The sequence below is a fragment of the Chenopodium quinoa genome, unplaced genomic scaffold, assembly GCF_001683475.1.
Source record: "Chenopodium quinoa cultivar QQ74 unplaced genomic scaffold, ASM168347v1, whole genome shotgun sequence".
Lineage (NCBI taxonomy): Eukaryota > Viridiplantae > Streptophyta > Magnoliopsida > Caryophyllales > Amaranthaceae > Chenopodium > Chenopodium quinoa.
The window spans coordinates 3,142,344-3,204,244 of record NW_018745323.1 but is presented as its reverse complement, the minus strand read 5'-3'; the positions used below and the strand labels follow the sequence as shown (position 1 = coordinate 3,204,244).

Genomic DNA, 61,901 nt, shown 5'->3' with positions numbered 1-61,901 from the left:
TCAGCAGCTGAAACCAAGGGTCTCTCTTCTTCCACCAAGGCTTCTGCCTCTGATACAGAGCAACAGCCTCAATTTGGAAGTGGGAAGAGTCCAGATGAACTTCCCTATGCCTCGGCTCAGTGATAGACGGGGCCCGTTCAGTTACAACTCGCTCTCGGTTAACACCAAGACGAGCGTAGTTAATACCAACGTTGGTCTCGTCCCGCTCTGAAAAAAGGAAAGGGAAAAAGTTTAGCTCAGATATGGCACAGCATAAAAAAGCAAAGCGAGAGAAGAAAAAGGTAGTTAAAAAGCCTCGGCCCCAGCCGAAGAAGCTTACCATCCTTAAACTTTCGGCTGAGGCCAACAGCTGCTAGCATGTTCTCTTGGAAAACGTAATGCGTATCGGGGAGCCAAGTCTCCGGGATATGCTGCATTCGACCACTTCCCCCCGGGTTCGGCAGCTTGCCGAAGATATGTTGCTGATCCAGGTTCGGATCCGACCCGTTATCTGCGGGGGACCTAGACTTCCCATTTCGGGATCAGGCTCAGCTAAGTACCGGGGAGCGCTGAAGACACAAGGGTGGCCCGGATCTATGGGTGCCCTAACCCAAATCCATTGACCTCTCCAATCCTTGTCTGAAGAGTCATTTGGCCACATGGTCAAATATTGGGGCCGGGACTCAATCCGATACCACCCAGAACCATGGCTTCCGTGCCCACTCTGAATATTTGGCACTAGCCGATGGAGCTTTCTGAAGCAGTGCAGGTTCGGCACGTATCTGAAGAACTTGCAGACCCATAAGTATGTCATCACCCTTCGGATGCTGGTGGGGGTTAGCTGACATAGGGAAATGTTGTAATGGATCAGCAAGTCTCGGACGAAAACGTCCAAAGGGAACCTCAGCCCATACTGAAGCTGTCTCGTGTACACCCCCACATACCCCGGGGGTGGACGATGGATTCTATCGGATGCTGAGGGCATTCGGCACCAATATCCATCAGCTTCAAAAATGCCGTAGTGCAACTCAATTTGCTCAGCAAATCGATATTGATCGGCGTTCTCTACCCACCATGAGTAGGGGCGGTTCTTTATCATGGCCGAAGCGACTTCGGCATTCTCCCACTCTGAAAACCCAGGGAGGATATCCCAAAGGACAGCGGGAATTTCATCGTCCCGTCCAGAAGCACTCGGCTCACCCGTTCTTTGAGGAGGAGCCGAGGAAAGGGGAGTCGCCCTAATCCCTTCAGCATGGTCAGACTCCGGCCTTCGACCATTCCAGGTCCCAATCCTATTCCTAGGATCGGGAATCGGCCTTGCTCTTCTTGGAGCACGGGCTCTACCTCTAACTCCTCTTGCCATGGACTATTTCGAAGAGAAAAGTCGAAAGAAAAGGGGAAGGAGTTCGAATTCGAAGAAAAATAAACTGAAATCAAAGGAATTTACCTTAATCTGAAGCGAAAGTTGCCGGTTTACGAGTTCGTAGTGGCAAGTCTCAGTTTCTAAGCTCAATGCTCGGGGGAATTTGCGAAGTTTTGATACGGATTCTTGGATTCTCTCTCGAAGAATTCTGGGTTTGTGTTGGTGAATAAGTGAGGAGAATGACGCGCCTCTGTTTATATCTCCAGGTACGGGATACGAAGAGTCTGTGCTTTAATTTCTCTTAAGTACCCACTAAGTAACCATTAAACACATGTCTTGTGATTAAACCGCCCATTATCCGTCCAACTTCCGCAAATCATTAACCGTTGTTATCTCATTAATTACGGTTTAAATTCAAATTTTTGGATCAATTAAATCATTTACTTCCCTCCTTTTCTGAGTTAAATCAAACCCGACCCGTCATTCTTCCAAATCGGGTCTGGGGGGCAAGTTGTTTGGGTCCAATTTAGTCAAAATTGGGCCGGAGCACTAAATGATCCAATTAAAAGCCCAAGGTCAAGGTTCAACTCTCCAATTGCTCAAAAGTCAAAAGTCAGCCCACAAAGTAAGCCAATTGGGCTAAAGCCCAACCTCTCCAAGTATGATGAGGTATAAAAGCCCTCATATTGACACATTCAACATCATATACACTATCAGACACAACAACACAGGCATCATCACATACATTATCTCATACACGGATTATTCCAACTCATATGCTCATTCTTGCATTGAGAAATACTCCACAAAAGCCTCAAGCTACAAACTCTCTTGCATAGTGTCTTCCTTTTTACACATTGTACTGACTTTAGCATCGGAGGGGCCTTCCTCGGAAACACCCCCGAGGCTAGTTTACGTGTGTTCACTGTGCAGGAAACCTTCGGCCCAACACAGCTTGGATCGAATCCAGTCTTCTCCATTTTAGTGGACCTTCGGCAAGGTCCCATTGTTTTCAACCGAAACAGCTTATATACCCTGTCCAAAAAATGTATACTTCATAAATGTATAGCTTATATGATAAGAACCTACACTTGTAAGTTTTTTTTTGTTTTGTTTGTTTAGAGAGCTACAAGGGCGGGAGTGAGAATCGATCCCAAGATCTCTTGGGATCGGGAGAGAAGCTCTAACTACTTGAGTTATCCCTCACTCTCACCTACATTTGTAAGTAACAACAGTAATTATTAACAAACCATTTTACTTCAATTATTACAAGTTTACGACTAATGCCAGAGTATCATGTGTAATTTTAATATTTTTTGTACTCGTATAAATTTGTTAGTTGCAAGGGTAGTTATTGACTTGTTGATAAGTACTTTGTACCTAATTCCCAGCTGGCCAGCTGATAATTGAAAATTTAATTTAAAACGACTTCTATGTCATAAAAAAAATTAATCTCCTATATATAATTAAAAATGAAAATAATAGACCAAGTTAATATAATTTCTAACCTCTTAAAATAAATAAATTAAATAATCGAAGCTATGGAAGTCATAAATATTATGAGTATAGGTTAAACGAAATTTCATAATTGATGCAAAGCTTAATAAAATACTCTTAAGACCACTCTCAATGGTGAGCAAAAAAAATGCTCACCCACTCTCTCTCTACCCACTTTCTCTCTCAACAAATCAATTTTGCTCATGGGCAAATTTTTTTTACATTTCCTCTCCCAATGGTGAGCAAAAAAAAATGCTCACCTAACACTATCTCTCTCTTACTTTTTCAATACCCCACCATTATTTTCTCTCTCCTACACAACACTTCTTTATTTATTTATTTATTTCATTTATATTTTAACAATGTTACTCCAAATAAAAAAAAACTAATTCAAATTTGTGTAACTTATTTTTTTTATTTTTGTCTTTTTTATCGTTAAAATTTGTCGTAAAATTAAGTACGTTATATAAAAAAAATTGTAAAAAAAGCTCATAATTTTTTAAATGTTTTTATTTATTTTAAAAGCGGTACAATACTAGAGAACAATTACATTTGCAATGTCATGCGTATTTAAACTTAGGAAATAAAATAAACACAACAACTAAAAAATAACTCGACTGCGTACGGAAAAGTAGCTACGCCATAGTACTTGGCTTTATTTAAGTCGTCTAATTTCTCCCTAATTACGTGGCCCGTATCGTTGCCAAATATGTTCGACTAAATCACGTTTCAGAGATAGATGAATTTCTCTGTCACGGAGGGAAGCTTTTCGCTGTAGAAATGCGTTGAAGTCAAAGTTGGTAGGTCAGCCTACGTTGAATTCAAACGGTGGCGTTGTAGATGTTGATGCTGGTGTTGATTCTTGTTGATCTTCATCGTAGAAGGCTCTTAGAACTTCGACTCGAGTGTAGTTGTGGCGCTCATCTTCAACAATCATGTTGTGCATAATGATACATGCTTTCATTATGTCTCGCAGTATGTCCTCATCGTACGCCACTGACGGTTTTCGTATTATTGCAAATCGAGCTTGCAAAACACCGAATGCTCTTTCAACGTCCTTTCGAGCAGCAGCCTGGTGGTCAGCGAACAATTTATCTTTTTGAAGTTGAGGGGTTGTGATACCCTGAACAAAAGTTGCCCACTTCGGATAAATACCGTCGGCTAAGTAATATGCCATGTTGTATTCATGGCCGTTAACGGTAAAATTTACCGGAGGAGCTCGACCATGCAGAACCTCATCGAACACTGGGGAACGGTATAAGACATTTAGGTCATTACAAGATCCAGGAATCCCAAAGAAGGAATGCCATATCCATAAATCCTGATCTGCAACGGCTTCCAGTATTAGCGTTGCTTTCTTGTTCCTACCGGCGTACTGCGCTTTCCATGCCGTTGGACAGTTCTTCCATTCCCAATGCATGCAATCAATGCTGCCTATCATGCCCGGAAAACCACGCAGTTCATTTTGATGCAGTATTCTAGCCAATTCATCAGCTGTAGGGTTTCGCATGTACTCGGTTCCGAACTGCTCAATGACACCGGTACAAAAACGTTGAAGGGCAACTCGAGCGGTTGACTCACTGATCCGAACGTATTCATCCACGGCGTTCGCAGCCATGCCATAGCCTAACATTCTTATCGCCGCTGTACATTTTTGCAGAGGTGATAAACCTAACCTTCCAGCTGCATCCCTACGCTGCTGGAAGTACACATCACCTTCAACGACCTTGTTCATTATACGTACAAACAAAGGTCGTTGCATACGAAATCTTCTTCTAAATTGGGTGGTGTTGTACACAGGATTATCGGAAAAGTAATCATTAAACAACCTGGCATGTCCGATTTCCCTATCTCTTCTATTCGTACCCCCTCTAGGTTTTTTTGAAGAGTGTTGGGATTGTGTTTGGGGCATGAGGACGGATAGGGGTTGGTATGTGAAGAGTTCATCAACAAGTTGGTCATATTCTTCAGTATTTGAAGAAGATGAGCTTGAACTTGAGCTTGATGATGGTCTAGAATACATCTTGTATTACTATTGTTACTTGATGAAGGGGTGTGGTTGTGGATATGTGCCATGCCTACTATATATAGCAAAAATATCAAATGAATATGTGGTTACAAATCTGAATGACCACACCAAGTAAAGGAATCAAATTTTCAACCACGGAATAGGTATACTATGCTAGTCGACAGTGACAAGTCTTGAGTGCAATAATGTCGGTATCAATGGCACAAAGGTAAAGCATAATGATAAAGTTAATATAGCAAAACGTGGTTGTACAATGACAAAGATTTATTGATATTATGTCGGTATCAATGACACAAAATTAAAGCAATCTGATAAAGTGAAATCAGAAAAATGTGACTACACAATGACAGAGATGTAAAGCAATTATGTCGGTATGAATGGCAACTTAAATCAACTTGTTAAACAACTTGTCATTCAATATTGGAAAATCAGAATACAAGTGTACATCTTTCTTACATTGAAATTAACCACACCACTAATACAACTTAAAAATAAAAGACTAAATTGCGCTTAATAAATAAAAGACTACAACCAAACATGCTTAAAAGCCTTGTAATTTACCCAGTAAAAAATTCTTGTACGACTCTTCTTCGGGAGTGAGTGGCGTAGGCGAATTCTTCATAGCTTGCACCATATCAAACCAGGTTTTCATCTTATGAATGTCAAGTTCCTCCCTTTTCCTCTGCTCCTTGTCTTTTTCAATTTTGATCCTCTCTTCCTTCAGAATGGCCTCCCTCTCGCGAATTGTAGCGAATTCCTTCATTCGTTCGCTAAGCTCAGACGAACCACTTTTTGTTGCTACTGCTTTCCCTTTACGCTTCGCCTTTGCTTTCTTGACACCCTCGGGTCGCTGTAAACCGCCAGATGAAAAACCATCCATAGGGGTTTCATCCTCTACATCATCTCTGGACCTCTTCCCACTTCCAGCACTACCTTCTTCCTCAGCATCACAAGCGGCTTTTCTTTCCTTCAATAACATTGACCATCTCAGCTTTGGTCTCCACTTTGGATCCTTGTTAAGCATTTCAATTGCGTGAGGAAAAGTGAAATTACGACCTTGGGAGACATGAAAAAGCTTCGCCGCACTTTTCATACGATCAGCTTCATTGTAACCACTCCATCCCTCCGGAAGTCTACCTGCTTCATCATAGCAAGATATCCATTGCAGTGTGTCCGCTGCCAACCTTCTCCAGTGCGACGTTAGACTCTTAATAGGTCTTGGCGGAATTATATGCGGCTTCTGCGTATGCAAAGTTTGGTATGCTGCGTGTACGTTGCGCCATAGGCTAGTTGCTTTTTGGCTTGTACTTTTAATAGCATCCTCGCTAATCTGCAAGTACAACCCAATCAGAGCTTCATCTTCCGCAACAGACCAAATACGGGTAGCTCGTGCAGGAACCTGGTTGGGTTCCAGTATGCGAACTGGTAGAGGAGGATACTGCGGCGTCTCTGGTACGCTTTCCTCTTCGCTCTCATCGAAGAGTGTGTTACTACCAAGATCAGTTTCAGGTGTACGATCTTCATTAGCAGGGTTTTGTAGGGGAACCTCAGTGGGTGTCTGCTGCAGTGGAGGTGGTTGCGAAGACATATTTCCCATTCTTTGCAAGAACAATTGAAACTCGGGATTAGTTAGGAAATCATCACTAAAACCCGAAAATTGTTGACGGAAATTTGGGTTGTTTGGATCCATTAAAAGATTCTGCATCAAAAAACAAAAGATAAATATCGTTACAAACATTTACTCAAAAAACAAATTAAAATGATAACAAATCCAAAAAAATATCAACAACTTTCTTCAATTGCATAATGCAATTACATTACATGCCATACAATATTTTTTTTTTCCTCACAAAATAACATATATACTAATTTTAACACATAACTACAGTACGTATTATGAAAAATAATTAACCAAAACTTGCAACACTTTAAGAACTATAAATTTAGAAATTTATTGAGAAAATATACACAAATTTGTTTAATTACATAATGCAGTATAATTTCGTGGCCTATAATATTGATTGTTTTTCCAAAAATCACATATATACTAATTTTATTACGTAACTACATTTATATATAGAAAAAAAAAATTAACCAATAATTGCAACACTTTAATAACTACAAATTTAGTTATTTATGGAGAAAATATACACAACTTTGTTTAATTACTTAATGTATATTAATTTCGTGGCCTATAATTTTTTTTTCCATAAAATCACATATATACTAATTGTATTACGTAACCACATTTATGTATAGCAAAAAAAATAACCAATAATTGCAATATAACTACAAATTTAGAAATTTATGGAGAAAATATACACAACTTTGTTTAATAACATATTGCAATATAATTACATGGCCTACAATTATATTTTTTTATAAAAAAAAACACATATATACTAATTATATTATATAACTGATTTTTAAAATTAAAAAAAAAATATTTACCTCAATATGGCTGAATTCCAACAACAATATTCTTCTACAAATTAAAAATACTTTTAAGAAAATTAAAATGTGGAGGATTTAAAGTGTTTTTACGAAATTATATCAAAATATATCAAAATGCATGTCTATTTATAGAGAATTTAATTTTATGACCGTTGGTAATTTATTTATTTTTTTTACAAAATATATTTTTCGGAAAATAGCTTATAAAAAAATAACCGTTGCAAACGGCTACTTTTTTCTGATTGGCTACTCCCCTGCAGCTGCCACGCGTCACATCATCATTTGCTGCCCACCTGCACGCGTCAGCCGCACCCACTTTTTTTTTTTAAATTCCGGAAACTCAAAACCAGCGTTTTGAGTTGCTTTCTTTGAGGCAGCTTCACAAAACGCGTCGTTTTGATGGAGATAAGGCCGAAATTTTTTGAGTGCGTGTGCCAGGTGTGGGCCCCACTTTATTTACTGTTCATCTAAAAAAATGCTCAAGTTTTGAGCTTTTTTGGTTTTGCTCATGAGCTTTTTTCCCCATTTTAACAAATGCTCACCATTGCAAGACTTGATCATTTTTTTTCCTCACCAAAAAAGCTCATGAGCAAAAAAAAAACTCACCATTGCTAGTGCTCTAAGTTTTGATTATTATGTCCGTATATATAATCAATGACTTCAATGTCAACGAATTTAATGGGTTAATTCTTTTTTTTCTTCTTTTTTTAATAGATAACATGCTTTTTGGAAATGATCAAGATAGCAACAACAAGAGGGAGATTAATTAAGAATTATCGATCCACAAAAGTCATTGACTTTAAAGTCATAAGTATATTATATGAAGCCTTTCATGTTTCGTCATTTAAGAAAGCTTTGTCATTGAATATAATATTATTGATATGTTTATTAAAAGGGATGATTTAGGGCTTTGTTCACATTTACTTAATTTCAGTTCAGTTTAGCTCCTAATTTCCCTCTCTCATAAAATATTCAGTTCAGTTCAGCTCCAATCAGTTTAGTTCTGTTCAGTTCAGTTCAGCTCTAATCAGTACAGTTAAGTTCAGTTCAACTCAATTCAATAAATGTGAACAAGCCCTTACTCATTATTAATACTTCGTATATTAAACGGTTAGAATCGTATCTATGTATGTAGTTAGTGGAAAATCTAGCTTCGATCTCATGGACATAAAATGTTAAGAGTTTGCTGAGTCATTTCACCAGCCAAGATTTCTTCTTGCTAAAACTAAACTTGGGGTTGTAACTTGGGGTTTGCTGAGTTAAGAGTTTGCTGAGTCATTTCACCGGCCAAGATTTCTTCTTGCTGAGTCATTTCACCGGCCAAGATTTCTTCTTGCTAATGCTAAACTTTTAGCCAGGTCACGAGACTGCGACACTCAAGTATCGTGCCACATTGGATAGATTTAAATAGACCTCATAAGATAAAAATAGTTAATTTAGAATTCTATTTGGATAGAATTTTTAGGATAAAATTAGTTTTATTTTCGATAAAATACCAAAATTTCAAATGTACAAATTCAATTATAATTTTATTAAAAAAATTATTAGATTATACTTCGTAATTCTTAAAAATTAATAGATTATTTTTTGTATCATAATATTTTTTGGGAAAAGGAAATAGTTCAAAGCGTAAAACATACATTTATAATATATACTAATCGGTTAAAATCTAATATATATATATAAAGGGGAATTTTTTTTCCGAGATTTTAGAGCGCCACGTAGGATTTTTATTTTTAAAAAATTATTAGAGCGCCACACAGGATTAATATTTTTTAAATGCTACAATTGGATTATGCCACCTAAAATTAGTTAACGTGCCACGTAAGATTATAATTATAGTTATATCCAATAAATAATTCAAGTGCCACATAAGAATAAATGACCAATGAGATTTTAATGGTTACATTAATTAAATACGAAATATTATCTTTTGAGATTAGAAATTTTATCTAATACTTTAAAACAAATACGGAGAAAATGATATATTACATAAAATTAATAAAATAACAAATGTAATTACATAAATATGAATATTTTTTTTTTAAAAAAAATAGATCGATTCGTGCATCGCACGGGCTTCATCTAGTAATATATATACTTCATCTAGTAATATATATATACAACAACTACCCTTTTAACTAGTCAATCGTCATCTGGGACCAATCCCAACAGATACCCATAATGTTCGGATTATTAAATTATAATCGAAAAATGAGATTATCAAAATCAACTTTTCCTAATATTAATAACAGATGAACATAAGAAAGCTCTTCTTGATAATGTATTTTCTACTATAAAGGTACTCTCTCCGTCCCATAATATAGGGCTTGTTTGGTTGACATAATAAAACATGGGAATTGAAACTTCCTAGGAATTGCAAATTTTGTATGTTGTTTGGTTGGCAAAAATTTGGTGATATGGGGGAAGTGAAACTTCTTAGGAATTTTGAGTCCCCACAAAATGTAGGAATTCACTCACCTAACCCCCCTGGGTAAGTAGAAATTTCCTTGGAAAGTAACTTCCCTCATTGTTAACCAAACAATTTTTGGAAAATCCCATGAATTTGATTATAGGAATTAAATTCCCATATATTTGCAATTCATGGGAAATTCTAATTCCCTTGTGAACCAAACGACACCATAGTTTATGTTTTTTTGTTTTGGAGATCCAAAGTGTTGTTTTTGTTTCTATTTTTGGATAGTATGTAAAGAGCATTATACCCTTATTTTTCTTACTTTATTCATTGAATTTACTTATTTACCCTTAAATTATCCACTTACATTGTACTTTTTTCACTTTATCTCTCTAACTTCTGTCTAAGATTGTACTTTTCACCTTAAATTATCCACTTGCCTATACGTTTGTCTAACTTTTTTCTAGCTTTTTTTTTCCATTTATAATGTATTTTTTTCCACTTCTCTCATTTTTTAAATACCATGAAAAAACACAATAGAAACAATATATATCTAATATCATGGAATGGAAGGAGTACAAATATAATAAGTGTCCAATCAAGTCAAAAAGTTAATCGAATCATAATACTCTATTCTTTTCAGAATAATAGACACATTAATTTCAATCACACTAGAAAAACTCAGACTATGCTATAAACCATTTAGATCATACGAGTGTCACCTATTTATAATAAGTGAACCAATAAAGATAACATAGGTTGAAAAAACACAAAAGTCTTAGCGTGTATCTTTATGGACTAATATAAAAGCCGCCTTATCTTTATGACCTGTATCTTACTAGGATGCACTGTGACAAAATCCTGCACTTCTTCAAAACTTAACACAGAAGCAAATTAACCAAGTAGACTGATTGATTTAATAATATTACTAGTCCATCCAAACATATATATACACCCTATTTTCTTAACAACAATTTCAATCAAATCTACAAGACAAAACTCTTGTATCATTTTTATCTAATTTCTTACAATTATGTCAACAACCTATAACGATATCTGGATTGAGCATAGGCTAGATATGTACTGGAACATCAAGACTTAGTAGGCTCGACTGATCGCCGTCCTTACAGGACAGAAATCTCGAACTTTGGGTATATATGGCTAAACAAAATCATCAATAAAACAAGTATGAATATAAGCTTATACAATCCATGGAAGGATGACATTGCGGATGTAGCAGCCGGGCATTCGGAATCCAACAGGTGCAGGGGATACATTCCCCTGCAGGACAGTTGCTCGAGGCGATACGAGATCAAGTATTGTGATAAAGAGTTGGAGGAGAAAAGCATGGAAATTGGGGATGATAACTTTAAGGGAGATTGGTTGATTTGCATCCAACAAAATGATGGAATTAAAAGAGATATTTGGGACGTTCGACCACCTGAGGGACGAGCGTTCTCTGAAGTTGAGCTTACTATTGATGATTCTGGTTATGAGATTTTTAGTATTCATGGTAAGTTATGGGTAAAAGGATACATGTGATATGATAAAAGACGTAAATTACTCTTTCTGTCTCAGATTACTTATATCTAATGTGTACGATTTTCTCATTTTTTTTAATTATAGTTAGATTTAGCTTGAGATCGTAATAGATTTTATGTCAATTAGTGTTACATTGCAAGTTTGTATGATGTCCATTTATCCTGGACAAGTTATAAATGTTGTTGGATGTAATTTAACTTTTTGGTTACAAATTGGAAGCTATTATAATCAAATCTATAAATGGCTTATTTTAGAATAATGGATTACTGATATAAAATGGGTCACTTAAATATATAACAGGCCCTATAATTCAGCCCAATATTATTCTATTTACATGGCCTGGGCTACAATAGTCGGCTGGTCGTCAGTTTTATTTGCAATTGGGTTATGTTCTGGGAGAACTGGGTCCATGAAACCCACTAATCTATCTCCCTTCCACTTTCATGATATCACCTATTTTCATATTTCATCTACTTAACCAAAATATAAGTGGCAAATTATTTATTACGGAGTACATATATATATATATATTTTTTTTTTAGGGAAACGAATCAAGCAAAATGTATTAATCAAGGGGGAGTACATATTACCCTTTTTTTTTTAGGGAAACACATCAAGCAAAATATATTAATCAAGGGACAAATCGTCCAAAATTTTTCATATTGCATGTACTTAACCAAAACATAAGTGGCAAATTGTTTATTTCATATCACTTGTTCATAACTTATCTTTACGATTACTGTTTACACACAAATTAAAAAAAAAAATAGTGTGTTATATGAACAATAATTAGTATGTAGTTACACTATGGATTATGTAATATGTACAAAAATGTGTTAAGATCAAAACGGATAAGTAAATTAAAATTTTATCGTAAATATTAGCCTATCTTTTATACTGTGAAATTAAAAATATTTTCACATTAGATAGCGAGGAATTCAAATTCTAATACACTCTAACAAGTGTAAAGTTCTAGGCTTTTAAAGGGTCATGGGCATCTAAGGAAGGAGTATAAGAAGGCCTTATGTATACGACAAAATAAGAAAATCATCATATCAATTATCAATGTAGCAAGTATATCCAAAAACTACTCGTTAATTTTTTTTTTTTTTAAATGTTTATGAAATTAAATTGTTAAGAGTACTTGCAAGTATATGAGATTTTTATTTCAAGGTTTGGTCATAATTATTGGTAGCTATAAACAATAATAAATGTGAATGAAGGCGCACAAGAGAATGATGATGTTTGTGGGAAAAGCCATGATGAAAAAATAACGTAGAGAACGTAACCATGTTCATGTCATGTACATAAAACAAGTAACAACATCATGATAACAATTGGTCATTTTACCTTTAATTTGGCATGGCACCTCATTTTATCATATGTTGCCTAAAGCGTGCCACATATAAACCCCTAAATTAAATTAAATTAAATTAGTTAAAATTTACAAGCACTATTAGCATCTTTTCACCTTGATTAATTATGTGTTTGTACTATTAACCAGGTTGATTTCTTCTTGGATTTTGTGATAATGATTGTAACAAACTGAATTTCGGTAATAGTATTACGACAATGCATGCTGGCTAATAGATTAATTACACACGTCATTATTAATTATTTTCTTTTTTTGGCAGGTTTTATTCTTTTTTCTTGTATTACTTATATACTCTTTCGGTCTAGATTCTAGAATAGATTGTCATATTGTTCCAATCACTATTAATATTATGACTTACGAGTAACTACTACAATTACACTTAGGGCTTGTTCTCAATGACTGAACTGAACTGAACTGAACTGATCTGAACTGAACTGAATTGAGCTGAACTGAACTGAACTGAAATGAATATTTTATAAGAGAAGGAAATTAGGAGCTGAACTAAACTGAACTGAACTGAGCTGAACTGAACTGAACTGAATTTCAACGTAAGAGAACAGACCCTTAATATAGTATATGTAATAACGTAATTTTATTTGTAAACGGTGAGAGTATAAACATATAATGTGGATTAACCGATTAATTGTTACAGAATATTATATATCATGCCCCATCCTCCAAAAAAGTTTACAGTTGAATAATAAATTCGATAAAATAAAATATACAGAAATAGTATTATTAGTGTAAAAATAAAAGGTTTACTCATTACTACAACAATATTTTATGTTAGATAATTAAAAGGAAATTGATTGTAATTATTATACAAGTATTATTTAAGAGCACAAGAAGAAAAAAAAATTAATATGAAAGTCACACAAATGATGGCATTGATTTTAATTAGGCTGAAGCATATAACTAAAAAGCTGAAATTGCTTTGTTTGACACAATTATGGTTGCACATTGCCATATTCCTTGAATGAAGCTACTTTTTGCCATATCCCTCGTTTTTTTTATACCTTCTTTCTCATTGCCTTTACAATAGATTCTTTGTGATTTTATTATATGGTACACACATAAAGTTATAATTTAGTTGATGATCCCAGTTTTTGAAGCACAAGATTGATTCACTAAAATTAAAAACTCTCCAAGAAAAAAGTTTCTAATAAAAGGGTGAAAGGATAATCTTGGCTTGGTTAGTATCACTCTTGTTATTCAGTAAAACGAAGAAAGAAAAATAGGGAAAGTAGCTTTTATTATTAGAATCTTCAAGCACAAGCTTATGAGCTAAACTCCATTAATGGAGGAGAGTTTAACTGCTGAGAGAGAGAGAGAATAAGATTCTAATGAATTGAAAATAAAAGCTATACTGTAGTAGTGTTTATATACTACTTACAGCTCATTACAGTAAAGAGTAACAAACTTTTTTTATTTCAGCTGGCAGAGTAATAACTAATTCTCAACTACTTTGCTGACGTGGCTACTATGTATACTTCACATCCCCCCTCAAGCTTGGGGTGTAAACATACCAAGCTTGGACTTGAGCACATTGAACTGCGGAGAAGGAAGAATTTTAGTCATAATATCAGCTAATTGAGACTGAGTTGGCAGATATGTCAGCTGAATAAGTCCCTCAAGAACTTTCTCCCTAGTGAAGTGGCAGTCAATAGCAATGTGTTTAGTCCGTTCATGAAAAACTGGGTTCTTGGCTGTGTGTAGAGCAGACATATTATCACAGTGAAGCTTGACAGACTGCAAATTCTTGATACCAATCTCCTCTAGTATCCTAACCAACCAAGTGACCTCAGAGGAAGCAGAAGCCATAGCTCTGTACTCTGCTTCTGATGAGGATTTAGAAACTGTAGGCTGCTTTTTGGACTTCCAGCTTATAGGAGAACCCCCTAACATCATAACATAACCAGAAACATATATTCTAGTTTCAATGCATGCAGCCCAGTCTGAATCAGAATAGGCCTGCAAAGTCAAGTCAAGACCACCTCTGAAGATAATGCCTTGTCCTGCAGTAGCTGAAACAAAATTCAGAGTATGAAAAAGAGCTTGTAAGTGAGGTTGTCTGGGAGCCTGCATGAACTGGCTCAGATACTAAACAGAAAAAGCCAAGTCAGGCCTTGTATGTGTGAGGAAGTTTAACTTCCCAACCATGCATCTGTAAAAAGAAGGATCCTCCAATAGCTCACTATCATCAGTTTGCAACTTTAGAGCCAAAGGGAGTGGAGTAGCAACAGACTTAAAATCCACAATACCACAACCTTCCAATAGTTCCCTAGTGAACTTAGCCTGTGACATAGTCGTACCACCAGAAGAGTAACCAATTTCCATACCCAAGAAGTAACTCAGGACACCAAGATCCTTAATGCTGAAGGTTGTATGTAAATGAGATTTCAAAGTTTGAACTTGCCCCAAATCAGTGCCTGTGACAAAAATATCATCCACATAGACTGCTATAATGGTGATATGACAATCAGAAACCTTCAAGAAAAGAGAATAATCATTTAAAGACTGTTTATAACCCAAGAACTGTAACTCAGCAACAAGATTTTCAAACCACTGTCTGCTGGCTTGTTTTAAACCATACAAGGATTTTCTTAATCTGCAAACCTTGTGTTCTGGATTAGGAACTCCCTCAGGCATTTTCATATACACTTCTTCATGGAGATTACCATGTAAGAAGGCATTATTAACATCAAGTTGGAAAATAGTCCAGCCATGATGTGTAGCCAAAGCAATTATACTTCTGACAGATGCCATCTTTACTACTGGAGAGAAGGTTTCTTCAAAATCCACACCATACTTTTGATTAAACCCTTTAGCCACCAAACGAGCCTTGTATCTTTCTATTGATCCATCTTTCTTCAACTTAATCTTATAAACCCACTTACTACCAATGGCCTTTTTGCCTTTGGGTAGATCAACCACTTCCCAAATGTTATTGTCCTGTAAAGCTTTCAATTCCATATCCATAGCAGATTCCCAATTCAAATCACCTGCATCTTCTTTATATGAAATAGGTTCTTTCAAAGAAGCAACCTCAGCAATAAAAGCCCTATGCTGAACAGGAAAGCTGCTAAAAGAGACAAGATTACACCAGTGATAGCTACTTTCTGTCACAGCACCACCACAAACATATTTTGACATCCAAGCAGGAGCTTTCTTAGGTCTTGTAGAATGTCTAATCACAGATGGATTAGCCTGGTCTGTCATATCAACCAGATTAGTCTCTAAGACAGAACCTGAGTCACCATGAGTTTAATCAGAAAAGGATTGGGATGAAGAAATTTGTGGAGAATTTGGAATATGTACAGGAGAAGAAATGTGTGAAGAAGAAGATGATGGGATTTGAGAAGAATCAATTGAATGGAAAACATCTGGAGTATCAAAAGAGAAAATGGAAGGAAAAGGAGTGTGAGCAGGAAGAAAAAATGGGCTTGGGGCAGACTGAGGAGAAGAAGAAATTTGAAAGGGAAAATGTCTTTCATGGAAGACAATGTCTCTGCTCACAATAATTTTTCTAGATTGCAAATGTAACACCTTATAGCCTTTCTGTGTAGGAGAATACCCAACAAATACACAACTGTCAGCTCTAGAATCGAGCTTTCCTCTATGTTTCTTGGATGTAGAAACATAGCATAAACACCCAAATGCTCTCAAATGTTCAATTCCAGGTTTCTGATCATAAACTCTCTCATAAGGAGTGACATTCCCCAAAGATACTGAAGGCATCCTTTTGATCAAATAAGCTGCACATTGAATGCACTCACCCTAATAAGAAATGGGGATCTTGGACTGAAAATAAAGAGCCCTACCAACTTCAAGCAAGTGCTTGTGCTTTCTCTCAACAACACACTTTTGTTGAGGTGTGTCACTACAACTTGTCTGGTGAAGAATACCTCCAGACTTATACAAATGAAGTATAGCACCGTCACATAACTCCTTAGCATTGTCTGTTCTAATCACTTTCACACAAGCATTAAACTGATTCTCAATATACTTCACAAAATTTGTCAAAATTTCAACAGAATCTGTTTTAGATTTCATCAAATGCACCCAAACAGATCTAGAAAAGTCATCCACTATTGTCAAAAACATGTTACACTGATTGTGAGTCATAGACCTATATGGTCCCCATACATCAACATGTAACAACTCAAAAGGACTGACAGTTTTAATGGAACTATGAGGAAAAGATTTCCTATGTTGCCTAGCAGCAGGACAGATACTACATATAACCTCATCTGTCACTTTATTACAGTCTACCTTGTCTTGTACAAGATTTAACTTTGTGAAAGGAATGTGACCTAGCCTCAAGTGTAACAACTTGGCATGATCTAAAGCACTTTGTGAAAAACTAGAAACTGAAGAAGCAGCACTTCTGTCAGGTACCTCAGAATCACTAGCAAAATACAGGCCATTTCCCACTCTACCAAGAACAAGTGGAGGAGTCAAAGTGTGTTGTCCCTGAACACTACACTGATCAGTAGTAAATTGGACAGTACACTGATCATCTTGACACAATTTATGTACTGATATAAGGTTGAACTCAAAACATGGCACAAATAAAACATTCCTCAAGATAATTCCATTAGGTAGCTTAACTGTACCCATATGTGTCACCTTTACCTTTGTTCCATCTGGTATTGTTATATGATTATTCAAATCATGAACAGCTCTATAATCAACAAATAAATCCAGCTTATGACACATGTGGTCACTTGCCCCACTGTCAACAATCCAACCATTACTATAAGCAGCAGATAAAAGACAGTAATTACCTGCAAATAAGGCATTCCCATCTCCTGCAGCACTTACTGAATCCATCTTCTGTCTGTTCAGAAAAGACCTGAACTGACTAATCTCTTCCTTTGTGAAATATGCACTTGGATCAGACTGAGAATCAGAAGACCCAAACTCTTCAGTTCCAGAATCAGCATAATGAGCAAACTTCTTGGCACCATAAGACTGTTGTTGTCCTGCCTTATACCCAGGTGGATAACCATTCAACTTAAAACACCTTTCCATACTATGCCATGTCATCTTACAATGATCAAAAATAGTAATTAATTGCTCTCTTAGTCCTAGTATTCTTATTGTACTGATTATTGCCCTGGTATCCTCTGCCATAAGAACCCTTGTTATAATTCTGGTTTCTATCATCAAACCTTCTTCTATCAGCTGCAAAAGCAACAGGGTCTGAGGGTTTCTGATTTCCAGCACTCAAAGCTCTATGCCTTTCTTCTTGCAAAACCATCCTATAAGCCTGAGCTAGAGTAGGCAAACTAGGCATCATTAAGATATTTGACCTAACATTAGCATAATTGTTAGTCAACTTCATCAAGAAAACCATCAGCCTCTGATCTTGCTGAACCTTGATATACTTCTAAGTCAATCCACAAGTACAAGAACTACACACACAAGTAGGCAAAGGAGACAAATTATCCAATTCATCCCAAAGTTTCTTCAACTTGTTGTAATATTCTGAAATAGACAAATCATCTTGTTCTGTGCTAGAAATATCTTGCTGCAATGAATACAACTGTGCAGAAGATGCATGACCAAACCTCTCTTCTAAATCCAACCATATCTCCCTAGCAGTATCAACAAACAATATACTGCCTGCAATCTGAGGGTCTAACACAGCAATGATCCAACCTATAACCATGCTATTACATCTATTCCAAGCCTTAAAATCAGTAGAATCAACACTAGGCTTAGGCAAAGAACCATCAACAAAACCCATTTTGTTCTTAGCAGTCAGACCAATTATCATTGACCTCTTCCAATTGCCATAACTAGACCCATCAAACACATTCGAAACAAGTTTTAACCCAGTGAAATCAGACGGATGCAGGTAATAAGGACTAGAAGGATCTAAACTCAAATCTCTTTCAGGTTGAGCCATTTTAGAGCAAGAATTGCAAGAAAATCAACCAAAAAAACAATCAAGAACTCAAGAAATCGTACAATCAGATTTCAATTTTTCGCCCAAAAAATCAAGAATCAAATAAATTCTTCAAAGAATCGCAACCCAGACAAACAATTGCACAATCCAAAAAATACTGGAAATCAGAGGGTAGAATAATGCCCAAAAAATTCAGAACAGAAACAATACCAGAATCAACAAATTGATGCAACAATGGCGACGAACTTTACGAACTCGAGAAACGCCATTAACGAAGCTTCATCTTCCAAGAAACGAACCCAGATGCTCTGATACCATGTTATTCTGTAAAACGAAGAAAGAAAAATAGGGAAAGTAGCTTTTATTATTAGAATCTTCAAGCACAAGCTTATGAGCTAAACTCCATTAATGGAGGAGAGTTTAACTGCTGAGAGAGAGAGAGAATAAGATTCTAATGAATTGAAAATAAAAGCTATACTGTAGTAGTGTTTATATACTACTTACAGCTCATTACAGTAAAGAGTAAAACTTTTTTTTATTACAGCTGGCAGAGTAATAACTAATTCTCAACTACTTTGCTGACGTGGCCACTACGTATACTTCACAACTCTACCTATTATTAAGATTCAATGATAAATTTTGGCATAGTGTTTGCAATCGTTATAGTGCAACACAAAGAGTAGATATATGTAGATATAGTAGAACTTTTTTTTTTGTCAATGATTGGCACGGCCTGATACTTTATTACTCCGTATATCTATAATAAAACACAGATACACCACATTTAAATATTTACCCTCAATGTTTTACCGATAGATTATGATCATTATTAAGCTTTTCATTGGTATGCTTATAGTGGATACTAATGATAGACTTTTCACTACATTGGTGAAATAAGAAGCAAATAAAGTCATTTATATATCTATAGATTGGTGTTAATTAGTTTATATTTTCTTCTATGCGTTCCCCTTTTTTTACCCTTTGAAAGGTTTTAGTGATGATGGGATAAAAAGATGTTGATAAACTACTTAACTAGAAGGCTATTTGGAGGACACCAAGAACCGAGTAAAAGGACAATGATAATTGTGATTGTAACTAGGAATTTGTCTCTAATACTTGATCAAGATGTTGGCCAACAAACTACAAGATAAGTTTTATTGTTCAACTATATGTGGTTTAAAAGACAAGTATATGATGACTATGTAGCTAGCTTATGACATCTTTGAAATGTGCATGTCAAATTTTAAGGAACAAGCAAGTCAACTTGAGAAAATTTGACTTTATGGAATACTACCCAAAGATAGTAGCCGACATCAAGCATAATGAGCCAACAAGGACTTAGTGTTCTTAATCCTTAGGCCCATTTTGTAAATCGTGAAGATAAATTAAGGTAATGGAGATAAATTTACATCCAAATTTGTAGGAGAAACATTGTCAAAATAAAAAATTATAGGAGAAACAATCAATGTTAAATCTCGTACGTGGTAGTTATAGTTAATCCTAGGGCCAAATTATTCGCTTGTCTCTTTTTCTTCACAGTTTTTCATTACTCGGTATTATCTATTGTTGTTTGGAAGCTCGTATTGGATTGATGGCCGAGGATGATATTGTATTAATATAGACATTATACATTAGAATATAACTTTGCTTATCAAATTACACTTTAACTTATTCTGCTTTTTGGAAATATTAAAATCGACTACCTTATAGATTATTGGTGTCATGGTGTGTATAATATTAATTGTGTTAGAATTCTAATATGTCGATAGAAAATAGACCTTAAATTTTGGATGTGTGAAAATATAACATTTCTCTATAATATTGGATGTGAAGAGCATTATTTAAACTCCAAAAATTAAAAAGACATTGCTAACCTTCCCTCAAGTTTATGTATGTGATTTCTATCTTCTTATGTGGTTTGAAAGTAAAATCATCTTTAGTCATCTTTATTTCTAAATAGTGGAGTCCTTTTTTTCCACTTGATGGTTAATGTTTGAAACTTTCCCTATCAAGTTAGTCAAAGAATTACTCGATGACAAAGTGACTATATAAAATCTATTGGATGGTAGTACTTCAATCCCTTCATTTAGAACGATATAGTTGCACCACAATACTACTGTACCATACTTCGTAACAAATAGAGGTAGTATATACGGAGTATAACCGATTAATAATTAAGGAGTAATAGGTAAATTGTACAATGTATCGATAATAATTATAAATTTTTACAAGTAATATCATAAAATAATTACTATAAAATTTGTTTTCAAAAAGTGACTTAAGGCCTGTTCAATTCAGCTTAATTTCAGTTCAGTTCAGTTCAATTCAGCTCGAATCAGTTCAATTCGGTTTAGCTTCTAATTTTCTTCTCTCATCTAATATTCAGTTCAGTTCAGTTCAGTTCAGCTCCTATCAATTCAGTTCACCACTGCTCAATTCAGTAAATATAAACGTAACAGGCCCTTAGTCTTGTTTAGTTCACTTTATAAAATTAATATTTAGTAAAAATAATTTTGAAAAATTTTCATTTCAGTATAATTAATTTCAGATCAGCAAAAAAAAAATCACTTCAGTTAAATTAATTATAGTTTAGCAAAAATATGGTGAAGTGAACAAGACTTTCTATAAGGCTATAGTCAAAGAGGAAACAAATTAGAATTAATTTTAGTTAAGCAAAGATAAGATTAAGTAAACATAAGTTTATAAGGCTTTAGAGTCTGTTCACATTTACTGAACTGAGCTGAACTGATTGAAGCTGAACTGAACTGATTGGAGCTGAACTGAAATGAATAGTTTATGAGAGAAGGAAATTAAGAGCTGAACTGAATTGATTGAAGCTAAACTGAACTGAACAGAACTGAAATTAAGCTGAAGTTAACAGACCCTTAGACAAAGAGGAAACTAATTAGTGTGTGTCTTAGGCAATATCGCATGTCCAAATATTCACGTAAACACTGATTAATTAGAACAATGGGTCCAATATTTAGACAGCATGCAGTCACTAAATACTACTAGTATTTGGTAGACACAATCAAACAACAGCAGAAAATCCGTTAGTAAATGGGCATGAAACAATATTTGTTACCCAAAAACTTCCTTTGTGGGATCATTTGTAATGATGAATGAGTTTGTGTGACCAAATTCTTTTTGACTTTGAATTGATTTCCAATTGACTAGTTTTCCTTTATAGTCATCTAACTCGCAAGTCACTACTCACTAATGTCTAAATCAAGTTAAAAATGCTAAAATTGTTGTAGTTGCTAAATCAAATCATAGAACATGGGTGTTCCATTTTTGTGGGACTCTCTTTATCACGCTCCAAGGATAGAGAACCTACTCATAACCATAACTAGTCTTGCCTAGACAAGTTTTAATACCTCATGATGTTTATTTTGATTTTGATGCTTGAATTAACAAGCTAATTACTATATGTTGTTGTTAAAGTTAGATACTCATGCTAGAAACATCGATAAATACGTACGAGGTTAACGAGAGACTACACACACTTTGAAAGATTGAATTACAAAATCGTTCATTTATCATTTAGATATGGTTTATTGTAGTTGAATCGAAATGAACTAAATTCAATTTGTAAATATGACCCATCTTTTACTTCACCTTTACTTATACTTTCGAGTGGAATGAGTACATTAGTGGAATGAAATTAGGTTATCTAACATGCCACGAACTTTCATATAAAACAATTTTTAATTTGAGCAATCATCAAATCCATTTCCAAGCAAAAGTTTATAAATTTAAATAGATATCAATCAATTTTGATCATTATTGAATCATCAAAGATCGAACCATCAACTAGTGTCAGTATTTGTTGTTAAAATGCAAAAATGTTTATTCTTTAACAAAGAACAACATTATATACACATATTTTCATCATTCATTGACAATGTACTAGCTCCGTACATCGTCCACATGTAGACAAATCTAAGTTTTACTAATTTAGAGGAATAGGTTAGAAAATTAAGCTATAATAATATATGACTTAGATTCTTCAAAATTACCCAAAATAGAAATTGATTGGCCTCAAAAAGAGGCCCAGACAATAACCAATGGACCTCACTTAATGACCGATCAACATGAACCCATTTTAAATCGTTCATATGGCAAATAAGTATATTACGGTTCAATATTTAATCAACAAAAATTAGCTCATTTTACAAATTGAAAATTAAATCCAAGACATTACAAATCAGGAAAAAAAAATTAGCTACTAATTCGGTTTTTTTATTATTATTGCAATTAAATCATAACCATAGTAAAAAGGTAAAAACACAAAGCTAATTAGTAATTACCCCTCTTTGGAGCGTGATATGTCATCAAATCAATGAAGCAAAACAACACAATGTTGCTGGTGTCACAAAATAAGCAAGAAGTTGATTTGAATGATTTCAGATGTTATGCTGACAAAAAGCCCACAAACCAAGTGGACCCATTTTACAGTTTTATGTTGGTTTAACTTCACTTGAATCCAAATAAATCACTTTTTAGCTTTTTATATTAGTTATATTGCATGCCACATAGGAGTTATTTGGATAAATTTAAAGAATAAAAAAGTTATATTTTTTTATTAAGTGATAAAAACTTGGATAGAATTTATAGGGTAAAAAAGTTAGGACATGTTCTCATTGACTGAACTGAACTGAACTGAACTGAGTTGAACTAAACTGAATTGAACTGAGCTGAGCTAAATTGAACTGAACTGAGCTGAGCTGAACTGAACTGAACTGAACTGAGCTGATCTGAACTGAACTGAACTGAACTGAAATGAATAATTTATAAGAGAAGGAAATTAGGAGCTGAATTGAACTGAACTGAGCTGAACTGAAATGAACTAAATTTCAACATAAGAGAACAGGCCCTTAGTACAGAGTTTTATTTTTAATAAAATTTGGACAGATTTGTAAAATAAAATTGTCGATTTAGAGCTCAATTTCCAATAAAATACCAATATTTCACAAGTATAAGATAAATTATAAGTTTAGCTAGACCACGAGACAATAACACTTGATGTTTTAACTTTTCACGAAATGTGCGCCACGTAAACAACAATTAAATAATTTATCATATAAATTTATTTTTATGTCATAATTTTTTTTTGGATCGAAAGAAATATATAGTTCAGAACGTATAACATTCATTTTAATATTCTAATGTAAAAAAAAGTTGGTCTTAAACTTAAATAAATAATCCGGGCATCGCACGGGGCACCAAACTAATATATATATATATATATATATATATATATATATATATATATATATATATATATATATATATATATATATATATATATATATATATATATATATATATATTCATAAACTATAAGTTCTTAGTGCTAAGCTCTAAATCTCATCCAAGCCATATCAATGAGTATTCATAAACTAGCAATATATATGTTTATTAAATTTTATGATTAAATGGTTAAGTTTTACAATTAACTGATTAAGTATATAATTGGATAATTAAACAATGTGGCATATTATATAAACACTAAAGATTGAGGTGATAGAGTAGTAACAAGCTTCCAACCTTATATATCTTTATCAGGTTTATGAACCAAACCTGAAGTGCTTTTTTTTTCCAGCCAAAGTTGGAATACATAGCATAGTGACTTGGCTTTGGGGTGGTATTCCCTTAAAAAGAATGTCATCCAGCTCCGTCGCTATCCCTAGAGCCAGGGAAAATCCTTTCGATGGAATAATTTCTTAAACATAGAAGGAAAAGAAAGGTAGTTTTGTGATCACGTAGGTCACATGTTTGCACTTCTATTTAGTAAACCCTAATTTATATTATTTTCTGGAATAGAATAAAGGAATGAGGTGTAAACAAGAATTTGAACATTTATGTGAGTAATGTGTCACTTTTCTTTTTGGGAATATATGAGTAATGTGTTGCTCACTCGCTTGAAATTGAGAATATCGAATTACAAAAAAAAAAAAAAAAAAAATCAAAAGAGGGGGTAAATTCACTTTTAAATAGGAATTTTCTAAAAACATCTCCACTTCCATTCTCTGTTCCTAAATGTTCAACTCACTTTTCATTTTGTGTCGTTTTAAAATGTTTGACTCACTTTTACCTTTTTTGTTGGAAAACTTTTTTTTACCATCTTACCTTCCCAGCCCTACACTGTCAGCACATTTTTCACACATACAAACACACACTCTCCAACTCTAGCTTCTCCTCTCTCTCTCTCTCTCTCTCACACACACACACACACTTTATTCACCTTTTTCTTACAAGTAGAAACGAACTTAGTGTGACATGTGATAGATATTATAGTTATGATAATATATGTCGTAGATTAGGATAATATTTGTATGTATTATGTATATTTATCATACTATGATTACGACTCTTGTTTAACTATATATATATTGATCAATGGTACACACTCCACATTGAGGAGTTCTCCCAAAATCCAACAATATGTATAAACAATTCATGCAGACATGCATACATCAACCACATAATGGAAAGTAATGATCGGGTTGAATTGGTATACGTTTGATAACCCGATGAATGAAGGACTCCCCACACCTTAGTCATACCTTGAGATGCCAAGTTGGTGATTGGAACCATCGGTTGTAACTTTTTATTACCGATGCAATAGAATTTTAAAATAGTTATGTAATTGAACTAAAATAATTATATTATGGAGACTTTATAGACTTATTGTTGGTAGGCTTGCTATGGTTTCAAACCACTTCATATGACTTTAGGGGGGACGCACTACACATTCAATCACTGTAAATTTGGAAAAGAATTACGAAGTTGGTTCAAAAGCGAGAATTGTAGTCTTAAGTGACCGGTTTTTCGTTTTATTTTTGGAAGATATGTGTCAAAGGTCGTGTTTTTGAGATAATTTAAAGGTCGTTTCAGTTTTGGAAGACCACTGAAAGGTCATGTTATTTTTGACAAATTTTCCTTTATATTTTAAGTAAGATAAAAAATACTCTTGTGAATATATGTTTAAAGTCGTCTCATTATATAGTTATTGAGTATCAATTATAATTTATACTTAATTTAAAATTAAATGGAAGAATTCATCAAAGTTAATTTTCTACATTGCTTGGCAAATGTGCGTGTCAGCCAAATTGGGGCATTTATTTTCACAAAGAGGGACTAATATCAACCCAATTTGAATATTTTTTATTTATATATCTAAAATCATCAATAATTAATTATATAGATTTTTTCCCATTGTATACATGAAAAATTAGGTAAATAGAATAGGGCTAAGACCTTGTTCGACAAAACAAAGTAATGAGAGTAATTGTTACACTAGTTGTCAATAAATTTTAGTTGTCAATAAAGTAAGTGCTCAATAAAGTAGAAATTGATTAGTTGTCGAAAAAATCAACAGCTAATTTTAATTTTCTAAGGTTAAGATACAATACAGGATATTATTTTCTTCTAAAAAAAATTTACTTCGACCACTGAACACTACCCCCACCATTACATTGTCACATACTCAATTTTTTATTAAATTAAACAAATCATAAAAAGCTACTTAAAAAAATAGTTTTGAACACGTCCTAAGTAAACACACCCAGGCCACTCCAATGCCTTGATGACTCTATCTCACAAAGCTCTCACTTTTTATTTCATTTTTTTTGGTAATATCTAATCACTTCTATGTCATTACAAATCTGTAAAATTTAATTGAAAACATATTAATTTGGTATTATTTTAATTATAACGATACATAAGATTTGCTTTGCCTATTTATCCATCCACACATAAGGTTAAAAACCATGAATTAATTAAATAGTTAGAACTTAGAAGAAAATAACAAATTACGGCCATACGCATGCATGGGCATAAGGGCATTATGTTGCATATATTCATGCAGGCATAGTAACGCTCTATAAAATAACAAAACACATACGCATGCCAAAAATAATCGCATGCTTTGGCCCCTACACTAAACAGTTTTTTTTTTTTTAAAAAAAACACAAAAACAAAAACAAAATTAAGAAAATTTTATTTACCTTTCTTATTTCCTGGAAAACGACAATTCAAAAGTCTGAAAAATTATGTTGCTTGTTAATCGGCGATTATGAAGTGAAAATACCTTAATCTCTATTGATTTCGTTTCAAGTTCCTTATGTTTATATCGTTGTCATTCTAGTCAACATATATGCAATAGAGCATTAGGCAAGAAGCAGCAACAAGGATTAACATAGTTTTTTGATCAATTAGTCGATATGAATATAATACTTAGAGGTCACAATATATATATATATATATATATATATATATATATATATATATATATATATATATGGGAGGGATCCGGTGAGAATAGGTCCATATGTGAGAATTCATACTTATATGAGAACTGATTTAAAATTTAGAACATGTGAGTAAAAATTTAGAACATGTGAATTAAAATTTAGAACATGCGAGTTAAAATTTAGAACATGTGACTCAAATTAAAATTTTGAACATATGAGTAATAATTTAGAACATTTGTGTGAGTAATATGTTTAGAACATCTGATTTAAGAATTAGAACAAGTGATTAAAAATTTATAAAATTTGTTTTATGAAATTTTAAACATATGAGTAAAATTTAGACATATGATTTAAGATTATGAACATGTGAATAAAAATTTAGAACAAACTGATATAGAATATAGAAAGTGTGAGTAAATAATTTAGAACATACGAGTAAAAAAATAGAACATACAATTTAAAATCTGGAACATATAATTTAAAATCTTAAAACACACGTTTTAAAATTTAGAACATACAAGTTAAAATTTTGAAACAAGTTATTTAAAATTTATGACATCGAACTTAACTAATTTATGGTTTAGAACATGTGAGTACTAAATTAGAACATTTGATTTAATTTAGAATACCTAAGGAAAAGTTTAGAACATCAGATTTAAAATTTAGAACATACGAGTAAAAATTTAGAACATAAAGAGTGTTCTCACATAAGAAAAATTCTCATATAAGAAAATTTCTCACGAGAGTCTTCCCCTATATATATATATATATATATATATATATATTAAAGTGGGGGGACAAACTGTCCCCCCTTCTCCTATCCTAGTGACTCCACCGTCGGAACCCTTGCCTTCACCACCGGAACACCACAACAATTGTCGAAGTGCCGAAAATCAAGCCCCACCACCACCCCAACCCACCGCCGGAAAAAACCACGCCTAATTCCACCCTCAGCCCTGCCTAGATCCAATTGCGACCCATCCCTTGCTGGCGACGTGAAACCACAAACCTTAAACTAGCGAAAAAAGATTGTTGGTGGCTAGTGTGGTTTCGACGGAGATTGGGAAAAGAAGGTGGTGGTAGCGACCTTTCTTTTCGTTGGTGTAGGGATCGCAGTTTCGACGGTGAAGGAGGGGTTGTGGTAGGTGGAGGTGATGGCCGGTGATTTTGCCGGTGAAGGAAGGGGTTTCGACGGCAGTGGAGTCACGGGCGCCAGTGGTGGGCTGGTGGCTGGGTTAGGGTTTAGGGTTTTTATTTATTTATTTATTCATCTTTTTTTAACATTAATGACTTAATTTGACTCGTGTTCATCGTGGGTCCTTCCATAAAAAAATCCATAAGATGGTGGTGAAATCCAATTTTTTGGTTTTTTTTTTGTAGTGTTTCACTCCCTCCATTTTTTTATTTGCATCACTTTCCTTTTATGGGTGTCTTTTTTTTAAAAAAAAAATGCATCATTTTTATATTTGGTTACTTTATACTATATTTTATCATTTATCTCTCTTACCTTAAAGCACACTCAAATTATTTTATCATTTCTCTCTCTTTCATGGTTCCTACTTAAATAATAAAAATATTTTCCCTCTCTCACATACATGCTTTCTCTTTCATTGTCCCATCTTACTTTATTACTATAATAATTTATTTACCTACTCACAATATTATATTACTTTCCTAAAACTCCGTGCATCCTAAAGTGATGAAAATTATAAAAAAAAAACAAAAAAAAAAACGGAGAGAGTATTAAAATATCGAAATTTTTTAATGTTATAATCCAATTTTTGAGAAGTATGTGGTGTTATTTTATTATTTTTTAAATTTGTTGAAACTTTTTTAGCGATTTGATGCGCACAATAAACTCGTTGCCCATGGCATTGCCTTTCTACCTTGTGTATCCTGCACTATTGAAATGATCAGTCGATGAGCTTAATATGTTAATGATGAGCCTAAAGTATTTGATATTATTCCCCTAACCATTTTGTCAAAGAAAAGCTACGAGATTTATATGAATCTGTGAAAACGATAATCAATTGAAGGTAGAGGTGTTAAATCGAGTATTCAAGTCGGATCATGTCAGGTTTCATGTCATATTCAAGTTGGATCATGTTAGGTTTTACGGACTTTCAAGTCAGGTTTAGGTTAGGTTGGGTCAAGTTTGATTCAAGTTATAACAAGCGTTATACCCTTGCAGTTGCAATTCGAGTTTGACTTTATACCTTTTCGGCTGCATTTCAAGTTTGATTCGAGTTAATTTTGGTTTGGTTTCCGTTTGATATGCGTCAAGTCGGGTTAAAGGCAAGTTTATTTGAAGCAGGAAAATTTGGGTCAGATGAACTTCAGGTGGTCAAGTCATTCTTAGACTCAAGTCAAATTTGAGTCAGATCGGATCATAACAAGTTTTGATAGATTAAATCACAATCAAGAGAGGTCATTCTTAGGCTCGGATCAAATGCCTTGGATTGATTCAAGTTAAGTTTGGTTTGCTGGAACCCAATAACAAAACAAAACATTACGAGTCGGATATGGTCACTATGGTTCAGGTAGGCAGTAGGTTGTATTAGGTTATTATTGTTTTAAAATTTTATCAGAGTATTATTTCGGGTTCAGATTATTATTAGGTCATGTCAAATCGGTTATTAGTTGGCTAATATCCATTTGGGTCAGCAACAAGTTGTGATAGGTTATAATCAATTTCAGGTTCAAATTAGATTTGGATCATTGTCAAGCTAAGTTAGGTTCAATCGGTTTTCAGTTAATATCAAGTTGACCACAAATTCTGTTTTAGGTCAGAAATTATCAAGATAATTAATTGTCAATTAATGTCAAGAGTCAATTTCAGTTCAGGTTACATGTCATTGTTTTCAGTCTTTTCACCTATGAGTAAGATATATATACAGATCATTGTTATTTCAGGACGGGTATTCATGTCAGGTCAGATTTTGACACCTCTTGCTGAGGGTGTAACTATAAGGCCCGTCATTGCTCATAAAAACAAGCATGTTAAAGCCTCAACATGTTACACAAAATACCCAGGCCATACCAAACTTGTCACCTTTAATGATTCTACATACGATCCGAATCTTCAATGATTCTACGTACAATCCGAATGATCATCAAGGCATCAACCTATCTAGCTCTATGTATTTCTTTGAACCACGCACCACAACACCATCTACATGTATGTAACTAGATCAATGCCTTGTATATTTCAACTCTAGAAAAGTTACATAAGATCCAAGCGGGGACAAAGCATCAACTGAAAAGAGGAAGGTAAGAAGATCGATCCTACTATACGCAATATGAGTACTAAAATATCTTCCCGGCTAAATAATTACACTACAAGAAAATAACCTTTTTGTAGCGATTATTTTAACCTTTAGTATCGATTGTAATTGCAATAAAAAGCTTTCCCAACGAATGGTCATTCGATACAATATCCCCCGTTGCCTTAGGCTTTAGTAGTGGTTTTCAATATCGCTGGGGTTAGCCTCAATAATCGATACGAAAAACTACATCCAATCGTGATGATTATTGTAGCGATTACTATCGCTATAAATGTTTAACTCATTTTCTTCAAAAAAAAAAAACATGCGTATGATCTTTACAAGATTCGAACATGCAATCTCAAACTCTTATATTAAATGTTTCACTAATAAGCTATGACATATTTTATGTATTCTTTGTCAAACAATATTTATATATCTAGTATTGAAAAGGCTTTTCGTATCGATTTTTAGGATTTAGTGACGATTGTAAATGATACGATTTCTCAAAATTATATAAATGTGTAAAAATAGTGTGGATATGTATTTTTATGTTTTCCGTATTGATTTTATTTGGGAAAACCATGGCGATTGTAAAAATGATACGACATCCTTAATTATTTCACAAACATACGTGCATATTGTAGCGAATGTACAATCGCTACGAAATAATCGCTACGAAAAGAGATTTTTCTTGTAGTGTTAAAATATCGGACGTAAGCTTGAATCAATTCTGGAAGAGAAATATTTTTGTTAAATTATTAATCAGTGTATACTAAGGGTATGTTCTCATTGACTGAACTGAAATGAATTGAACTGAGCTGAGCTGAGCTGAACTGAACTGAACTAAACTGAACTTATTAATGAGTGATTTTTAACTACGGATTAGTGATCTTTGATTATTTATTGAGTGTTTATTATTATACATATGTGTATATACAAATATACATATTAAAATATTTAAGAAATATACTATTATTATTATTATTTATTGATTATTATTATTATTATTATTATTATTATTATTATTTATTGATTATTATTATTATTATTATTATTATTATTGTTATTATTATTTATTGATTATTATTATTATTGATTATTATTATTATTATTATTATTATTATTTATTATTTATTATTATTATTTATTGATTATTATTATTATTATTTATTGAGTATTATTATTATTATTATTATTATTATTATTATTATTTATTGATCATTATTATTATTATTATTATTGATCATCATCATTATTATTATTATTATTATTATTATTATTATTATTATTATTATTATTATCGTTGTTGTAATAAGAGCTTAAAAGAATGAAATTTGGCTTTATATCATTAGCAATATCATTACACATGAGCTGAACTGAACTGAACTGAACTAAACTGAATTTCAAAGTATGAGAACAGGCCCTAAGTCATCCATCCCTCCACGCTATTCAAGCTATAAAACAATTCCTAGATAGATGTTGAATATCTTTAGTTTGTTTGCATCAAAGGTTGCAAAGGCCATTTTGAATCAAAACACCCTAACTTTTGACATGTCTTAACACAAACCTAAATTTTCATTGGATTCACACATATACTTAGATTGATGATATCCAGATAATAGAATTCAAATAGGTTAAACTATACCTCATATTAAAGAGATTTAGATAAGATGCATGTTAAAAGAAATTATGATAAACATAAAAAGTCAAATAGAACGAAGCTTTAATTTAACCTGGTGAGATTGTTGGAGAAATTAAACAAACTCTTGTGATGTACTGATATACAACTTTGATGAACAATTGAAAGACCTATTGTCATGTTATGATGCACTATGTATACAAGTTGACCACACACAACCACACAATTAAGTTCAACAAGCTCAATAAACCTAACACCAATAACCTATTACTTTCTCTGTTCTTTTTAACTTGACATGTTTCTTTTATCACGCTTGTCAATGTAAAACTTTAATGATCAATATTTTTTATTCTCCATAAGTAAAAATTATAAAAGTATATATTATGATAGTACTTATTGAGACGAGTTTAAAAATATCCCACATGGATATGTTTTTTCTTACACATAATTCACAAAAGACGGTCAAAGGAGGGGTAATAAATAATGTAAAAGTCAAAGTGGGTCAAGTAAAAAAAAAACGTAGGAAGAAAACATAAATACATATCTCGAACTCCCAAAATTATACATGAACTCCTCCATTATCACCATCTCGATCTATATTTACCAGTTTTGTGCAAAACTATCCAAATCTAGATGGCAAATACAAAAAACCAATTTTTAGGAATGACTAACAAAGTGGGATAACTTTGTTTTCTAGTGCTAAAAAACCATATTAAACCCTGTTAACACTAAAGATAATTTACTAGATTAGAGAGGATGACACAAAGAACATCTAGGGAAGTGAGAAAGAAACCTCCCTTAAAGCAAAACAACCCAACTTTAGAACCTCGGAAAAATCTCAGTGTAATTCCTATTTGTCTTCAAGACCCAAGCAAAGAATAACAACAACAAAATTAAAAATAAAAATAAAAATAAAAATAAATAACCAAAATATTTCTTAGATTAGGACCATATTGTAATTGCCTATAAAAATAACCACAAAAAAGCTAAAGTTTTGCAGTCTATGTATTGGAGACTGGAAACATAACCCCACGCCCCATTCTCTCTCCTCTTATGTTTAATCATAAATCAAAATCATAATGTTTAGATTTCATAAAAACTTTATATTATAAATTAATTTTAATTAAAATATAACATGTTTTGATCATAACACCCCATTGTATTAATACCTCCAACCCATCTCCACATGGGTTATTCAACAATATAAACCCAACCCAAATTTTCATTGGATTCATACCATTTTTAATTAACCCAACTCATATTTTCTCTCTCTAAATTCTCTCTCCTAAAATCAAGAAAGTAGTGCAGTTATTATAGAGTACAGAAGCAGTAGAATAGAAGCAAGTATTCATTTTGTTTGTCATTTTAGCCATTCTAAACCTTGGAAATAGTGTTTTAAAGATTGTCATTAAAACCCCCCCAAAAAATTAAATTTGTATTACCCAAAATATACATTTTCTTGGGTATATATTTATATACTATTTCTTGGTGTCATATATTATGAAATATGGTTGTAGAACCAAAGAGAAATAAACAAGGAAGCCAAGAAGAAGAAGAAAAGGAAGGTTTTTTGTACCATTATACAAGAAGAAGACAACATAAATGTGGACAAAATATGAGAAAAAGCAAAGATTATAGTAATATTTCTTCAATGGGTGTTATGGAATATAGTTGCTGTTTGTTGAAGATTTCCTCAATCATTCCCATTGTTGGTGTAATGTTGCTACTTGTTTGTTCTTCTCTGATTTCCCCTGTTTTATCGACCTGGGAAACCGGCATTGCCAATGATAAACCAAGAAATGATACTCAGAATTTTCGCCCTGGTGAGGAAGCTCAGAAGTTAAAAAGAGTCAGACAACATCTCAAGAGGATCAACAAAACTCCAATTAAAACTATTCAAGTATTTTCTCTTTTTCCTTCTCTCTGTTTTCCCCTGTTTTTTGTTGGAATGATATTGCATTTATGTCATTTTTCAACTTTGCTTAAATAGTTTGTATCATCAAACTTTCTATTTTAAACTATCCATTTCTTTGCTACGTTAGAGATAAAACTCTGAACAACTGAACATTCAAATTCAGCTGTCGCATTACTAGTTCAAACTACCCTATCAGCGTGACAACTAATATAGAATCCTTGCAAATACCACTAGCATGATATTATAGGCATTTTTAACATTTTTTTTATTTTGGATTTGGTGATAGAGTGTAGATGGGGATCTTATAGATTGTGTATTAGCACATCAACAACCAGCATTTGATCATCCAATGTTAAGAGGTCAAAAGCCATTGGTAAGTTTCATCATTTTTGGAAAAATAATCAATATGACTTTATATTATTGTCATTGTTAATTTTATGATTAATATGTTAATGTTATGAAAAATGTTTGCAGGAACCACCAGAGAGGCCAAAAGGGCATGAAAGAGAAGGGAAAATATATGAAGACAGTTTCCAATTATGGCACGTAACAGGTGAAGCATGTCCAGAAGGAACAATTCCAATTAGAAGAACCAATGAAGAAGAAGTGATGAGAGTTAGCTCTGTTAGAAGATTTGGAAGAAAACCCAGAAAATTCGTTAGAAGAGATTCTACTGGTTCTGACCATGAGGTAATTTTTATTTTCTTTTTAATTATAAATTGTCTTGATCCCCTCCAAAAATATTTGAAATTTAATTGAAAATTTATAAAGAAACCATAAAAAAAAATATTTTGAAACTAATTTTACTTATTAATAAAAGTACTTCCCTCGTTCTCTCAAAGTTCTTCCTGAATTGATCATTTTTGGTGAGAGAATCACCGTCCAGATGTTAGAGGGATTTTTTTCTTCTAATTTTAATGTTTGAGTTTGTTAACGAATAACATTCGAGAAATATAGAAGTATGAAGGGTATCTCATGAATTTCGTAATGTTTTTGTTAATATGGTTTATGAGTAATTGAATAGAATTTAGGATTACTAAAAAAATTAGGGGAAAGAAAAGGCATAGTGCTCAAGTTTGTCCATCATTATCACCATAAGGGTCATAGTGAACACAAGGCAAAGGGGTCAAAAGACACTGGAAAAGAGCTTATTAAAGTTTGTTATTGTCCCACTTTTTTTTTTCTTATGAAGAATTTTAATTATTTCTTTTAAAAAAATTGTAATCCCTATTTCATTGATTTAGCCTTGCAAGCTAAGATTACAATGTACTAGCAATAATTTTGATTTCATAGATTGGAATTCAAATTTCATATTTTTTTTTTTCATAATATTAGTCACTCGAGAAAAGAAAACAAACAAAATCATTAACGTTTCACAATGTCTAGTGTCTGTAACCTCTATTCCTCTAGGAAATAAGCAATTAAAATTAGTTTAAGAGGTGCTAAAAGAAATTTTGTTATATTTTCCTCAATGATGAAAATTAGTGTACCTAACAATAATACATGTAACACGAACATTGCAATCATTTTATCCGGTATAAAAAGACTAATTCGTTTTTCGCCTTTTTATAAAAAGAATCATTTCATAACCATTCATGAAAAATACTTCAAATTCAAAGTAAAGTGTTTTAATCATTCCAACATCTTTTTATAAGTAAATAAACACTTTCCTCAAAAAAAAAAAAAAAAAAGTAAATAAACACAAATAATGTACAATAGAAATTTACATAAGGTTTTTTTTTTTTTTTTTTTTTTTTTTTTTTTTTTTAGGAAATAGAAATTTACATAAGGTATTTTTGAAACACACAAAAAATTACTAGCTGATTTTCATTTAGAAATAAATGAGGGTGTTGACTATTGAACCATGTCGTCATATCAAAATTAATTTACCAACCCTCCAAAAAAAAAAAAGAAAAAAAAAAGTAAAAATGAAAAAGAGGAAAAACTTAAATGTGAATCAGAAGTGTTGGTAAGACAGGATTTGAGCAAACTGAGTGACTTGATTTTTTGTGACTGAAAAAACGAAAGGAGAAAATTTATGATAGTTGGTTGTTCTTTAATTTCAACTCATTTAATTTTAGACAGGTTGCTTCTTGTAGTAACTCCTCACTCTCATGATTTTCTTCATTTAGTTTGCTTTCATATATTTGTCCCTTGTATAATGACTTCAAATCCATTGCCTTGATGACATTTTCTGCAACTTCATCCATCATTATATACCATGCTTTCAAGATCAACCGTATAATATACACATACTTCCCCGTCTCCAAAAGTTTTCTACTCCGCAAGGTTTAGATAATGTTGACTGTTTCACAAAAAAGTCAAAACAAAAAAAACTTTTAAGGTTGTTTTTTTATTTAGATATAGTATATGTATATACATTATTTAGTCGTATGAATTTCCGTTTAGATAGAATTCCACGTATTCAAATTAATCGGGTTTGGCTAAGCGTAGCCCTTAAAAACGACTAAATTGATATAACCTCGTGTGATAACTAACTTTGAATGACGCGTGATTTAGTAACAATTAATGTACTGAACATCTAATTGTTGTGTGATTAAACAGCATGCAGTGGGATATGTATCTGGACAACAATATTATGGAGCAAAAGCAAGTATAAATGTGTGGTCTCCTAGAGTGGCTAACCCCTATGAATTTAGCTTATCTCAAATGTGGGTCATTTCTGGTTCATTTGGTGATGATCTTAATACAATTGAAGCTGGTTGGCAGGTATATATGTTATTTATTTCCTTCATTTTAATTTCATGACTTGTTTTTTGATTAAATGTATTTTATTCAGGGTATTTATATAAATATTAGTGAAGGTAAAGGCTAACGAACGCTCCATAGATGTTGGATAAGCTAACTAAAAGTAAAAGATTAAATTAAAATGAACATTAATTACAGCGATCCACGCGTGATTTTGTCATGCTTTCCTAAGTATCATTTTAGACAATATTTTAAATGCTTATCCAACGCCCCGAAAACATTCGTTAATTAATAATCACTTCAAAATTAAATTGACATTATTAGAAGTTGGCAAGTAGTGTTATTATGGAAATTTATTGCTGACTACTTCACATCCAACTACCTTCCAATTACTAAATAGGGGGTCAACAACATTCGTGGCTAAAACTATGTATTGAATTCTGTTTCAGGTTAGCCCCGAGCTCTATGGTGACAATTATCCTAGGTTCTTTACTTATTGGACGGTAAGTCACATACTCAAATTACCCTTTTTTCATCTACTCGTTTTATTTTATGTTTTATAAAGAAACTCATTCAGTAAATAACATTTTTACATTACACTGTACGTAAATTTGGATTTCTAAATTTACATACAGTGTTGAATTTTGTGGACCAAAAGACCAACACAATGAATGGTTTTTTTGGTTTTTTTTCTTCTTCTTCTTGTGCTAGTTATGACAGAACTTGAAAATTAAATTATTAAATCCTATCAACATTAATGCTTTTAAATACATTTATAGCGCCTATAAGGCTATAATGTGACACTCTATTTAATTTGATAGAGAATATATATACCGAATATATAAATATTCTTGCGATATTATTTTTGTTTTAGTGTATATAAAAGTAGATTATTATCGTATTAATTGTACATATCTCTAGTAGAATGGAATGCGCACCTTATAAATGTTACATTAATGAGAATACCCTAATCGAGGAGAATTATGTTACATAATCTTACACTGATGCCTGTAATTGATATGGCAGAGCGATGCGTACCAAGCCACCGGATGCTACAACTTGTTATGCTCAGGATTTGTTCAAACTAATAGTAAGATTGCAATTGGAGCTGCAATTTCACCAACATCTTCATACAAAGGAGGACAATTTGACATTAGCTTGCTAATATGGAAGGTAATCAACTTTATCATGATTTTTTTAAACGCTATAGGAGAAATATTTAAATAGAAATCCCCAATTAAATTAGCTTTTTAGTTCCAAATCTTTGCAAAAAATAAGGTAATTAAGGAATTGTGCTTTCGACAAAGATACCACAATTAACAATTAAAATCTATTTCCAACTTTTAAAAATTGTGACAATTTTTCTCCGTCATTCTGAAATGTACATGAATGGAGGGAGTAATTGAAATATGAAGTACATCATAATATGAATAGGAAAAAGTTGGCAAAATGAATGAACAAGGACCACAATGATGCTAGTCATGAAAATGCCATAAAAAGTTCTCATTGAAGGCTAAGAGTTTACTCATTTGCTAGGCTTTGTTAGACATAAGGCACAAACAAACATGCCTAAAAGCACCAATTATATTTTAGGAAAGAATCAGGATTTATATAACTTTACTTACTCTTCATGGAAACATCATCAAATCTTCCTACCTAAAAATTCTTTTATTACATCTTTGTTTCGAATTTATATTGCATGCGTGCACTAGATTAAGTTAGTGCTTTCTTATTTTTTTTTATTTTTTTTTTTAAAAAAAAATATACATATAGATTAGAAAAAATATTTTAAATAATTATTTTGTTTTTATAAAAAAAAAAGAAAAAACTATGATACACTTTGTCCCTTGTGTTTTTTTTTTCAACTTTGCAAGATTCTATTCTCTTTCTTCTTTTGTACATGGAAAGTTAACAAACGAATAATACTTGTATAGAAAGTCATCAAAATTACTTTATTTTGAATATTAGATGAAGAAATTGTGAAATGGATTGATGGTAAGACTTTCTTAAATAAAATTATGGATGATTTTGCTATTCTATTATTTGAACATTCAATAATTAATAACAGTAAGATGTTTACAGTTATTAAGTTACTGAGTCCAACAATATACATAAACTATTATAATCCTCAATTTGATGTAAAATTTGACTAAATGTAGGTGAAAAAGTTAGGATCGAGAAGGGTCATTCAATAGTTGGAACATTTTATAATTTAACATACTTTAGTTAGAATTATTTTATAATTATCACTAATAGTTCAAGTTATTATTTTCCTCAAAAAAAAAAAAAAAAAAAAAAAAAAAGAGTTCAAGTTATTATCGTTGTATGTAGTTTTTCAAAATCTTATAGAACAAAAGTATATAATAAATAATAAATTTATAAAATGGAATTGATGTGGTACCACAAAACTATGTAAAGATTCTTCATTCTTGTACAAGTATTTCTTAGTATATTAGAAGAAAAAATGTCACAAATATGAGAAAGAATTAATTATCAAACACTTTGGTTTGTAAAATTTTCAAATACACGACTATATGTTTTACCGTTGTAAATACAATTTGTTTATGCTTAATTATTACTTTAATGAACGTAGTGTCTGAGTTCGAGGCCTTAACCATATCAACTTAAATTAATTATAGTATAATCTAGCAACTTAGTTTGTACGGCTAAATCGCTTCTATGTTTTCCCGCATCAATTTCGCCTAGTTGTTGCTACCATGCACATGGGTTAGATCTATATATAAGATCATGCATATAACTTTTCTCTTAATATTTACATGTAAAACATTACATATACATCTATGCATATAAGTATATCAATATAATAGAATCCATGAGGTGTACGAGTATTCGGATTATGAAGAATGAAAATCTCACAATAAAAAACATTAGGTGATTGAAAAATACATGCATGACAATGCCACACGTCATTTAATATAGCTATTTAAGGATGTAACGTTATTATATGTGTTGTCTCTAAAGTTATGTTTAACATATTTTTGACTTCACTTTGTAACTTGTTTTGTTATCTTTTCTTTTCAGGATCCTAAACACGGAAACTGGTGGCTTGAATTCGGATCCGGGGTGTTAGTCGGGTATTGGCCCTCATTTTTGTTCACCCACCTAAGAGACCATGCAAGTATGGTACAATTTGGAGGGGAAATAGTGAATTCAAGGACAGGAGGTTTCCACACTTCAACTCAAATGGGAAGTGGTCATTTTTCAGGGGAAGGCTTTGGAAAAGCATCCTATTTTCGGAATTTGCAAATAGTAGATTGGGGTAATAGTTTAATTCCATTATCCAATCTCAAAGTTTTGGCTGATCATCCAAATTGTTATGATATTAGAGGTGGTATTAATAATGTTTGGGGTAATTATTTTTATTATGGAGGGCCTGGAAGAAATGTTAGATGTCCCTAACAAAATTTTCAATCACAAATATTTTTTTTTTTTTGGGTGCCTTTATCTTGGGGTTTGGTCAAAATTGTGCATGGGGTTTGGGCTATTCTATAGATTTGTTTTTTTTTTTTTTTTTTTTTTAAGAAAAGTTTTGGTCCGTAATTAGGTTAATAGGTGATCCATTAATCACACTGCTTTTAGGAAGCATTTGTATAAATTTTATTGCGGAAAGGAAAAAAAGTGAATATAATATTGTTTGTCCTTTATTTCTCGTCTTTGTTCCTTCTTTTCTTTTTTGTTTGTTTGTTTGATATCCAAAGTAAGTAAGTATATATATATATATATATATATATATATATGTGTATGTATATGTATATGTATGTATGTATATATATATATATATATATATATATATATATATATATATATATATATAATCCTTCAAAATAATCTATTTATAAACGGAAAATAAAACTAACACGTAGAACATATTTTAGTGATATAGAATGACAAGTAATTTTTTGAGCTATGTGGAGTTTTTTTTAAAGAAAATGTGAAGTATTGGTGATAATCTGATATAAAAGGCTGAAAAAGATAATGGATCATTGATGATGCGATGTGATCTTGTGGCAAAGTACTTGAATGGCATGAATTCTAATAATATCATATAGGCCAAACACAATTATTACAAGTACTTCAATTGCTAGGACATGCTTCTTTGATTACTTGGAAACGTGAGATTATATGCTGTTTATATTTTGAATAATTATTTTTTCTAAAAAATTATATGCAATATGTGCTAATTGAATCTAAATTCTTTGGTTGATAATATTTCAGTAATATACCACTGATATCTATTGGTAACTTGATACTTGTATAAGGCCATATACTGCGTATTTTATGAGTTTAATTGAACAATTGTGGTCAAAACTATTGTGCATAGTACTTCATATGAAGTAAATTTTTATTGTAAACAAAATGTATAGAATGTGGTCTAATCTATTATCATAGATTAAGTCCATTATTGTATATACGCGATCCATTCAATTAAATTAATTAGCTTTAATTAAGTAAATAAGGAATTTATTCATAATTTCATGACTATCCAAATGTAAACACAAAAATAAGTTAGTGCTCATATGTTTATTATATGTGATATATAAATGGACATTGAGACATTGATAGTTGTGCATCAATTTACACGTATAAAACTTATTTGTAATCCTTATAGACTCTTTTGTTTTTTGTTTTTAATGTATTACTTTGACTTTTGCACTATTCACATACTATGGACGTTGACTTAATTTTTTCACCTTTATAAAATTAAAATAGATATTATTGTCTAACATATCATTAGATTAGTCATATGCCTAGTTTTATAATATAATTTTGTTACAATTTTTACTAATATCTAATTAAAAATATTAATGGTCAAAATTGTGTCTCAACAAATATACTGATCAAACTGATATATTGAAAAAAAAAAAAAGGAGTAATAGTTATGGAATAACAAACCATGTCAAAAGGTCATAAAGTAATCCACTTTCAATCCCAATAGCACAAGATTGTCTATTTTTGACACACCATAGCAACTACCCCAACAATAACTCTTAGTATCGTGATGTTGGCCTGCTGGTTACGGTGTAGAGTATGAACAACCTTTTTTTTATTTTTTTTTTTTTTTTTAGAGTTGATTGTTTTTATTTATGATGTGTCAATTCAAGTCCTTTTCAACATAAAGATGACAATAAATGCATGAATATACCCTAATTAAATGGATAATGGTTTAAATTCTCTACTCGGTCTCTTAGAATAATCTCGAAAATACGTACAATCAAGCTAACAATCTTAAGCGGTCTGTTCTCTTCAGCTTAATTTCGGTTCAATTCAGTTTAGCTCCAATCAATTCAGTTCAATTCATAATTTCCTTTTCTCATAAACAATTCAATTCAGTTCAGTTCAGCTCTAATCAGAAGATTCAAAACAGATTGTAAGCTAGCTAGTTTCTAGTTTCACCTAATCGAAAGGCCTTAATTAATAACTAATTGTGCTTGCTAATTAAGTAAATAAATACTTGGATAAGATAATTGCAAGTGACAAAGGGTGTAATTAAAGAGAGGTGTAATGAATGCGAAGTACTCCATAGTATTAATTAATTGGGAGGCATTTTGGCAGCAAAATTATCGGACTTTCATGATGAATATTAGTGATCACAGCTAGACTACGAGGAATGATAAACAGAACAAAGTAAATGATATAATAAGCCTTCAATTTAAGTCAAATTTGGTACACCACATGTATAGAATTAAATGTCTCCCATGAAACTGAATCATTACTTAGGAAAAAGACACTATTCATACATATACTTAGAGGAAGCATTAGATTTTACACAAAAATTTCGATCTGGTAGATGTATAAGATATATTTGATTAATTGAGTACAATAAACAAAATGAAGTAAGAAGATTTTGATTGATGAGTGGGACGAAATAAAGGCTCATATTAAATCAATGTCATTGTGTTACTAATTACTACTCGTACTCCGTATATGCTACATCCATTTGAATTAAAAAATTGAATATATTTTTATACAAAGTACAATTAATTAGCACACAACTTTGATCAACCCCAAGTTCAACATCGAGTTGAATGAAACAAATAAAACCTATTGAGCCTTAACTATTACGTAGCATAAATTTTTGATAAGTCTATTGGTCTTCTAACATAGTATTAGAACCAGTGTGACAAAAATAAAAATTAAGGGTTCAAATCTCATTCTTGATCCACCCTCCTTTTAATTAAGTAGAATATTTACCATTAGATACTAGTTTAACAAAGATTCAAAGTATGTATGTAATTAACTGAAGTCATGAGTCAAATTAGTTGGTCAACTTGTTTTCCTGCATATTTTTTACTCAATAAGTTGTTGTAATAAATTCATTCCAAGCACTTTTAGATTTAGGGTCAATTCTGTGGGTTAAGTTAACCTAGCTTCTAGTCTTTAAGTGAAATCTTATTGAGCTCTAAAAATAATTTAATAGATCTTTTTGTATGTAGTTAAAATTATGAGATACACATATTATATACTCCCAATCAAAATAATTAGTTTAATACGGAGTATATACAACTTTTTAACTTCTTTTCAATAAACTTAACCGTTGAGCTCCCATAAAAACACCGGTCTTTAATAGAGTAACTATGGCCTGGTAATAATTTAACTGATGTTCAATTGACCTTAAATGAAAATTATACATTAAAATTACAAATCCTTTTTCATTATATTTTTTTTTCATCATTTGCCTAAATCAAGGGAACCAATCATGTAATTTCCACTTTATTTTCTTGAAAAAACAGGAAATTGGAAGCATCTTTTCCCACTTCCAATAGCAAAATCAAGAGGTCGAGTATGAAATCAAAGCACAAATATACTACTTATTACCATATTTACATTATCACTCACGACAACATCAAAGAAACTGACCCAACTTCGTAGCTTCAACGGCAAGTTGTTTTTGATTAGATTTATTTATTTATTATTTATTTATAAATGGTGTAAAGTCAAACTTGTAACAAAATTAATAAAAAATGAGAAGAGAATAATCTAATGATTTTGACTTGGATTCTAAGCGACTACGTCGGATCATGTAGGAGTATCTATTGAATTGTAATTAAAAACAATTAGACAGACAAAGCCTAAATTAATGCATAGCATGGGGATTGGAAGGTACGGTGTTGCTTAAGTATGTATGTACGTGCTGATTTTGAAGCGCAACTTCCGGTTGCTATGTTGACTGTTGGCATTGGATCGAGATCGATTGAGGTTATCTTTAGTCGAGTTTAATCCAATCCATCAACGGACAAGAGTGTTTTTCTTTATACAATTAATCGAGTATTATTTTTTGTGTATGGTACAACAATGTATGATTGATTGTGCGGTTACTTTCTCTATATAAATGATATTTTGTGTCCATATGGGAATTATATTTGCGTCAATTGAAGTTTATTAGCTAATTTAGCTCAACTACAAAGCAATTTGGAGTGATGTGGCAACGATTAGACATTTTTCCTCTCTACTTTATGTCAAATCGTTACAAATAATGCGTAACGGAGGTAATATTTATTTGGGCCATGATTTTCCATGTCTGATAATTATATTCTGAAAAAGTCTACTAGTTGACTTAGACCCATGAATGTTACTAGCAATTGCATTACTTAGTATTATGAGAATTTTCCACAATATAATCAGACGAGAATAAAAAAAAAAAAAGGTTTGGTTTTAGAGATACAATTACAATCATTCTTAGTCATAAATGATACCATGACCATAGGATATTGCTTTCCTCATTTATCTCACTAGCTCAATACCTAGTTTTCCATATGTCAAATACGAAGTAGTTTGTAATAACATGCCTTTGTATTAGCCTATATAGGGTTCGAGATGAGCCTCGGCTTAGGAGCCAGTGTTGACCTTAAGTTTTGATGATGACTCAAGAAACCTAAGCAAATCCATAGGTGTTTTAACCTTTGTCTATTAGCTTTGATTTGTTGACAGGTTTTATGCAAAGAAGTTCTAGAGTCAGAATGGAGCATGGAACAAGGTAAAGGATGAGCTATGGATGAGTATAGAAGACAATCAGAAGCCAAGTTCCTTGACTGAGGAACTGAAGCCTCAGAGTCAAAGCTTCACAGTGTGTCAAGGAGTCTAATGTATCTTTATCTTTATTTTAGGCTTCTTGTATCTATGTTAAGTACATTGTTAATTGATAGGGTTTAAGTGGATTTAATTTAATTTGATAAAGATTTTATTTTCCATATTTTAACTTGTTTTAATCTTATTTCGGAAAATATCTTTTTAGTTAAAATATCTTAATGATTAAAAGATTTTCTGTTTTTGATTTTTATCCTATTATTTTGGAAAAACTGACTTGGAAAATATTCTTTTGAAAACGGTTCTTTTACCTGGTCAAGGAAGTTGAGAGAATTAAGGAAGCAGTAAACCACTTCTTCTTTGAAGAGTGCTTCAGCTTGCTGCCCAAGCATCCACGAACTACACTTCCTAATTTCATGGAAGTAGTGGCTTAGTGGAAGTTAAGGCAAACATAAATATTTCAAACTTCCTGCCTATAGTATAAATAGGATTGGTATTCTGTTTTGAAAGACACACTTGAGTATTACAATCCTTAGCTTTTTGAAAAGAGTCAAAAATCCACTTAAATCCTTGAGTGTCTTTGTACTTAGCAATTTAGAGTTTAATCTTTGAGTTGTATTGGGTTAGAGTTTGGGAAACTCTAAGAGTGTTTTTGCTTTGAGTGAAGCAAGGAGAAAGAGAGAGTGTTTGAGAGTTCGACTGATTGAGGGATCAGTTGAAGGGAGCTTAAGTTCATAGAGGAACTTGAGTTTAGAGTCTTAATTTGTAATAGGTTGTTTTCCCTATTATTATTAAGAATTGAGTTTAAAATCCCTTGTGGTCGTGGTTTTTCTTCTTGATTAGGGCTAAAAAGTTTTCCACGTAAAATCTCTCTTTGCACTTTTAGTTTTTATTCGAGTTCCTTTATAAATTCCGTAAAAATTACCCTAGTTCCTCTACAATACAATTCACCCCCCCTCTTGTATTGTTCATTCTAGTCAACAATTCGTATCAGAGCAGGTTCCTCGAAGAAATCAGGAAACCCTGACGAGTTAAGTTCCTGGAATCAAGATGAACAATCACGAGAAACTGGAAGAAGGTTACTCTACGCAGCGTCCTCCTATGTTCAATGGGAAATTCTACACCTATTGGAAGAACAGGATGGAGATATTTATCAAAGCCGACAACTACTAGGTTTGGAGAGTGATCGAAGTTGATGATTTCGAAATTACCAAAACAGTTGGTGAAAATGAGGTAGTACCTAAACCCATGTCTGAATTTGATAAGGAAGATTTTGAAAAAATGGAAATTAATGTACTTGTTGTTAAGTTACTTCACTGTGGTCTTGGTCCCCATGAACACAATCGTGTTATGGGATGTAAAAATGCTAAAGAAATTTGGGATTTACTACAAGTAACACATGAAGGAACTAATGAAGTGAAACGCTCTAAAATTGATCTGCTTATGTCTAAATATGAACGTTTTGAAATGCAATCTAAAGAAACTATCCAGGAAATGTTAACAAGGTTTACTAACATTATTAAAGAGCTTGTTTCTCTTGGAAAGCAAATACCTATTGATGAGCAGGTCAGGAAAGATCTAAGGAGCCTCCCTCAAGATGAAAGATGGAGAGCCAAAGTGACTGCCCTACAAGAAACTAAGGACTTCACAAAATTCAACATTGAGCAACTTGCCAGTTCCCTCATGACTCATGAGTTGCACTTAAGGACAAGCAATAGTGAAGGGAACAAAGGAAAAGGCTTAGCTCTCAAAGCTGGTGATCAAGAAGAATCTGAGGTAGATGAAGAAGAAGCGGCTATGTTGGTGAGAAAGTTCAAAAGAATGTTCAATCGAAATAATAAATCAAGGAACTTCACCAAAAAGTCCTCTAACTCAAAGGCCGATTCTGGATGTCACAAATGTGGATCCCTAGATCACTTTATTCGTGAATGTCCCTTGTGGGAAACTGAGAAAGGTAAAGGGAAGGCCAAGGAACAGAACAAGAGCAACAAAACTCCTTACAACAAAACAGACATTTGGAAGGCTATGATTGCTGCTTGGGGAGATTCTGAGAGTGATGATGAGGAGGAACAGCCTGAAGAAGAAACTGCCAATTTATGTCTAATGGCCAAACGTGATGAAAAGGCCTACAATGATGAACTGGCTAAAGAGGTACATGCTGATCCTAATTATCTTAGAACTCTTCCTAAAGAAGTACTTATTGACTACATTTTAGAAATGGAAGATGATTGGATAATGGATATTAAAAAGCTTAATGAATGTGAAAAAGCTCTTAAAGTATGCAAGGAACACAGTACCTGGATTGAGAACCAGCGTACTGATGTTCAAGGCAGATTCTTTGATCTTTTTGATAAGAATCTTTTTCTAAAGGAAATGAATGAAAAACTCAAGTATGAAAATATTATGGTTAATGTAGAACTGACTCAATACAAGCTTGCCAGTACTGATTTCAAATCGTCAAGTTCCTCTTCCGCCTAAGTTTAATGAAGATTTTGAAAAATTAAAACAATCTTGATGAGTTAAGAATTGAAAAGGCAAATTTAGAAAAGGAACTTGCAATCAGAAAAGAAAGAAGCACTGGTCTTCTTGGTGTACCTAAATGGATTGAGAATGCTCAAACCAAAAGAACTGAAGGACTAGGATACATTCGATCTAAGCATAAAGGTAAAAAGAAATATGTTGATTTACCTAGCTATAAAGTTTGTTCCTTTTGTGGGAAAACAGGTCACTTAGTGAATACTTGTTACAAGAAGGAACAATCTGTTAGTAAGAATGTTAAGCAAGTTTGGGTTAAAAAAATCTTATATTGCTTCAACGTCCAAGGAACCCAAGGAAACCTGGGTTCCTGAAACTAATCAATGAGTTCTTTTGCAGGTCCTAGTGAGGGGGAACAACACGTGGTACCTCGACAGCGGTTGTTCAAAGCATATGACAGGAGACAAATCAAAATTCCTCTCACTTGAGACCTATTCTGGAGGAACTGTGACCTTTGGAGACAACAAGAAAGGAGAAGTTATTGGAAAAGGAAAAGTTGGAAGGTCAAGTTCCCATTCAATTGAAAATGTACTTTTGGTCGAGGGTTTGATGCACAATTTGCTGAGCATATCACAATTTTGTGACAAAGGAATCTCTGTAAGTTTTACTTCCAATTCATGCAACATCATTAATGACAAAACAGGAAGGGTTGTTCTTGAAGGAACTAGGAAAGGGAACACGTATATTGTGGATCTCAATTCTGTCCCAAGGAACAACCTTACATGCCTGAGTGTCATTAATGATGATCCATTATTATGGAATAAACGTTTTGGACATGCTAGTTTCTCACTCATGGATAAACTTAGAGCAAGGAACTTGGTCATAGGGCTTCCCTCAGTCAAGTTCCTCATACAACATATCTGTGATGCACGTGTGAGAGGCAAGCAAGTCAGGTCATCTTTTAAAAGTAAAAACATGGTAAGCACCACAAAGCCATTGGAACTAATACACATGGATTTGTGTGGTCCCATGCGTGTTCAAAGTAGAAGTGGAAAGAAATATGTTCTAGTTATTATTGATGATTTTTCTAGATTTACCTAGGTGATTTTTATGTCTAGCAAGGATGAAACCTTTGATGAATTTGTGTCATTTGCCAAGAAAGTGCAGAAGACTAGTGGAGATCAAATTATCCACATTCGGTCAGATCATGGAACTGAGTTCGAAAATTCAAGATTTGATGAGTTTTGCAGAGAAAACGACATGGATAATAACTTCTCAGCCCCAAGAACTCCTCAACAAAATGGAGTTGTGGAAAGGAAGAACAAGACCCTAGAAGACATGGCAAGAACAATGCTTATAGCTAGTGGAATTCCAAGGAACTTCTGGGTTGAAGCTATCAACACTGCGTGCTATATTATAAATAGAGTTATGATGAGACCAATCATCAATAAAACTCCATATGAACTGTTTTAAAGGCAGAAAACCCAATATTTCTCACTTTAGAGCTTTTGGATGCAGGTGCTTTGTCCATAATAATGGAAAAAGGAACATAGGAAAATTTGATGAAAGAAGTGATGAAGCTGTGTTCCTTGGCTATGCATCAAATAGCAAGGCTTACAGAGTTTACAATAAGAATACTATGTGTGTCGAAGAAAGCATTCATGTGATATTCGATGAATCTAATATGTTTATGAATATGCAGGAACAATACACTAATGATTATGAAATTGGAATGGTTAGAGACAGGGAGGATGACGAAGAGGGAACTAGTCATCCCAAGGAAAAGCAAGTTGAACCTGAACAAGATCATCAAGAAAATGTTGAAGTTCCTCCACCTGAAATTCAGGAGGAACAAGGTCATGAAGAAACAAGCAACATAGAGGAACCAGAGGAAGCAGAAGAAGAAGTGCCTCAAATAGGAGTTCCTGCCAGAGAGTTTCATCCAAAGCCCTTCAAATATCAGGGCTCTCACCCTACTGATCTCATCATAAGTGACATTGGAAGAGGAACTCAAACCAGTTCACAGATGAGGAACTTCTGTGCCTTCCAAGCCTTCCTATCCATAATTGAGCCAAGAAATCATGAAGAAGCTCTCAAAGATGCTGACTGGATAATAGCCATGCAAGATGAACTCAATGAATTTGAAAGAAACAAGGTCTGGCATCTTGAAGAGAAACCCAAAAATAAGAAGGTAATAAGGCTCAAGTGGGTTTTCAGAAACAAGCTAGATGAGTATGGAACTATTGTGAGGAGCAAAGCCAGACTTGTTGTGAAAGGCTACAATCAGCAAGAAGGTATTGACTTTGAAGAAACTTTTGCTGTTGTTGCTAGATTAGAAGCTATTAGAATCTTAATTGCTTTTGCATCTTTTATGGGTTTCAAATTATACCAAATGGATGTAAAATGTGCATTCTTAAATGGTTTTATTGAAGAAGAGGTGTTTGTGGAACAACCTCCTGGTTTTGAAAATTCCCAATTTCCTAATCATGTCTTTAAGCTTGATAAAGCTCTTTATGGGCTTAAACAAGCACCAAGAGCTTGGTATGAAAGGCTCTCTAAGTTCCTTCTTCAAAATGATTTTAAAAGAGGTAAAGTAGATAAAACTTTGTTTTTAAAATCTGAAGGAACTGACTTATTAGTTGTTCAAATATATGTTGATGATATTATTTCTGGAGCAACTAACGAAAATCTGTGCAAGTACTTTGCTGAGCTAATGAGTGGTGAATTTGAGATGAGCATGATGGGGGAACTAAACTTCTTTCTTGGACTACAAATCAAACAAACGGAAAGAGGTATTGCAATTCACCAACAAAAGTATGTCAAGGAACTCCTGAAGAAATACAACCTTGACCAAGCAATGACCAACCAAACACCAATGGGAACAGGCACAAGGTTAGATGAAGATCTACAAGGAACTAGTGTAGATCAAACCAAATACAGAGGTATGACCGGATCCCTTTTATACTTAACTGCTAGCAAACCTGACATTGCATTTAGTGTTGGCTTATGTGCAAGGTTTCAATCTAATCCTAAGGAGTCACATCTTACAGCAGTAAAAAGGATCCTAAGATACCTCAAAGGAACTGACCATCTCTGTCTCTTCTATCCTAGAAGTGATACCTTTTACTTAAAAGGTTTTGCAGATGCTGACTATGCAGGAGATTTGGTGAACAGGAAAAGTACTTCAGGAATAATTTAGTTTCTCGGGCCGTGCCTAGTTTCTTGGGGATCCAAGAAACAAAACACAGTGGCCTTGTCAACTGCTGAAGCTGAATATGTTGTTGCTGCTGCCTGCTGTTCTCAAGTACTTTGGATAAAACAACAACTAGGGATTATGGTATGAAGTATAATTGCATTCCTATCTATTGTGATAATACTAGTGCTATATGCATTTCAAAAGATCCAGTTCATCATTCTCGTGTAAAACACATTCACATAAGGCATCATTTCCTTAAGGATAATGTGGAAAAAGGCTTGATTAAGTTAGATTTTTGTGAAACTGAAAATCAAATTGCTGACATTCTTACTAAGCCTTTGAGCAGGGACAAATTTGAAAAGATGCGCATGGAACTTGGTATGATACAATTGAGTTAAGAAGACCTCAAGTTCCCCTAAGGTATAAGTCAATAATGCATGCATTATATGTATCTTACACAATACGAATATGTGAAAACATAGTCCTGAGAATTGGAATGTATGGCATTGCATATGGGATTGTGGCTGTATGTGAAGAAATAAAATTGTATTTAGTTTATCTATAATATTAACAAACTATGTTGATTTGTTCCAAGTTCCTCCGAATTATTTCATAAGATTTCGTTTTTATCCTTTCACAAATTAATTAGCTAAGTCAGTTAATTAATTTTATCTTCTTGAAAATCTTATCTTATATTCTGATTTTGAATTATCCTTAAAATATCTATCTTTTTAAATTCACATCCATCTGTTAAATTCTTCATTCAAATACCCTAGAACCTTCGCATTTAATTCAAAGCTTCTGATCAAACAATTAATCTAGACTACCTTGTTAAATCACTTCAAGATTAATCTGACCAAGTGAGAAGTATTTTTACCATATCTCTTCAAACGACACCTACCACATTCAATTCACCTTCTACACTATTCCACCGACCTATTTCAACTCTCAAAATTCACCCCACTATAAAATGAAACCAAACCCTAACCACTGTTCCTCACCACCTTACTCCGTAAAATACACTCTCATCTTCAGTGATTCTTCTCCAATTCCCATGGAAATCTCACCAAAAATTCAAAACTCACCTCAAAAGGAATCGCCCATGGAAATTGAGACTGATACCTCAACTCAAGCCCTCATTGAAAACCCTCAAAACAAACCCATGGCTCGGAGTGATTCGAAAAAGAGGAAGTTAGAGGTTGAAGAAGAATTGGACTACGAGGAACTTGGTGAACCGATTCAGGGGGAAAAATCGAAGTCACCTGCTGTCAAGAGACTTGAAGCAAGCTCTGAACGATTCATCGCTGGTTTCTGCATTAACCTAAAGTGGTGTGAGTTGTGTAAGTATTCTGAACTTCTTGATATTCTTGAAGCTCAAAATTGGGTTAAGTTGTTTAGTGAATGTTATGACAATGTGATTGCTCATGCTCCGTTAAAAGAATTTTGTGCAAATTTTGGTGTGTGTACAAGTAGAGTTAAAAATAAGAAAATTAGTTTTGATGCTGATGATCTAGCTGCTGTGTTTGGGACTCCTAATGAGGGGTTCGATGAGTATTTTAAGGGAGAAACTGAATTGAGGGTTGATGGTGTTCCTATTGAAAAAATCGTTGAATCAATTGGGGGTAAAGCTTCCAAAGTTCGAACCAACCATAATCTGTTTTCAAATATACAAAAGCTACTCTTTATTTTTGTTCACCTAGCTATCATTCCAAGAACCCAGCATAGACATGAGGCTAATCACCTTGATGCTGTCCTTATGTACTTTCTTGAAAACAAAATACAAACAAACTTTCCTTCCTTGATGATCCAACACCTCACTCACTGCCTAGCCAACCATTTGAAGGTTGGATATGCCAATTTGCTAATTACTTTTCTTGAAAGTTGTGGTATCTCCATGGCTAACTATGAAAGCCTCAAGCTTAAAACAAACCACTACGTGCAACCAAGAACCCTTGAAGCCAGAAACCTGACTGTTGTTGATGGAGTCACCCAATTTCTCACCAAATCTCTCCCTAAACCTAAGCAGGATGAGAGCAGTGTGAAGAAATTAGAAGAAGAGGAGTTGGACAGGTGGTTGGAGGAGGAAGAAAGTGAGAGAGAGGGAGAAAAGAAAGAAAAAGAAGTGATATTAATGCCTGCAAAGAGCACTCCTAGTGTTGGAAAGAGGAAGAGTAAAAGGTTAGCTTTTAGGCCAAAGGGGAAGGACAAGGCAGAATCCACTGCACTAGTGGATTTGAGTGAAGAAAAGAGCTTGGGAGAAGAGAGAACTTTTGTTCAGGGGGAACATGGCACATTTAAAGAAGCTACAGTTCAAGCTGGTGAAGGAATGGGTTTGACTGGTCTTGGTTCTGTCAGCTTTACTTTGCAATTGAGATCTCTAAAGGATACAGTGCAAAGGCTTGTTGATGCTCAGCCTGTTCTAGTTCAAAGGATTGAAGCATTAGAGAAGGTGGTAGGAGACCTGGTGCAGGCCTCCAAAGTGCTCACCACCACCATGCAGCAGAGCACCTTGACCATATCACAAGGCCAAGCTGATCTCTTGAAGAAACTGGAGGACCTGGTCATTGAAGAGGAAGATGCAGGAGAAGAGCATCCATCATCTACCCCAGAAGCCTAACTCTATTCCTTTCTGTCTTAGCTATTAAATTGTTTATCTTTGAACTTGGTCTGGATTGAACTTTGTTTTATTTTGTCTCTTTGGGTCTGTAAACACTTAAACAGGGTATTTTGATTTTCTTGGTGTTCTTGAGGAACATTAGTTTGTTTTTATGGATAATGCTTACTTGCTTTATGACTATTTGCATACTATTTCTGCCTATATGTGCTTTGTTCTATGCTTGGGACACAAACCATTAAAATGGTGTTGTGTTTAGATATATATGTGCATTAATTTTGATGAAAGCCAAAAGGGGGAACAGAAAAGGCAAACTCAATTGTTGACAAGCTTCTCCATCCATCTGCATACTAAGGTATATAAGGTATATAACTTTTAGTTCCTTGTTTAAATTTACTAGTTCATTTGAGTTTTAAGATTTTTTTTTTCTGTTTTCTCTCTGATTGTCTTTTAGTTCTTAATGAGTTTGCTTAGGTTTGTCATTCATAAAAAAGGGGGAATATTGTTGACCTTAAGTTTTGATGATGACTCAAGAAACCTAAGCAAATCCATAGGTGTTTTAACCTTTGTCTATTAGCTTTGATTTGTTGACAGGTTTTATGCAAAGAAGTTCTAGAGTCAGAATGGAGCATGGAACAAGGTAAAGGATGAGCTATGGATGAGTATAGAAGACAATCAGAAGCCAAGTTCCTTGACTGAGGAACTGAAGCCTCAGAGTCGAAGCTTCACAGTGTGTTAAGGAGTCTAATGTATCTTTATCTTTATTTTAGGCTTCTTGTATCTATGTTAAGTACATTGTTAATTGATAGAGTTTAAGTGGATTTAATTTAATTTGATAAAGATTTTATTTTTCATATTTTAACTTGTTTTAATCTTATTTCGGAAAATATCTTTTTAGTTAAAATATCTTGATGATTAAAAGATTTTTTGTTTTTGATTTTTATCCTATTAGACTTTATGTTCTTTGGCTAGAGGTGATCAAAGTTAGAACGGCTCGACCCGATTTTGGACGGGTTTTGGGTAGAATTTTTCCGCCCCCAAAATCGGGTCGGACCCGGCCCTTAAATTTAGTTTATTGGGCAGGTTTGGGAATGCGTTTTATGCATTTTAGTTGATTTTTTTACTCGACCCGAAAAGCCCGCATGACCGGACAATTTTGGGCACAAAAACTTCGGCCCAAAATTTGGCCCGACCCGAGAAGTGAGCTGATTTTTTAACCTTGGCCCGGCCCACCCAATGATCACCTACATCTTTGTCAAACACGAACATGTTCTTTTTTGTCAAATATAATGTTTTTTTTCAAACACGTTCAACACCTAAATAACCATGAAAAATAACGTGTGTTTTTTATAAAGACTTTATGTTCTTTGTAATGTCATGTTCTTGTCAAACACAAACATGTTCTTTTGTCAAACATAGGTGTGTTCTTTTTCTAACACTAGCATGTTCTTTTTTTTGCCCATGTTCTTTAAAATATGTCTAATGTTCTTTCCGGGTGCACCATGTGCACCCGGGTGCACTATACTATTTTCACTATACTTTGCTGACCAAGAACATGATACGGAGTACACAAAATTGTAAATACGCAGTAGAATAATTTATGCTACATGCACAACTGGAGAAATTACACTTTTTATTCATGTTTGTAAAGAGCTAGAGATGGAAAAATAAGCGTTGAGATTGAGTCGAATTTTAAATCATATGAGGTGATGAGTTGTTCCAGTTGGATCAAGCAATTTTCTATTCTATTGTCAATTACTTGTAGCTCATTATGACAAATTCAATCAATAGTCATACTTTTCAACATCAAATCAACTTCAATTTCAATTCGAGTATGGAATTGTCATGCAATTTAGATACAGATCAAGATAGTAACAGGGAACTTGGTCCATATCAGTTTTGTGAGGTGATGACTAAAATGCATATGGATAACTTTATTTCAACAATATGTCGGAAAATGAATCACCAAAAATTCACTCACAAAATCCCAGGACCTAAAAATACAGTTACATAAAATATTCTTAGACATACTAAGTTGCAAGTATCATCAATGTCAATCAGCGAACCAGAGAGTTCAGCCATCAGCATACATGCTAAGAAAGGACACAAAATTCCATTCATCTCACATGATGCGGACTGCAGAGCCAACAACAAAATGTAAAGAATATACCTGCTGAACTGCTGATAAACAAATTTGGGAACAACGATTTTGCGCAAACACATCCAAGAGAGAATTAGCCACAAAAACAGGCCATATCCATTATTGAAACAACAGTTGGCATAATAGCTATCAACTAGCCAAAATTTGTAAGAGCAAGAATTACAGGTGAAAAAAGGGAGACTCATTCAACGATAACTGCCTCAAGCAACTTCTTACTTGCCTCATTCACCTCTACATTTTCCATCTTCAATCGGCGATGCAGAGAAGGACTAGTCTTTCCAGCGGCTGCATATGTTCTTATCAATGATTCATATGCTTCTGCCCCCAAGTTATCCACAGCATTTCTCACAAGCTCCAGAAAACTTTCAGCCCCATCAACATCCTTATTTTGTTCAAAGAGCTGCATCATTGCATTGATAATTTCTACAGGTGGAACCCACTTAGTCCCATCTCCCCTTCCATTGCTTATTGCATTTTCAATACAATCAACCGATGGCTTAGTTTCCCCTTTCTTCAAATGATAATCCAGAAAGATCTCCCACGTTTTAGCATTAGGTTTAGCCCCTCTACTTCCAGCACACTCTTTGAGCTTTTGAGCCTTTTCTAACAAACCATCTTTGGCGTAAGCTCCAATGAGTGCATTTGCTATACGAATATCATAAAGTGTACAGCCAGATTCCCATTCCTTAAAGCATTTCTCAGCACCTGGTATATCTTTCAAGTTGACCAAAACCTGAATCATATTCAAGTAAGCAATATTTGGAGTTTGAGAAAAGGCAAGCCTTAAAGAGCGCCAAACACGATAAACCTCAACCAAATTCCCAGTTCTACCATATAGAGTAATGAGAAATTGGTATGGTGAGAGTGCTTTTGAAGTGTTCCGCTTCTCAAGCTCCTTAAGAGCATTCTCAGCCTTGTCCGACATCCCAGCATCAACATAAATTGATGCTAGATTGCTGTATGTTGTCCAATCTTCGGCCACTCGTCCATCCCGCTTCATCTCATCCAAAACTCTCTCAACTCCATCAATGTCATTGGAAGCTGCTAAAGCTCTCATCCAGACATTATACGTGTATACTTGTAGCATAATATTAGAGGCCTTCATTTCTTGTGCCAGAGCAGGTACTCTTTCAGGCTGACCATTTTTTGTGTACATACTCATCAGGCTGTTGTAAGACATGGCTGTAATAGGCAGACCAAGTTCCTTCATCTTCTCCATAAGTGCTTCAGCTTTATCAGAGTTCAAATCCTTGCAGTAGCAATTAAGAAGGGCACCATAACACTCTATGTATTTTGATGATTCAGGAAGATCAACAAAATAATTCTCAGCGGCAATAATGCCGTGAGTCTTGGCAATAAGATCAAGGTGGATAGCTTGGTCACTTAATGTCATGTTCATGCCCCTACTAGCCATAGTGTCTGAAAGCTGCATAAAGGTAAACCACGTCAATTTACTACCATAGAACCATGGAGAATTGTGATGAGAAAACAAAATCGGAAAGGTAAAAGATTTGGAAGAAAGGATCAGCACTCATTACCAGTAACAAGAAAGCATGCAATTACAACTATGCTATCATTAGATGAGCTTATAATATTCCTATAATGTTATAGGCTGGGTTGCATGCATGATTAGATAGTCATAAACTTGGTTTTAAAAAGGGCGCCTCGGGCGCGCCTCACTCCCTGGGAAATGGGCTTTAGCTAGGTGAGGCTCAGTCACCTACAGAAGGCGCGCGCCTCGTGCGCCTCAAAGTGCCTTTGGTAAGGCGCGCCTCGTGCGCCTCAAAGTGCCTTTGGTAAGGCGCGCCTTTGCGCCTCTAGGAAAATAACTAAGATTTAAGTTATAAATTGAAGAATGATGGACATTTTTTCAATTCAGACTACCTTAGCTTTAAATATATCATTACTTAATTTATTATGAATCTTTTCAATTGGTATTAAGTAATATCAAAGTAAAAAATAATTTGAAATAAATATATAAATACATGCGTCTTGCATACGAAAGGCGCGCGCCTTCGCCTTGCGCCTCGCGCCTAGGCTGCAAGGACCATTTGCGCCTTGCGCTTTTTAAAACTAAGGTCATAAATATGCTACTGTCTATTAGTATACTTAAAAATCTTTTTTTTTTTTTTTTTTTTTTTTCCATAATCATATCAATATATAATATTATTCAAAAAAGTAATTATAAAAGAAGAATACTAACAAATGAACTTATGAATTTTGGAGTAAGATGAGTGAATAAATCTTTGTTAGAACCTAATTTAACTAAAGGATTCCATTACATAATGTTCCATCAATATTTTATTGCTTATATATCCTGCAAATTATTAAACTCTCCACCAAATGATAAGAGCTTTTGATTATAGTATATGTGAGACAGAGGAAGGAAAGGAGACTACGAGAGCAATCATAGCAGTAGAAAAAGTTACGCAGAGCACGTAATGGAAATTTGAATGCAAAAAGAAATATTTATAAACACAAAAATGTAAAAATTAAACAATATTCCAAAGGTATTTGAGAATGCTATAACGAATGGGTGATTCACTGGATACAAAAAGACAGCTCCAAGTCAACAAATGACAACACCAAAGCCTTGAGTACCCGGTCAAAATTTTAGGACCCGAACTTGGAATTGGTTGGAACCGGGTCCTAAAATTCAGATCCGGAATTGGAATTGGTTCAACAGGGTCCTAAAATTTAAGAATTGGTATTAGAACCACCGGGTACCGGTACCTGTTCCGGTTACCCACTTATGTATGTAATTGTTAAAATATAATACAAATTATAATTCTTATTTTAGTTAGGTTCATTTTTAGCGTTTAATACTTATATTTATATATGCATTAAACTATTTGTATTTATGTTAGCTATTAATAATACTTTTTTAATTTACAAATTAGATACATTCAACATATTTTTATTATTTAAAATTTATTTAGTTTAGCATATATTAGGTAACCGGGTACCCAACCGGTTCCGGTTTCAAAAAGTTTAGAATTGGAATTGGTTTTAACCGGGTCCTTAATTTATTACCTGGAATTGGATCCGGACCTGCCGATTCCTAACCGGTTCCGGTTCCAATTCCGGTTACCCGGAATTTTTGCTCACCATATCCTGAGGGTAAAAAGGGAGAAGCGCATCAATTTCATCTACAATTCTTCCACTGCAGTGGGATGTTTTCTTTTCAAGGATAGCACTTTGCATACTAGAACCAAAGTTACTCTAAACTAACTCTATTATTGTTAATTTTAGCCATAGGTTCTTGTAAACTGATTCTTTTATGTGTTTAAAACTTTTGTATTCCTAATTTCTTATATTAGTTTTCTAACATTACAGCCTTATATATTTATTAGATTCCAATTGCACACAGAAATCAAACTCTATAAAATCCAGGTCATTTTAGAGTACTATACAGATTTATGAGGTACAAGGGTTCAAGGACATCCAAGGAAAAAGGAAAACCGTATTGGTCTATCCTACACAGACTTCCAAAGGTCTTGCCTCTTAAAGGACCAAAGACAGGAGATCAATATTTAAGATTGTCTGATTCCGAATCCTTTTAGCTCCACATACTTTGTACGTAGTACAAGATTAACGCTTTGTTTGGATAGCAAAGAAGGAAGGAAAAGAAGGGGAGGGAAAATGGAGGAAGGGAAGGGAAAAGAAAGGGAGGGGGAGGTGAGCTCCATTTTCCCTCCAAATATCTCCAATTTTGGAGAGATTATGGTTATTATAGAGAAAGGGAAAATGGATCCCTCCCTCTCCTTCCCCTTCCTATCCCCAATCTTTTACCCAAACAATAGATTTTGTCCCCCTCCATTTCTCTTCTCTTCTTTTCCTTCCATTTCTTCATATCCAAACAAAGTGTAAGAGTCCATTTCACTAATGCAACACAATGATCAATCAACAAATCATTCATCAACTGTTTGCATTATTAACTATACACAAACTGGAGCTTACCAATAAAAAAACTTTCAATAATAAAAAAAATACCCATTTGCATCAATAACACTACTTTGTATTAATCTTCTGAAATCACGCACATATTCAATTAAAAAAAAAAAAAAAAAACCCAAAAATGCACAAATTAAGCTGGAAAACAATCAAAACAAACCCACAAAAAAGAGGAGAGAGAAAAAAGAAAGACCTTAAGAGCAGCATAATAATGCCTGCGTTGTCGAAGCTTCTTAATGGTATCACCAACTTCCCATTTGTAAACTTTCTTACGACTTTTGAGGAACTCATTCAATTGATGACGAACACTAACTTCATCTCCGCCATCTTTAAACAGTCTACGATATAAAGCTTCTTCAACGTATCTCTTTGATCTGTTTGCTATGTTCTTCGTCTTCCCTTTCAATGAAATCGACGCCATTTTTCCCCAGATTTTCGAATCGGCAGAAATTGGGGAAATTGGGGAAATTGGGTTTAATTTAGTTAGGGTTTAGGGGTTTTCGGTCAGTTTGTGAAGTAGAACTATTTCATTTTAGTCAATTGAGAGAGAATGTAGTAACATTGGGCCTATATAACATGTCCATCTCAAGTAATGGATTCATCAACAAAGTTGGGCTGAAATTATATGTTGGCTGATTCGAATTAAATCTTTATTACGTGTGTATACAAATTCTTACATAGACCCTAATCCACCTATCCTATGTGGACCACGCATTAAACACACTCTTCTTTTAATTAAACACAACTTCACCTTGTTCTTCAAATCCCGTCATCTTAACTTTTTTTTTTCCCTTCTTTATAAGATCACTCTTCCCTATTTAATCTGATTTTTTTACTTCTTTTTCGATCATAATTTAGATCCACAACATTGTCTAGATCAAAGAAATCATCAACATTATCTCTTCTTTTTCTTTTTTTCTCCTTAATTTCACTCTTCTGAACTTCCTCTCTCTTCTTCTTAACATTTTCTTGCTTCTTCTGAACTTTCTTCTTTTGAGACTCTTTCTTAGCCTTTTTTTTAGCTTCCTTTTTAGCTTGATTTTCAGTCTCCTTTTGACTTTCCTTTTTAGCTTGATTCTCAACCTCCTTTTGAGCTTGATTATCAGCTTCTTGGATTGGTGTTGGGTGGTGGATTTGGGTTGAAGTTCAGATTGGTTGCTGTAATAAAACAAATGCTTCTTGGATTAAAAAATAACAATATCAAAATTTGAAGAGGAATCACAGATTATATGAAATAAAATCATAAAAATTTGAACAGTAATAACAAATTATATGAACTAAAACCACAAAATATTTGAACATTGATCACAAATTATATGAACTAGAACCACAATTGATAGGCGTGTCGCGTACCTAACAAAAATAAACCTAACTAGACCACTACTATGTAGACGGGCAAGCAAGGGTCGGATCCCAAGAGACTATGATTCAACCAATTAAATAGACTCAAGCAATTACCAAGCAAGTAACCAAATCAAATAAATGAGAATCAATATCTAAAAGACTAGTTAAAACGATTAAATCTAAATAAGATGACAATTTAATGCTAAAAACATCCAAGATCAAGCTTCACCACGAATACAATTAATGCAATAGTCGTTCTACCCCTAACACATAATTTAATTGATTAAAGAGGAAAAGTAATCCATGAACAATACCAATGGTCTCTCCCGAGTTATCAATGGCTTCTCTAATCACAATCAAGCCTACTTCCGTGGATTCATGTAAATTAAAGACCTTAAGCACATTACTCTAACTTCCTAATCATCCATTCAACTACTCCCGTGAAGAACTTCAAACCCTTAATTGATTTATTTAAATCCGTCAAAACCCAACTCCCATTGCATTAAAACAAAGGATTAATAACAATACCAATTATCCCTAATCTAGTATTGACATAAGCATAATCAATTAAGCAAATCAATTACAATTATTATTAGAGAATTTAAAGAATTAAATCATGCATTAATCATATTCGGGTTCCGCTAGATCTTGGAATAAAGAACTACTCACACATATTAATGAAAGCAAAAACAATAATCAATGAAGAAAACATGATTAATAAGCAATTAAAAGTAAAAGAAGAAATAAAGATGAATACCAATTGCTTGAATGAAGAAAAGTACCAATTGTTGATGAATAAAGATTAAAACTTGAAAGTGGAATGTAATCTAGATATAGAGAGAATATTAGGGTTCTACTAGTGTTTTAAAACTGCTAGGATGATGATTAAGTCCCTAGTCGGTTTTTACAAAGGGGTATTTATATCCCCAATTAAGAAAAATCCCGAAAAAGAGGGAAAGGAGCTCCGCGAAACTCCGCCCGGTCAGACCGGGCAAAGCCGCCCGGTCGGGCGCGACAAACGCTTTGGCTCTAAATTTGATATCCTGTTTGCCCGGTCTGCCAGGGCAATGCCGCCCGGTCCGGGCGGACGGGGGCTGAACTTCTTCACTTCTTTTCTTCTTCGCCCTGGCTGCCAGGGCAATGTTACCCTCCAGGGCGGACACGGGAAAAATCTCTTCCATCCTACTAAGCACTCGTGACTATCCAAAATGCGTCCAAATCATCCGAAAGTCTTCATATGCCTACAAAAATCAATCAAATAGACCAAGCCACACTAGAAGAAGGATATTAGCGAGAAATAGCTCCGTAGAGCTTAGAAATCATACAAAAATAGCTACAAATCGAGGGTAAAGTATGGTATAGAATGTGTACATCAAATTCCCCCAAGCTATCTTCTTGCTTGCCCTCAAGCAAGACAATAAATGATTAACAACAACCAAATAAACATACTTCATCCCATAATACAATTGAAAAATCATACTCGAAATCGAGATCAGACACACAAGCATCTTAGCCAACCAATCACCTCATTCAGACTATCAATCAACCTGAATAGCCATCAAACAGAGTCAACCATGTACACATAAGGAATCGATGACTAGAATATCTCACTTAGTGGTCACTCCGCACAATTTTATGTGGCGAGCTAAAAATGAGCCCGATCTCTCTCCATCCCCACTAATAATAACAACCCCCATTCTCACAACACTCGTGTGTTTAGAGGGTAATAATACCGCTCAACCTAGTCAAAAGTCG

The 61,901-nt window shown here is 33.5% G+C and overlaps 4 protein-coding genes across 4 annotated transcripts; 1 reads left to right on the top strand and 3 right to left on the bottom strand.

The window, feature by feature from the left end:
* Window positions 1-3,644: 3,644 nt before the first annotated feature.
* On the bottom strand, window positions 3,645-4,862 carry LOC110712598 (protein ALP1-like). The gene has a single exon (XM_021891067.1). It carries the CDS (start codon window positions 4,860-4,862, stop codon window positions 3,645-3,647), a length of 1,218 nt encoding a protein of 405 aa, XP_021746759.1.
* A 12,852-nt stretch (window positions 4,863-17,714) lies between these two features.
* Window positions 17,715-18,569, bottom strand: LOC110712597. Its single transcript, XM_021891066.1, has 2 exons — window positions 18,081-18,569; window positions 17,715-17,996 (listed from the first exon to the last, which is right to left on the bottom strand). Exons 1-2 carry the CDS (start codon window positions 18,567-18,569, stop codon window positions 17,715-17,717), a joined length of 771 nt encoding a protein of 256 aa, XP_021746758.1.
* Window positions 18,570-32,097: 13,528 nt separating this feature from the next.
* Window positions 32,098-39,894, top strand: LOC110712527. The gene is made up of 7 exons (XM_021890993.1): window positions 32,098-33,632; window positions 33,934-34,020; window positions 34,122-34,337; window positions 36,213-36,377; window positions 36,806-36,859; window positions 37,383-37,529; window positions 39,399-39,894. Exons 1-7 carry the CDS (start codon window positions 33,240-33,242, stop codon window positions 39,774-39,776), a joined length of 1,440 nt encoding a protein of 479 aa, XP_021746685.1. The 5' UTR covers window positions 32,098-33,239; the 3' UTR covers window positions 39,777-39,894.
* A 14,703-nt stretch (window positions 39,895-54,597) lies between these two features.
* LOC110712385 (pentatricopeptide repeat-containing protein At1g60770-like) lies at window positions 54,598-59,777 on the bottom strand. The gene is made up of 2 exons (XM_021890845.1): window positions 58,996-59,777; window positions 54,598-56,274 (listed from the first exon to the last, which is right to left on the bottom strand). Exons 1-2 carry the CDS (start codon window positions 59,221-59,223, stop codon window positions 55,030-55,032), a joined length of 1,473 nt encoding a protein of 490 aa, XP_021746537.1. The 5' UTR covers window positions 59,224-59,777; the 3' UTR covers window positions 54,598-55,029.
* Window positions 59,778-61,901: the final 2,124 nt, after the last annotated feature.

Excerpts from the sequence above, each read along its gene's own strand:
- LOC110712597 (XM_021891066.1), bottom strand. The coding sequence starts at position 18,569 with ATGGCTCAACCTGAAAGAGATTTGAGTTTAGATCCTTCTAGTCCTTAT. Across the intron at positions 17,997-18,080 it reads TGTCTCCTTTGCCTACTTGT|TTGACTAACAATTATGCTAA; the intron begins GTGTGTAGTTCT and ends TTCTTGATGAAG.
- LOC110712527 (XM_021890993.1), top strand. The coding sequence starts at position 33,240 with ATGGTTGTAGAACCAAAGAGAAATAAACAAGGAAGCCAAGAAGAAGAA. Across the intron at positions 33,633-33,933 it reads CTCCAATTAAAACTATTCAA|AGTGTAGATGGGGATCTTAT; the intron begins GTATTTTCTCTT and ends ATTTGGTGATAG. Across the intron at positions 36,860-37,382 it reads GGTTCTTTACTTATTGGACG|AGCGATGCGTACCAAGCCAC; the intron begins GTAAGTCACATA and ends TTGATATGGCAG.
- LOC110712598 (XM_021891067.1), bottom strand. The coding sequence starts at position 4,862 with ATGTATTCTAGACCATCATCAAGCTCAAGTTCAAGCTCATCTTCTTCA.
- LOC110712385 (XM_021890845.1), bottom strand. The coding sequence starts at position 59,223 with ATGGCGTCGATTTCATTGAAAGGGAAGACGAAGAACATAGCAAACAGA. Across the intron at positions 56,275-58,995 it reads ATTATTATGCTGCTCTTAAG|CTTTCAGACACTATGGCTAG; the intron begins GTCTTTCTTTTT and ends ACCTTTATGCAG.